General features: G+C 34.5%; 2 protein-coding genes across 2 annotated transcripts; both read left to right on the top strand.

The window, feature by feature from the left end:
* Window positions 1-38,142: 38,142 nt before the first annotated feature.
* On the top strand, window positions 38,143-39,303 carry LOC145667921 (uncharacterized). The gene has a single exon (XM_081735346.1). It carries the CDS (start codon window positions 38,143-38,145, stop codon window positions 39,301-39,303), a length of 1,161 nt encoding a protein of 386 aa, XP_081591472.1.
* A 14,766-nt stretch (window positions 39,304-54,069) lies between these two features.
* On the top strand, window positions 54,070-54,921 carry LOC145667920 (uncharacterized). Its single transcript, XM_081735345.1, has one exon. The coding sequence runs from the start codon at window positions 54,070-54,072 to the stop codon at window positions 54,919-54,921; it is 852 nt and encodes a 283-aa protein (XP_081591471.1).
* The last annotated feature ends 17,168 nt before the right edge of the window (window positions 54,922-72,089 follow it).

Below are 72,089 nucleotides of genomic sequence, written 5' to 3'. Positions count from 1 at the left end.
TAAACACATTGGAAGAAGCTTACGACAAGATAGTTGAAACTAAAGGTTTTGCAACACTATGGTCACTGCAATACACAGAGTATATCATTTACAGTAAATCTTATTTAGATAACATTGGAAAGCCTCTGTTGTCAATAGTTCCAGAAATAAATTCTTATTTTCCTTGTTACTATTCTATAAGACGAGGATCTCCATTTGTGGAAGTCTTCAATTACATTGTTGAAAGCTGTGACATTTCTGGTTTCTTTCAAAAATGGCATAGAGATGTAATGTATTCTGCAGAAATTGAAGTTAAAAGAAAAAATCATACTGACAAGGTGAAAATATTAAATACTTCAGCATTAATAGGCTCTTTTGCTTTACTTATTCTTGGATTACTTACAAGTACTGTCGTATTTGTTGTAGAACTGATAGCAAATCAACTAGAGAAAAGATGTAGAAAACTCACACAATATAAAGGAAGGGAAATATACTCAACAAATAAAACTGTTAGAAGTATCGACTAGTATTTGGAGAAATAAATATTCTTGTTGTACAATTCTATTCACGAAAACCTTGATTGCTTTCCAAAGACTCGCAAAAACTTAGTTTGCTTTTAGAGATTATGTCTGAAAAAATGCCCTTACATCCTTACGAATTCCTTTAGGTTAGGATCATTTTCCGTGCATTTTTGCCACACTCAGAGGTGGGAATTGAATGATAGTATAGCGTAGTACACTGAACATTTTGTTGTAGTTACAATCCACAAATTTACGAAGATCTAAAGTTGCAAATTTGATACATTATTTACATTTTTAAACTAAAATGATTCAAAAAGTTATGGAAGTAGCCCAAATGTCATAATTACAAATAAAATACAATGACTAACCATCTACTTCATCCGATTCGCTAATTGTTTCACTGGTTTCTCCAAAATATACTTTTCTAGAGCAAAAACTAAGGATGAATTTATGAAAAAACATCCTCGAAATCAGCTGGGTAAAAAAAGAATATTTGGACACTTTCTGCTGTTTTCTAGTATAATATGTGATTTATCCGACCCTTTATTTCCAGAAGAGATTGAGAAAAAAACTGGTTTGCTCTCTTCAAGATTGGAGATTTCAAGAAACGAAGTAAAATCACATATCCTTGTAATGTCAGTGTTACAACTTAGCATAAAATAAACCAAAACCCGAAAAATTTAGCTGTGCATAAAGTGAGTTACTTTTCTTTCTTTCCTTTTTTAAGCTGTGCTCTTAAAATATTTATTCAGGAAAACAGATAAAGACTTTTGGAATTTCTTTCTGTAAAGTCCTTCAACAAGTAACTCTGTGATTAGTATTCAAAATTAGCATAGAAACTCAATGAGAAGAACCTTTTAGATTAATTTTATAAAAGAATATAATATAATTTGTTTGTTACTTCTATCTCTGGCGCGTGAGGTCCCTGGGCTTTGTGTGGACAAATACTATGAGTATGGGTGTTCTCGATGTGGTGTCGTGTTTGTTCATTTTCTTTACTATACCACTATCTTCCGTCTCATTATCACACTCTTTTTGGCCTCTGTCCATAATTATAGGACCTTAGGCTAAACAAAAAATGTTCATATATTTTTAAATGAGACTTCCCCAAATTATTTTAAGTTAAATTTCGTTACAATTCTATATTTGGCCAAGAAGAGAAATTTGAATATTTAAAATGCCAAAATACTGCAAATGTTTCATTAAATTAAACCTTACGCATTTTAAGTTAATAGCACCTGACGACTGAAAGAAAGATAGGATTCTTGTAACATTTCCTTATTAGAATCCCAGTAGCTTATGTTTATGTATATTTGCGTAATTTCGCACTCTATAACAATCACACGTGAAGATGAAAATAAATAAGAAATTCCAATCTTGCTTTTCTGAGATAGACCAATATTAAACTAAAATCCACGATTCCATTCATATTTAACGAACAGCTGACTTTATTTGATCAATTGTCTTAATGTCTACATCACATATTCTATGAACTCAAAATAAAATTTCCAGTCCTGGAATCATTCGAACGTAAAATTTTAACACTCTTCGCCGATCTGGATTTGCAGTGAGTTTTGTAGTACATAATCTCCTAAGACCTGTCTATTTTAATACACTTGCCACTTTCGTCATGCTCGCACAAAATAACCGAGCGCCAACAATTTTTCGTCTTTCGAAATGAGACTTGTCCCATTTTACACTATAATCGTTTACTCAGTTCACTTTCTACTAGGTCTCACATAGTACAAACTTTTCTCTAATAAACCACCACAAAGCGCTGCAGTCTTCGCCTAACCGTTGTCAATCTAGACATCTGATGTAATTCCATCTGTAGATACCTCCAATAAATTGATAAAAATCTGTAGGATTTCAACATATTTATGAGAAGATGACTATTGTTTTGTATTGCTTTCTTAAAATGATTTAAATCGTTTTGTTAGAATCCTGAAAAGAGTTACTAAAAGTATCAATAATATTATCTTACGAGTAATTATATTGTAATCTTCTGACGGATATGTTGAATATGTAATATTTTTGTTGTTATACAGTACTTTGTAGAAACTGTTCATTGTTTTCCTGCATTCAATACAAACACTACAGTTCTTAGTTTTCTTTTCTTCGTTGTTATACACATGATTATGCTATGGCTTACAGATTGGACTAACATATTGTGTATGTTTCTATGTTTGAAAGGATTTTTTTTATTAATTTATTATAATGTAAACACTAAATATTTAATGAATAAAATTTTAAAAAAAGAAAGGAATTAAAAAAGAATAATTAATAAAGGAATTAAAAAAGAATGCAGTACCCATACATGAAAGCGAAATGTGATACCTACTATATACACAAATGCCTGTATACTAAGGCGATATGTGATAGCTACTATACAGCAATAGCTGAATCTAAAGTGATTGGTGATAAATGTTGGATACTAATCCCGGATACTCAGGTGATTAAATGGTTATTTTGTTTTTAATTCAAAGCTTTATTTATTTGTTTGTTCAGTACACAAATCCGCTACTGGCTCAACATACTTTTAAGTAACTGCAAATTCTGGTAAGTGTAGGCTTTATTCTGTTTATAGCTAAACGCGTATACTGAAAAGAAAAAAAGGGAAGTCAAATATAACTTTCTAATATTTTCCATTAAATTTATTTTTCACGTCCGTAGAGCAAGCATTTTTTTATATTTTAGAAATTTCTCTATATTTTTATTTTATTTTTTAAAAATTTCGTTGCTTTTTTTTGTTTGTTTGTTTGTTTGAGCACCATGAGACAGTTCGAATATAGTTAATTCCTATTCAAGAATTGAGCAATACTGAGCTAGAAGGTACGGAAAAGTATTTTTTTTTTTTTTTTTTTAGTTTTTGATCTGCAAATGATTAATAAATTGAACAATTGATGTCATTTCGATTATAAAACTGAAAGATACGTTGATTCAACTGAGCACTCTTTCGGTTTACGAAGTCCGTGGTCATTATAGATAAAAGTCTACGAAGTTTCTCCAGATATTTCTTACATACAAAATGAGATCATAATCAGTTTAGTTGCCTTAACTCTCAAGAGATACTATGGTGTTCTTATGCATAAAGTCATAAAACAAACTCAAGTGCATTTTATTTTCTATTGCATATACTGTTAAAGGCAGTATGCGATATATTAGTTTTCACATTATAAGAAAAACTCTTTTTGGCCATTGCTAACGAATTGTATTTCTTCACAATGATGAATTATGTGTGGTGGACGCATCTGACGTAAAGCTGTAAACCTCGCGTAAAGAGTTTGATTCTTAATTGTTAGTTATATAGAAATAAGATATTCTTGGACTTTCTAATGGCCTGGGAAACTACCTAGATTTAACTCTTCAAGTCAAAATTAGGAGATTCAAATTTAGCTCAATTAATGATTAAATGCGATTCTTAAAAAGATATTTAATGTTTGTTAGCAACTTGAGCTAATATAGCCGGACTAAATTTATAGTTCAATTGACGTTACCAAACTACTATTTGAATTTTAATCAGTTTCGTTATCATGTGTACACTTAAGCATATTAGAAATTGCTTTATGATATGTCTTTATACATCATAACACAATATATTAAGAACAAAAGCATAGTATTTATTTATTTTTTTCATTTTTATGTAACGAGAGGTATTTAACTTATTTTAAGAAGTTTTTAGAAAGCTATTTAACTTACGTTAGGAAACTAATCATACAGTACTACATTTTCCTCATTGTCTACTTAGGGCCTTCTAAAAGGTTCAAAATACATGTTTAGCCTATCGTAAGTGTTATTTGGATAGATGATATAATTCTAAGAGTAGAGAAAAGCACTCCAAGGTTAAAAATTTGAAAAATTCTATACAAGGTCCCATTAACCCCCTGTGGAAAAAATGATGAAGTTTTGAAAAATGTGAACTGGAACATTGAAAAAGTGGCCTCATTTTTCCGTTCACGAATAGTTTGAAACTGTTAGGCGTAGATCCATGACATTTTGTAAAGATATCTTGAACCTAGATTGAAAATAAAGTGGATATTTGTCAAATGCAACAAGTATGAGATAAATTGAGATCTTGAACTGTCGAATATTGGTTTAGAAAAGTTTAATGTTCAATCTGGGAGATCAAAAAATTGTATAACAGTTTCCGCGAGGCGAAAAGAATCTACGTTTTATGCAAAAAGCTATTTTAAAATGTATCAACATGGAAAAGGACATTTATAAGCATTTTGGGGCGATAAAAAAATCTACTAGGGTTGTATCTAACGAATGTTATGTATTGGGGTGAATGTAGTGCTTTGAGCTTTCGTGGAAACCACTTCACTCAATCTTGGCGTTGTAGAGAAGTTACTTAAGTGTGTTTGTTTAAGGATTACTGTAACTTCAGTAAAATCGAATTGCCATCGAATATCTTCAGAAAATGGTGTTATATATACATTTTTGAAATATGTTACATAAAAAAATCGTTTAATGTGTAAAACAAGCACTTCTGTCAGTTATGTTACAAAGTGCATTGTAGAAAAATGCAATAAACCAGAAGTTCATTTACGTAATATATAAGCATATAGTTTGTCAACGGTATCACGTCGTTTTACAGAAAAGTATTTCTAAAAGAAAATTTAGTATTTTTGTTTTATCTACTTGTATGATAGCTTTTAAGAATTAAATAAATGTGTTAGGAAGTGTTCAATACCTTAATGTGTAGTGGTTATACATCATATGTGAAGAAATATTACAATTTCCCGTTGAAATATCTACAAGAAAATTTCAACCTTAATGCTGAACCATTTAGCTTAAAACTAGTAAATGTATCCGGGGTTCCATTTTAACATTAAAATTATTTTTTTTCCGGTTAAAAATGAATTTTGATTTGTGGTTCATACTTACATAGAATGTTTCATACACGTCTTCCTGGAGAACATTAGAACCTAAGGAGAAAGCATATGTCTATAGTTACTAGTAGAATAATTAGCTTTAAATATTCAATTTGATATTATGAAGTAAAGCATAGTGACTTCTGTTGCCCATTGCAGTGGTAAATCAATAGGCAGGGTAGGTGGAAGGCAAGATTTTCCTATAAAAGATCTTCCTTTGTGTTAAACACGTAAAGTTAACTAGCGATACTAGTGTGTTGTAGTAACGAGTGACAATACATTATAGTTATTACTATTCAACAATTTCATAATTTTATCATTCACCATTTTTAATCCCAACGAACCTGAGTAGTCCTCAATCTTGGAAATCATATCTTTCTTAACAACAGATAATTTGGGCCATCTTTCTAAAGCAGATGAAGGAATAATTTATTTCTACATGATTGACACGTTTGAATTTGAATCCTAACTGATAAGGATTGTGATGGAACCTAACACTATATAAACAAGATTGTATCAAAACGGTATATTTTCATTTTATAGTAGAATTTATTAATAATCTAAGAAGGTCACAAAAGGGAAATTTGGAGTCAATATCTCATTTTCACTGAATTTATTTCAAGTGATGGGTAAGTGTCATAGAACATATTTTTTCTATCAAAATTGAATAATTTTCACTAAACTATGGTGGAAATATTAATACCAGGTGGAATTTCAAGGGGAAGAGGTGAAATGTACTCTTTCATTCACACTGGTTTTAAAACTTAGCAGAGGGGATATTTAGGGAGCGTTAAATGTTTTTTATGTGTTTTTAAGCCGTCGTACTAAAACAGGGGCGGCTTCCAAGGAAATTTATATCAACAGACTGCTCCAAAGGGAAGTTACATCCAGTGGCGGTTCTGAAGGAAAGTGACATTCAGAAATGGCTTCAAACTATGAACTATTACAACCTACTCCTCCGCGAAAGAAAACATTTACACAGTAAAATTTCTCTATTTCTCTTTGGATTATTTAATTTAATTAATTTTGGGATTGGAAACAAAACATTAAAATAAATAGGAACTAATAACAATTATCACAATAAAACTTATACAACACATTAAAAATATAATTTCAATTACATATTTTATTTTCTTAATTCAATAATTTGTTTGACTAGAATTCATCAATGTATTATTATTTTTTACAATTATTCTCTCATGTAAGCAATAGGTAATTCTCAATCTTTCAATTATAATATAAAAATTTTATTTTTATCTGGCCAGACTTAAAAGACAAGTATTAATATCATCAATCACAACATACGTTCATAAAACAAACACGTTTTACATGATATATTCATCTCGATTTAATAATTGTATTTTTATGAAGATTGACCATAATCAATAACCGAACCAGTAGCTCTTAAAAATGGCGTTCCCAATAGACAATCTCAGGGAAGAATATCAACTATCCTGAACCTTACTCTTTCGAACCATCCTTGTATTTTCAGTATTAACATAATCTCACTAGATGACATGTAATTTCGTCCTAATGGAGCACTTATATTTAATGGTTGTGCTTCAACACAATAACTCTGCACCGCACACTTCCGAACTAGATGATCTGTCACTAAATTATAGGATGATCCGCCATCCAAACAAGAAAAACCTCAACATCATTCACTTTCGCCTTAATAAAGGATGCCACTGCGTAATTAATCACAGCTGGAACACAATATTGTTTATCATACATACTGAGCCGAACTCCATACCCCGCAGAACGAGTATCATTGAAAACAGTGCCGCAATTCTGATTTACACTACTTTTGCCATTAGATTTTTCTAATTAACTAGCATTGATCGAGGATGTAGACGTATTTGTGTTTTTGGAATTCATTAATCTATATCTAATCTATAATCTAATTGACTTCTATTAACTTTAACATACTGACCAGCCCTCGTACTCAATTCCTCAATAGAAGATGGTATAAAGTTTTGTTACATTTTGAACCTAATTGCAGGGTTCATTCCGTTGAGAGTTATTTTCACTAGCTGTTGTTCATTATCAAAAAGATGTAACAATTGAGCTAAAACAAAATAGATACTACGAGTGTCTACCTAATAATTTACAAACTCAGTAAGAGTTTGTTTGCGATAGATGCGTTCACTAATTAACGTATGTTTAGCCGTATCAGTAATAAATTTATCTGCAATGCTCCTTCTAAATGAAACCCATGTAACATTATTGCTCAATGCTTATTGAACATCCCGCAGCAATACATTTTCACTTTTTATTAAAACAGACGACAAAAGAAATGAAATGCGATAACTACTTTCAGATTGTACACGCTCAAGAATGAATAACATTTCAAAAACAGCAGAATTGTTATTACCATTAATCTGTTTAATATGGTTAATACTGTTTTCCAATACTTCAATGTTCTTATTGAATGAATATTTTTCAAAAAAAAAAAAATATATTAAATGAAAAGGCTCTTATAGGTTCGGATCCAGTGTCAATACCTTTAGGTTCACCCTCACACATATGTTCACAGCTACGAACAGAAATTTGATTATCACCCTCAGATCTCATTTGATTATAACGAACTGTATTTACATGTAATGAACCTATGGGAGTTGAGTTCTTCAAATAAGATACGCGTCTATAATAATTTTGCGTATTTAAATAAGGATTAAGGAAGCCTTCACTTCTATTTGGAATATTACCCACAAGAGGTTCACACTATCACGAACTTCTACATGTCTTGGTTCATTACTACTATTATCACGGAATACTTGGTGTGATATAGGTGGTTGAACAACACTACTCACATTCTGCATGGTTCTTGGTTCGATCCCTGGAACAAACGTTGGCTACACATTCCCATATATACAAATTCCTATTCTAAAATGTACTGTGTAACAAGATAGACCGGGCAGGGGGTGTGAGACTCATGGAAATCTCACCGAATGTACTATTGTTTCCAAAACCTGTCTGATCAATAGTATGAAAATCACTATCATTTGGAATATCAATACAAATATATTTATTTTCAGAAGTCATTTTAACAAAATATGTAATCAACAAGGATGCTTTATAAATAACAATATATATGTTATAAGATTAACTATACATAACACTAAACAGAAACAAAACTACAAAAGAAAAACAAACCCAAGCAGAAAAACAACAATTCAATACACAAAACAATACGCAGCTCTCCCATACACATTCGTATTCAAGCGACTTTCAAACTATACGCAGCCCTTACAATCATAACTATATTTTTTACTCTCTTTTTCTTTTTAACAAACTAACGTTTTGAATGAATTTAAGTTTCGCATTAACATTTTATTCAATTCCCATTAACTTAAATCGAGTTGAATATACCTAGAAAAATATATAAGTAGTAAATAGGGTTTTTTAAGTGAGTTGTGACCTGTCGTATGTAACTTGCTAGCTGTTTTCTAAGCTGTCGTACCAAGGCAGAAGTGGCTCCCAAGGAAAGTCATATCCAGAGGCGGCTCCAAAGGGAAGTCACATCTAGTGCGGATTCCGAAGGAAAGTCACATTCAGAAGCGGCTCCAAACTATGAACTATTACTAGTGTTAGAAATATTTGTGCTATATTCCACTAAAATCTAATACTTTATGCATACATACATTCATACATACGTATACATTCATACATACAAAGTGTCATATATATCTACACATCTATATATAGGGTGAGACAAATAAAAGTGGCCCGGACGAGTGGGTATGATTGGACGTGAACGTATGCATGGTACCACACCACCTAACTCGCACACCACGTGTACGCATACCAACAGTTCTTAATGCGGACTGTGTCAGTGTGAGTTGAGCAGTGCACAGGTGACGATGGTACTCACAGTGCAGCAGAGAGTGTTCGCTGTGGAAAGTCACGTCAAAACAAATTCGTGGAAAGAGTGCGGTGAGTTGTTTGTTCATGAATTTCATGGTGTCAGATTCCCAGCAAACAGTGCAACGCAACGATTAGTAGGAAAATGGCGTCAGATAGAATCTATATTGAACAAGACAAAACACATTCCGAAACGTGTCTGAACACCTGAAATTGTGGTTATTTTCACTCATGTAGTCATTCAAGAGATGAGTGGTAGTCATTTTCAAGATCTGCTATAAGCAGGTTAGTGAAATATTTCCTTTCCTTTTCTGTGTTTCTTTGTAGCGTGGAGCTGCGTTGGCCGGGCCACTTTTATTTGTCCCATATATATATGATGGGAAGCTGATAAGTACTTTGTCCGACATCCTTCCACACACGTAATTCTAAAATCATTCATTGTATTTGAAATATTGATCTTGAGTAAGTTTATGTGCCACTTAGAATGACCGTAGCACTAACGGTGTTTACAGGTTATTGATGGAACCATTCTGCAATTTACCAAGGATGAGTTACAAGGTGTCATAAAGTTCTACCTGCAACAGAAGTAGCCGAACGAAATCCATGGTTGCTTGCTAGACATAGTGGGCCTTATGCAGTGACATTTTGAAGTATGGTTAGCGTCATACTAAAGGCCTACTGCTGGAAACATATGTTAGTCGAACTCTTTAGTATGACACTAATCACCAGTCGAAACGACTCTGCATAAAGCCCATTGAGTGTACATTGCCCTTCATTAACTTGTGTGAAGAAAGAGAGCTCAAAATTTGAGGGTAATAATTTTTCAACACAAGGTGATGAAAGGTTTGGGAGCCCAGTGTCAGTGTCAACTGTCGAAGAAGTAGATCAAGTTTATGACCTGATCTTGAGTAACAGACCAGTTTAGATTCCCTTGCACATACCCAAAGAATATGCCTGGTCAATATTTTATGATGAGTTGGATATGCACAAGCTTTCCACGAAATAAGTGTTCGAACGCCAATAAGAAACGCACACGTTTGCCTTCTTCTCAGTTTATTTTGGGATATTTCGCGAACCCTAAGGATGATTATTTGAATCGGCTTGTTACTCAGAATGAGAGTTGGATCCACTACTTTCATCCCGAGGTCAGAAAGTAGTCATACAAGTGACGCCACTCAGGATCTTCACAGCCAAAGAAATTCAAAGCAGAGAGGTTCGCAGGCAAGGTGATTGATTCAATATTCTGGGATAAGAAGGGTGTTTTGTTACCAGAATACCTTCCCACGAGGCAAACCATAACATGAAAGAATCACTGGAGTCTCCTGCCTAAGTTAAAGACGCTATTAAATAAAAGTGCTGGAGATAGTTGCGAAGATTGTTCCCTAGAACATTGTTCTCCTTCACGTGGCTGGAAGAACAATGGATTTTCTGAAGGACCTACGGTTTCAATGCATTGCTCATCAATCTTATTCGCATTACCTTGGACACTATGATTCTTATCTGTTTTTTGCACTAAAAGAAGTTATGAAATTTGGCAATGATAACAAGTTTATAACAGCTGCAGAACATTGTTTTGAAGAACAGTATAAACCCATTCTTTTTGTTTTCTTTATTTCTTCCTTTTGTTTTCTTTATTTCTTCCTTTTTCAAACGTTAGAGAAGGTACAGTAACGATATGCCAAGTGTGTTGACCTTCGGGCAGAATATGTTGAAAAGTTTGGAACTTTTGTGTTTGTAGCTAAAGTCCTTCTGGGTCGGGCCCAGAACATAAAATAACATTAAATGTATATACCTAAGCGTATACAAAAAAGCAGAAGTGGATGACTCATTATTCCTCAGTACATACTACAGGGTGTCCAATATACAATGCAGCCCGGAGTTTGGGATAGTAGAACTTATGAACTGGAAGCGATACACAAATAATGGTTATATCAAAATGAAGCTTTGTCATGTATATATTTTTAAAGTAGGAAGCAACGATCATAGTACACTAACAAGGGACATGTTTCGGTTCGAAAGGAATGATCAACATAAAACTTGGTAGACATATACAGGACTAAGTACTGACCCTGTAGGTTGAGTCTATAACTGGCTAAAAGGGGGCCGTTGTCATAGAAACCACTGTTGCCATAACAACGAATCCTGTCACCGCTTGTAATCTAAAACTGATTAAAAGAAAAAAAATCTGCAACAAAAGTGATGCACAGAATAAGTCGTGAGTGGGAACCCTTCATCCCTGGTAGGGATGTTCATGAAGCTATCAGCTTATGCCTAATTATATTGGAATATAGTTTCCATTTCTTAATTTCGAAACATACTAGGTTCGATCGAAACGAGAAAACTTTTTATCGGACTTCTAAAGAAAATAAAATAAAATAAATAAATACATGACCGTGTTTATTACATATAGAATTCCCAGTCACGACCCCCCTTTCAGTTTTATTAAAAAAAAAATAGAAGAAGAAGATGAAGAAAGGAAGAGGAAGATAGAAGAGGAAAGAGGTGAAGTAAGAAGGTGCTAAAGAGGAAATTGTTACTGGATATTTTGAGGAATATGGTAAAGGAAAGTGAATAATTATCTAATTGGGATCATTTCCAATAGCTATTGGGTGAATGTCTGGTATTAGGGTGATCAAAGATAGACACATGTTAACCCATACATCCCCGATCTAGATCCATTTGACCCCAATTACCGAATTATCCCAATCTAGCTCGGAGATAGATGAGAAAGTTTAATTTTACCGTTTATTCAATATTTCCAGAAAGTTTAGACTAATATTCAATATTTGAAAAATGAACGACGAAGTTGATGGCATGTTAGAAACGACCACAGGAAAAAAAAAATCAGAGTATCACATATGTGTCGAAGATTTTGACTTTCACAGTTCTCTCATGATGATCATTCGCTCAGGCTACTTCCGTCCTTTTTTCTTCCTTCATAGAGCCAACTTAAGTTAGTATTAACATTCAATGAGTTCAATTGATAACTACCAATAATTATAATAAATTACACATGTATGACAAGATAATGGATGCACTTAATACTAAACCTACATTTCACTCACACACACATTCAGACAGGACAATGTATACTTCGGGTTGTATTTAGTTAAATTAAACTAACCTAACTACATTGCTATATACATTTATTACATTTCAATAGAAAAAGGTTTAGTTTGACATAACAAGAAAATTTAATACATGAAAAGAATGTTTCATAAACATGCACAGAAATTCGCTACTTGCAACAAGATCAAATAACACATTTCTCCTTTTATATATATATATTAAAAGTTGAATTACATGAAAAGGAATTAAACCAAAGACGAAACAAGAAAAAAGAAGAAAGAAAGAAAAACTTAAAGGGTCAAGATATATTTAAAATTCAATGCAATGAATACATATCGTTGCAGGCAAAAGAGAAAAAATAATTGGTTAATCATTCAAAAAAAAAAACACTTTAGTAATATTTTATTGAGTTCTTGTCTCAATAGGAGACATATCGACAGTTTTATGAGTCTTTGTTTTTACGTCGATAATAGCTCCCCTTTTTTTTTCTTAACTCTCTTTACGCACTGTGGTTAGTGTCCATGAGAGTATTCAATTGGTTTTGTTTTAACTATAGACAACTAACTACTTCATATCACATATATGTTTATATTTTTCACTTTGTCACTCGACGCACTTGATCTAAAATTTCAAAGTTTGTTAATATTAAAGAAAAATTATCAAATCCAGTCACAGATATTGGGAACCTATTTCCATGTTCCGGTATTCACTTTAACTTATTAAACAGATTTCAGTTCGTTGAATTTAAGGTCACTAATTTTTTCCTAGTATAGATCTTGTAGTCAAAAGATTCTAAATATTGAATAGTTTGGTTTCCGATCGCAGGGGAAGGATTTGTTTCATGTTTACCGATGGAAAAAGTCGTTGGAGGGGCGCACTGTTTCGTAGGTTGCTAATTTCACTCGCAAAGTAAATTTGGGTAAGGATTAGGGTTATTCTTATTTATCTTACGACCCGCTACTTGTTTTATTCACATGCAGTAGTTAACATTATATTCCACTCTAATAGTTACAGAAATTAATAACAACTCAACAAAAGTAATTTATAACAATTTATGCGGGAATACTATATATCACAAATAGTTAATTAATACCGGGTGTCAAAAATCTATGGCAACCTAACGAGATCAGGGTAAATATCGAGCCCATTACATACATACTCGCATATATATATATATATATTCATATCAATCCATACAATAAACTTCACTTTAATATTTCGTCGACGTTTAAATTCTACATAACCGTTCATATTCGACAAGTATTCATATTTTATAAATATTTATATTTATTTGGCTCAAAGACAAAACAAAACCCTGACTATCAAAATTCACCTTTTTTCCTTCATAAGGTTGCAACATTGTATTTCATATGAATAAACCCGATAATCAATAATCATTTTCAATTTACTAAAGATCCGCGTATATATACAAAAAAAATAGCTGGTGTTATTTAATGAGTTGATATAAGAGGTGGAAAATGCAACAAATAGAGCAGGCACGTAACTCTTAAAACTATGTAAGTACATATATATATGTATAAAAAAAAATCAACATTATTCGAAACTAGTGGGCCCAAACTATTAATACATACACACTATATGACCGATCAATAGAAATAAAAACCAGAAATCAGTAATCAATTGATATAAGTTGTATGATCAATGAATAACGAAGGTTTCTAGGAATCTGAAAGCATAGTGTACCTTCCCGTCAATTTCTCCCGTGGTGGATTGAATATCGCGAAAATGGTCCTGAGTTGTGCTGCAATACCTCCACGAATTGCATCCTTCGATGTCTCAGTTAGTACATACGATCGAAATAAGTGAAATGAATATTGTATGTTTTATGAGTTTAAGAAACCGGAGGGGGGGGGGCAAGGTTGAAAAATTTAAAAAAAAATCTCTAAGTAATAAAGACAGAGATAGAGATAGAAAAGAAAGAAGACGAAGAATAGGGGCGCCAAAGACTTAAGTGAGAAATAACTAACGCTACAAAGACAGAAGTCGAATTTCACTCTCCACAAAATCCTTAGCCAAAATATTATTAAAATGCCAAAAGGGGTGGTCTACTCAAATACGTAGACTCAAGGGGCGCCCTGCTGCCAAGGATGCAAGTTCTGTGTCCATCAGATCCCAATCCCACAAGAGTTTGTTTGTAAGATTGAAATCCGATCCCCGTATCCGGCCCAGACCAGCAGGTTAAAAGGAGAGGGGGGAAAAAGGGACCTGGTAACTTCGTCCCCAATTTTGAAATCTCTAAGTAAGGAAAAAAAAACATTCGACCCCTCAGAAGAACTAAGGAGGTTCGAGGACAGTAATGAAACTAGAGTAATAGCTAGGATATCCCTAATTAGTGATTTGCCAAAATAAAAAAAAATTAAATAAACTGAATTTTGGATCGGTGATTTCTATTGCCAAACTTCACCGATAGCTACCCTGCGCAGACACGCCACAGTCTGGGATGTCGTTAATTTCCCTCGTCTAATTAAACTAAGAAAAGAAATGAAAATACTTAAAGGGACTAGGGGTCGACATCCGGGTACGCGATATTTAGTAGCAGTTAATTTAATCCGATAGTCCGAACTGAGCTATATGAACACTGCACAATAAATAAATAAGGTAAGCAACAAAAAAAAAATCTCGGAGAGGCTATGAATGCTAAAGGTACAAATGACCAAAACCTGTACTTGTCGATGATCACAGGATATAGCAGTTGGTTTTCTTAATTATCATTTCTGTCATCCTTTAGAAGTAAGTCCCACATGATACTACTCTATCTATTGAAAGGCTTAAGATCTGGGGCTGTTATTATGAGGTACATAAATGCAAAGTAACACACAATTCCCAACTATAATTTACATTCAAGTAGCAAACTCGGTTGGATGAATGCACTGGCGTGGAAGTCAAAACGCGAGAGATTTTTTTTTTCTTTCTTCGTAAACATTTTCATATTTTCACTATATAAAATTCACTAGGCCTATCCATTTAAATATAGGGGTCGTCATCTCGTTCATATTATATATCATATTATTAACATATCATTACATTCATTCATTATCTACTAATTTTCGCACGAAGTAATATTTTATAAACACCCTATTTCGTACATTTTACACGCAGGCCATACACATATCTACATTACGCAGTAATAAATATATATATATAACTATCACAATCTATCACGCTCAAACCACCACACGATCACATTCATCGAACCACGTACTCTTTATTTCGAAGCACCCAAATTGTATTTACCTTGCAGGTTTAAAAAAAAATCATACATGTATTTACGGAAAGTTAAATTGTCAATGATTAATCTATTTCTGATTTGTTGATAAAACTGAAGCAACAATGGAATTTTCGACAGCCACGGGAAAAAAGAATTTAATACTACATTTTTAAACAAACAGTAACAGCATATGGGCTTTACTTCTATTAAGAAAATAGGTGTTCTTTATTTCAGCGGATTATTCATTAACTACTGGACCTAGCAAGCTGAAGTTTTCAGTACAGTAAGATCTCATGCTATTTTATACGAAGGTATACTCATCCGAACCGAAAACCATGTCCACGGGAAGTAATTTGAGAATAACTGTCCAAAATCAAACAATCTAACTCACTAAGTCATGCGATGTCGTACTGTCAACAAACAATTGACTACCGAAAACTGACACTATGGCGCTGTAGTGGAGGCATAATTTACCGTGTACTGAAATGTATACTTGTACTCATTAATCAGAAATTTAATATTTACTCTGGTTTATTTATGTTAGGAAAATGGTACTAAATTAAAGCATATTTATACACTGTCCAAATCGAAAATTCACACACTCACACAAAACTACTAACTACATACACCACTGTTAGTACTATACATAAAGACAACTAACTAAACTAAACATGCACCATTTAGTTACATGCATGTTGACGAAAATAACCTAACACATTAAATTTAAAATACAGTACTCCCTTGTCGATATATACATAGTCGGCTCTATTTAATTTAAAGGGGGTAAAATGAGAAAGGTAAACACTAGGTCTAATTGACCTGACCAATTGTTTACATAATGATTGCCAAAAGTTGATGCCCTGGGGGAACCTTAACGAGGTTTATGGAGGGACCCTTCCCCTGAAAGGGGAAAAGGCCCTAAAACGAACAATAACTAACCCATTCCCCCGCTAGAACTGGTTCAATTTGGAAAAGGGGATAAGAGCCCTTTTAAGCTAACTTAAGCTGCCATTATTATTATTCAATTTACAACCATCAAACCTACATACATGCGATTACTGAATAAATAATAGAAAGTCACATTTACTTAATACACGAACAACATGCACCAAACAGGTCGTAATTTCCCTAATCCCTACTTGAATTTGAAATAAAAAAAATAAAGTCACTCTTTCACTGTTGTCTATTCTCGATAGGCAGCAAACATGGCTTCCTAGTAAACAGAACTGGAATTTGTTATTTCACTGAATTGCAGCTTCTTTACCAAAATTTGCGGATTTTTCGGGCTCCTATTCCATTGTAAATCTTTAACTATTGAATTACATTATATGTTACCTTAGTTGTCCTTGGAAATTGGAATTCTTCCCGAAAAATATGTAGCACAAAATTCACAAGCTGCTCCTTGCAAGGTGTCTTCGATTGTTCTCATAACATTGCGCCGAAAAAGCCAGAGGTAGGAGAATTCCTCCAATCAGAACGAAAACTTTAGCCGCGGAAATTACAAAGCAAATAGAAATTTGGCAAATCCAGATATAACCGGATCTGAAAGTGACTATGGACTAGTGAGAGGGGGTGAGGGAAAGATTAGGTACCTGACTAAATTCTACATTGGTCTGAAATTAAGGAAATTTATATCCAATAACGGAACTATGTTTCGGTATGACGTCAGAATGGTAAACCTTGTAACTATTCAAGTTATATATCCGTAAATGGGATTTACACTTAATCAAAATATAAATAAATATATTATACAGTGGGAATATGGTTACTAACGAAACCTTTGGGTTCATTATATTTAATTCGAAGTAAAGAGAGTAAATAAATTGTGTAACTAAACCGAAATTGAATAAAAAAAAATTACTAGGTACAGGGTGCGTAAAAAAAAATTGCCATTACTTTCAACTGTAATGGTACATTACAAGTCATTCCCGGGTAAAATTTTCTAAGTACTGACCCTGTAGGTTGAGTCATTCCCGGGTAAAATTCGTTTCCTGCCGACAGCGCCCCCTATCCTTTGAAACACTAGCAGTTAGTTAGGTTCTGTGTTATAGGCGCTGAGTGAAGATCTGTTAGGTGCGTCAGTGTGTGGTAGTAAGCTCCAATTAATATTAGATATGGTAGTCAGTGTGGAAAAATGGGGCGGGCTGTTCGCATTAACTCCTTCTCTGTAGTTGAACTGTTAAAAAAGCAAACTAAGGCGTAAAATTATGGATCAAACGTCAGTTGGAGCGGAAGATGAGTCATTTGAGACATTTTGTGCACTTTAACTATCAGTGAGTACGAAAATGAATTAGAAATGATACACAAATCGACACTCTACATATATTATGAAGAAAATGGCAGGGCACAGAAAGACATCTATGATAGCAGTTCAGAACGGGAATAAGATAGTATTCCATAGCGGGAACAAGACAGTAGTCAAAGCGAATACAACACATCTCCAGCACGAAAACTGAAAAGTACAGATGTTTTTAGCAGATTACGGAAGAAAAAATCCGGAGTGTCTACAATGACTATCATGAAGGAGGATACAACTCTTATAGGAAGCTTCTGGAACGACACAAAAAACTTATTTCGTTAAATAACTGCAAAAATATTTGGATTATGGATACGCGCTGTCTACGAACTGTGCTTCATTCAAAGGGAATCGGGAAATGAAACAGTGAAATGTGAAGTCATCAGAGAGCATGGTGTATCAGTACATTACTGGCATTTGCAGTGCTGGGCTTTCGAAACGGCAAAAGAAGTTGGCTTATCAGAGTTCAAAATGTCGCCGACTTTCATTGAAAATCTTTAGAAACAAGCAAGAATTATATCACGAACAATTCATAATATCTGTAGAGTGTCGATTTGTGTATCATTTCTAATTCATTTTCGTACTTACTGATAATTACATTGCACAAGAATGTCGCCAAAGGCTCATCTTTCACTCCAACTGACGTCTGATCCTTAAATTTGCGCGTTAGTTTGCCTTTTAACAGTCCGACTACATAAAGGCGGTTAATGTCAACAGCCCGTCCCATTTTTGCACAGTCTACCACACATAACACTAATTGGAGCTTACTACCATAACACTAACGCACATGACTGATCTTCACTCAGCACCTACAACGCGGAATCTAACTGCTAATGTTTCGAAGGATAGGTGGTGCTGTCGGCAGAAAACGAATTTTACACGGAAATGACTCCCCCAACAGTGGTCAGTACTTAGACCTGTATATGTCTACCAAGTTTTATATTGATTCTCGCAGTCGAACCGACACATGTCTCTTGTAAGAACCACACAGGACAGAAGGTGTAAATCAATGTTTTTGCAAAGCATGTAAATTGACTCATAACTCATACGTATGGATGTTCTGTCGTTAATTTTCAGTTTGTTTAGTTGCAGTAGCTTGTAATCTATGTAGCAGAAAAAGAATTTTTCATTTCCACCGTTAACTAATTGGATGAAGCCTCTGTAATTCTGAATTCGGATTATTTTGCTTACAGAGCAAAATAAGCGAAGAGTTGCACAAAGAAAATAGAGTTGTATCAAGGGCTATGCCTATAATCATCGTTAGCGTGGTATTCCAAACAAAATCTGGACATTAATTCCAACAACTGAGCTAATATGGCTGTACTTTGACTCATAAACATTTTAAAATTATTCACTGCCATTGTTACAAGTTTCTTTTAATCTATTATAGCCATCAAGTAACTCTAAAAACGATCACAAGTAGCTTATCTGTCCTTGGGGTTGTGCGTGTTGCCTAAACAAACACTAGAAAAAACTTTAAGTCCGTTGGGGCAAGGTAAGGGCTTGTCCAAAAAAAAACAATTAAAAAATTCAGTAAGATCGGTGCCACTAATGTCGCCTTTTCCGCACTAGCCATCATCGAATTTCCAACAAAAGTGAAAAACCTCCACCCTAGTGTTTATGGAGTTCCAATTTAGAAAAAAAGCAATCTTTTGAAATATCAAACAAATATGTTGTTCCCAAAGTTTCTTAATTATTCTGGATCTTACCTTTTTTGATATTACCACATACATAAGAAGTTTAATTCAGTAATTTAGGATAATTAAGTACAACCAAATAACCAAATTTGAATGTAATGTAATTGTTCTAATGAGGGAGGGTTTAAACAAAGTAACTGTCCTAGGTTCTTAGCAAAAGTCTGTAAATGGATAATAAATTAAAATATGACAGTAGAATAATTTCCTTCGTGCACAGGTAACTAAGATCGCTCTGTAAAATATGTGATGGATGATATCTGAAAGCTTGTGAAACATTTTTCAGTTGATCTACTTTTAAAATATGTTCTTTCGGTTAGCAGATATCTCTTTCTTTGTTTCAAATACAACTCTAGGGGGATAATAAATGTGCTAATATTTTCTATTTGCCACGGACTGTATATTTTTTTTTCTCTGGCATGCTTGTCGCGGGGTAATAAATTCCCATTTGTTACAATGGATATGGCGCGTGACCTTCGAAAATTACGCGACAAGCGTGACATGTCGCAGACTTGCCGCGGGAACTTGCCACCTGACACAAGCTAAGATCTTCGCGTACTACGCGACTTCGTGTGTCGAAGACGGGTCACAGCGCCACAATTTATCTTTCAAGCAACAAGATACTCATTCTGAAAGATGAGCTCAATGGAAGCTTTCGATACAGACGCTTTCATTGCAGAAATTCATACACAACCTAGTATACGGAACTCCAGCAGTGATTCCTATAGCAACAGAATTAAAAATACGAATGCATGGACAAAAGTGTGTTATGCATTCCATAGTGGATTCATGGATATGCCATCGGAAGAGAAGAATTGAATCTGTAGCACACTGGATGTTGCCATTTTGTTCTTTCTTACATTTGCCAAAATTCGGTAACAACTGTTTGGTGGAAATTGCAACATAAAACTTCATTGTTTATCGCTTCATTTTACTATTTCAAATTAGACTCTTAAAAAAATAGCACAAATGACCAGATGTTCCCAAATATATTTTACACATTCACAAACCGCGATCATGCAGGCCAATATGTAATTTTATAACATTTCGTTAATTTTTATATTCTCCTTGTATTTAATATGTATACTGTATGAAAATATGAAAAATAATGTTTTATAAGCACATACGCATAACGCTGATGTCTTGTGGCACTCCATAATGAAACTTATAAGGACAGGCCGCGAGGCATGAAGGTAATAATACCTCATGTAATCAGTGGCGGATTTAGCAATATTCTGACTAGGCCCTGGATTTAGTCCGCGGCTCAAAGGGGAAGGCAAACTTCAGGCTACATACGTACTCCTTATGGATGTGCTTAACTTTGTCGTTAAAGAATATAACAGATTGTTTAGTTTTATGGCAATGTAAAAATTGCATATTACAAACAATATAAAGTGCATTGTCCCCATGTTCTGGCTAAAACAAAAACTTACATTCCCGTGACACATGAAGTAATATCTAGCGCTTGTCTTGTAGCGGGGGTGTGTCGAATATCAGCGACGCGACGACACAGTTTTCGACACACGAAATGTCGTAGTCTGCAAAGACCTTACAGAGGCTCTCACCATGCGGGACCAAACAATTTGCTCAGAGTATATTTCTATCAGCACTGACATGATTGATTGGAAAATGTATTAAACAATGGCTAGTCTTCAAACGAAACATGGCATGTTTTGAACAGACTGTTCCTGTGGTTGAACTCGGCAGAAACTATCCCTAACTTTTGGATTGCATTGTAGATTTTCAACATAAAAGTTACCAATGATATTAGAGTGTAGTGGCTAATATTTGAGCCGTTTGAATGCCTAATGATATAACTCCAAACACTAAATTTTCCAGAAGAAAAATTTGAACTTCAGCATCTCAAATAAATCGCATCAAGTGAATATTATTATCTAAATGCGTTACAAAGTAAATTTTACAATTTTACAAATTTTACAGAATGTATTTGGTTGAAACTATCTGTAGAAATATGATTTTTTTCAGATATTGAAATTCAAAGTTCTCTCCTGGAAAACGTCTATTTTCCATTTACATTACTTATCATCCAATTAGTCCATTTTAACGATAGTATGAATACTTACAATCCATATAGATACCATTCAGGAAATGGAAATTCTATTAAGAGAGATACTTTAATAGTATAGTTAATTGCAGCTGTCACACACTCATTTCTTTGATACTTTATCATTTATAATCTAGGTTACGTAAGTCAAAGAGTGGTAAACATAAGCCAAGAGAGAGAAGCATTGGTGGTCACTACATATGCTTATAAGATACTTTATATGTTATTTTTCGTGTTATGTGGAACCATTAAGAGATATATTTAACCATAACTAAGTCAAATTCAAACCAAACTAAAACGAGAAACATAGAGTAAAATATTTCTTTTCGTTTCATAAGTTTCAACATCACACGTCGGTATCTTCGGGTGTGTTGCGTTAAATATATTTACAAGCAACAATAAAAGTTTACAGGTTATGAAAATAACATTACACAGAATTCGAGTCATTTAATTGAAACAAAAAAAATCTTATCATTCATCGTTTATCGTAGAAAAAATGTTTGGAAACACAAGAAATATAAATTACAAATCATCAAATAAAATCATTCGTGAATCAAACTTCTTTTAAAGTCATTATAATGGGAAATTCTTGTTATCTCTATATTTAAAGAAGCAGTTCGACTTAGAAATGAATTTTTTTACAAATTATTTCCATTTGTAGAGTTGAAAATTATAAAAGGAATTTTGTTTGTTTTATCGCGGTACGTTTTCAGTCATTCGCGAGTAACAGAGGAAAAAAATTGTGATGACGTCTTACGTGGTGAAGCAGCGAGAGCAGGCTTCCATACACTGTGCCATGCATTTCGTTTGTGAGAGGTACGGTAACAAGTTGTGAAGTGGGATTTCTTTTCCCAGAACTGATTGCAAAGACTTAAAAATGTCATCTGCATGTAGAAATGATAATATGTGATGGTTGGCTGCACAAAAGTTTTTATAATATTATAAACCATAGTTTTTCCTACAAACCATAAGTTCAGAGTTTCACAAAATAAACTAAAATTTCGAAACCAATACCATGTAAATAGACGGCGGACGAGATTGCTACAACGCCTAAGTACTTTTTCTATAATCATGTTTCCGATTGTCAAATATAAGTATGTTCATTTTCATGTTTTGTTACAATTTTTAACGCTGACCCTATAATTTTGTACTTCAAGATATGTACAGGAACTCGACATATGTGGCAAGAATGAAACAATATCTGTGAAGTTTGTCAAAATATGAAAAATACTTTATCGGTTAAATTTGTATAATTTACATCGCTCTCCGCGGAGCAACTCTCGTCACCTGTTTCATCATTGTCCCTTGATACAGAAAAATTATACAAAATCAGTGTCCTGAGGAACATTGTCATCGTCACTGATTCCTTCTACTAGCTGGTATATTTCATTCCCCAATTCACACTATAGCAGTTGTATTTAAATTTATTTCTAAAGCAGTGCCGTCACAATGATGAATGACACCGTTGCTTTTACCCTCTAATGCCTTGTTTCGACTACAACCGTCAATTGCGCCTTGTACAATAGTTTTATGTTGGTAACTGGACATAGATCGGCGCTTATTCCATGGCTCGGATTCTAAAACTTTCAATAATATACCTGGAACAGCACTCTGTCTCAGTTTACGTGTAAATAATTCTTCTGGTATTAGCTATTCTTTCAATAAACATGACTGTTCGAAGTCGGACTCTTCACCGACTCACATTGAGTTGCTGCGTAGCCCACTAGTGACTTCAGGAATTGCGATTCATCAAAAACAAATGTCTATAGAAGCTGAAGGAGACGACCTACCAAGATTTTTAAAAAATACAGGGCTCTTATTTTTTGTTACTCATTCTATTGAACCAAACATGTTTTTAACTCGAACTGCTGCTTCAAATATATTCCACTATCGATTTGGTAAAGATTGACTCAGCGAAGAGTCAATACACCAAGCTAAAACCCTGCTTATTTTAAGGTTTATTATTTATTTAGGTATAATTTTAATACTAATTTTGATATTCATGAAATTATGAGCACCTTGTTTGCCAAGTCAAGATTATCAGAATCGTCCAATATAATTGATTGTTCCGAACCTGGAGCGTTAGAGTGACTAGCTTAAAATATTACAGTCCGGGATTCGAATCTCGTCTGGCAGAAATAATCATTTTCCCATTCCCTTATCATCGCATCTTATACGATATGACATAATAGTGAAAATTGAACCTGAAAAAGAGGTAGTATAAATCTTACGCAACCGAACAGGTAGTTCGTTACTATTAACTTCAGTCCATATAATTTCATTGCTGGAATAATATTGCAAAAATCTGGATAATTATTTGAAGCAAGAATGAACACATTGAAATAATAATAGAAAGTTATAAACAAGGACGAAGTGAACTCTCTAGTAGTTGTATGGTCCGAGTACTAATGTGATTCGGATCCTACTTAGGTCCATGTCCCATATAGGCTCGATACTATAAGAGAAATTAAACTGAAGATAAACTAACCAAAAAACCAAGTACAATTATCCAGCAAATTAAGAAAGTAGGATGGAGATTTTCAATCTTCAGGGAGATATCAGTTAATGGTTTTAAGTATCACGAGAACTTAATTAGAAAAGATATTGTTTCTTAAAAGAAACAAGTCATTTTCTGTTCTTATGATTCAATACAGTAACTAATCATGCCCTGTACTGTACATTTGAATGGAAGTCTACTTAATTTGGGTTTGAAAGAAGTGCATGGAATAAAACTGCTTCAAATTTCTCACTCTTTGAAAAACTAGTTCTTTTCCTTAAATGTGAATAGTTCCTTTCCTAATTTTAATAAAGAAACTTTAACCTCACCTTTTAAATCGATGACTTACGTGTGCGAGGTCTCAGATTCGATTTCCGGCGGGAGGAACACAAAAATTTTAATCTCACAATCATTCAGTCTCATTAATCGCCTCTCTCCTTTAGCTTAAAGGGCACAATCATGGAATGTTAAACTTTCAACGAAAACGAAACTTATTGGATTGCAAGATTTATGTTCATGTTTTCTGTATCTTGCAGTCATCTTTCTTCCTTTTATCCCACCATCTTTTCTCTCTATCTGTCTGTTTCTTCCCTTTTTTCTCTCTTTTCTTACCGTTGTACAGCATTTAAAACTTTTTAAAAGCAAATTCATAATTTAAATATCAATCTGATTGTTTTAATATTCCTCGGCCTATACAACTAAGATCAAAATAATATTATATATATATATATATATATATATATATATATATATATATATATATGTGTGTGTGTGTGTGTGTGTGTGTGTGTGTGTGTGTGTGTGTGCATGTGTGTGTGTGTGACTGATCAGTGCCTTCTAGCTATACTTAAAGAAACAAAGTAACATGTTATAACTAGAGAACGACGTATATTAGTTAACGGAACATTCATTTATATTTATCTTGATCAAATGAAATAAGTGAAGCGAAGATTATTTTAGTGGCAGGTAGTTAGTAATTATCAATAGTAGTAAAGTAACATATTGATATTCTGAAAAAGAAATATATAACTGTTAATGGAGTATCCATTTATGTTAATGGTAGATAATGTGTCGTAACATTTCCATTATAGTTTCGAAACATGTTTGTTTGTATTCAACACAGCCTGCAAGGGAGTCAAAGCGTAAACAGCAAACAGTAAAATATTATCATCTGGTTTACTCTATAAATTTGAAGTTGTTTTATGGTAAGAGTTTTTAAGTTGTAATAAACTTGATATACTCATGTCTCATTATAAGGAAGTAAAAGGAGGCAATATCGGTCCCATGTTGCCAATTGTAATTTCCGTCACTGAGTCTTCATTGGCTAATGTCCACAATTGCATTCCGAAAGACAGAGAAACAAAAGATAGTGCTCTATTTTCTATTCAAGCATACTATCTAACATGACAGTGTAAAATACCTGTTATACGATAAATATGCGCTGTCAAATAGGAAAATTCAACCTATTTAGGTAAATATCAAAACATTCATACTAAATTTGCTGCTTCAAGTTTTGTCTGCTGTTTCCAAAATTTGTCAAATAAAGGTTCGTAAAATCGAAGGATAAGTGTATTATGAAAGTAAATAAACTATACGATTCGATACAGATTACTTAAAATTAAAAATACTTTTTTTGCAACCAACAATGTAATCTATTCAGCATAACCACTGTAGTAATTGTTGCGTAAAGGTATGATTCCGGGGTCTCTCAAATCATCCTTCCTTTTTTTCACAGCATCCTTTGCAGTCAGTGTCGTCATGTGGAGGTATCGGTGAAGAGAATCAGTGGAATACTGCTTAACTAATTATGGTGCTTAATACATTGTTTAAAGCATGGGTAAAATATATCATCATTATGTTTAGCTCAAATTATTAATAGAGCATGAAAGAGAAATAACATACCATTGATTTCCAAAAAAAATTAAGAACTTCGCCATATATGGATTTCATTCTGTAAGCGAAAAGCTACCTTTTAAATTTGGGCAATCCTCGAGTATATTCTCATTTTATCGGAAAAGTTTTAAAAATTAATTTCTATAGTAGTAAGGGGGTTACTTCAGGACACTTTTTGGCCTTTGGGTCCCTGCCTCAGGACCCATGGTCCCTGGCTGGGGTCAATGACCTAGGGGTACATAGGACCACCCGCTCTAAATTTTGGCAGGGGTGCCTTGGCCCACCCTTAAATTTTGGAAATTGACCAATTTAAACATTTGGTATAATAGTATAGAACCCTAATATAGATCACTATAAATTTCGGTGGTCTACCTCGTTCCCTTTTAGGGGTACAAAATTGCCAAAATATAAACGTAAGCAATACGTTGTATCACGTGTTTGGGTTTTGACCTAATTTATTCCCTTGGATGAGGTCCTATTACCCTATATGGTTATATGGTCATGTATAGGGGTCCATACCTATTATAAGACATAGGTACATTTGTGCACCCCTTGAAATTTTTTGGGAATGGTACCTTGTTCCATCCCTTTAATTTTGGAAATTGCCAAATTTAAAACATTTGGTATCATAGTACTGGACCCTAATATATATTACTATAAATTTGGGTGGTCCACCTCGTTCCCTTTTAGGGGCCATTTTGTTCAGCTTTAGGGGTGAACATGGATACAGTGGTCCACCTCGTTCCCTTTTAGGGGGCATTTTGTTCCGCTTTAGGAGTGAACATGGATACCTTGGAAGCGTCCCGAGTTTGATTCTTGGAAATGTTGAATTTAACGTCCTGGCGAAAACGATGGTGATGAGAAATGATAGGACGAAACATGAACTTACTTGACTGAGGATTGAAGCAGGGACCTCATACAGTAGAGACAAGCGCTGAGCCATCGTACACGTGTGTTGATTACTATGCAATGGTCCCGAGTTTGATTCTTGGTGCTAGTTTCAGGAAATGTTAACGTCCCCCTTGAAACGATGATGAGAAATGAGAAAACATCATAAACTTACTTGCTTGCGGATTGAAGCAGAGACCTCACACATCAGATATAAGAGCTGAGTCACCATACTCGATTGAGAAGTTGAGTTTGTTGATTACTATGTAATGGTCCCGAGTTCAATTTTTGTGTTAGTTACAGGAAATGTTGAGTTTAACGTCCCCTTGAAACGATGATGAAAAAATGATAGGAGGAAACATGAACTTACTTCGTTGTGGATTGAAGCAGGAACCTCACGTTAGAGACAAGCGCTGAGTCACCGTACTCCATTCAGTGCGAACAGTTTCGCGTATGAAAAGAAGACGAGCAGATTATGTTACATTACACATTTCAGTGCGAGCAGTTTACACTTGGTTTATGTTTCATATAGAAAGATAGAAGATCTGTGTTGTCATCTTTTTACTTCGTGTGCGACTTTGACCTTGAAGAAAAACCTTGCTGACTCAGTGCTAAGCATTGACGTATACACATAATCTTATTGTTTAGTTGGCTGTATTTAGAGATGAATCAGACATTTAAGGTTGCTGGTTCGAATCTAGTTGTGTTCGCTGTAACTCAGTGCCTGAGCGAATTTTCCAGTGTTGCCAACACTATCAGAAGGAATCGATTCATTTAGTCGGAGCAGTTTCGTGAAAACTGATTTTTGTTTTGCACACAATTTTTTTTTCTGAAACAGAATTTTGTTTGTACATAATTTTTTTTTTCTGAAACAGTTTTGTTTTGTACACAAAAATTTCTGAAACAAAATTTTGTTTTCGTACACAAAAATTTTTTCTGAAAACATTTTTTTCGTACACAAAAAATTTTCTGAATCAGTTTTTTGTTTCGTACACTAAAATTTTTCTGAAACAGAATTTTATTTTGTACACACATTTTTTTTTATTTCGTACACGAAAAAAGTTCTGAAACAAAAATTTAGTTTGATTTTTTTTTCATAAAAACATTTTTATTTATCGGTAAACTGATTCAGAAAAAAGAAATTGAAATCGCAGTACATGAAAAAGAATTTGATTTTAGGATGTGAAATAAAACACAGAATCATGTTTTTGTACATTTATTTTTTAGCAAGTGAAATAGAATACAGAATTTCTTTTTCTTCAAAGGAAGACGTGTCCGTGACGGGTACAAATTCTGTAAAGAGAAAATAAAAACATATGAATATGCATGATAATATTTATTTTTTTCCTGTGAAAGAAGAAAAACAGATTATTAACATCGAACTAACTGATCAAGAGAGAGTGAGGTGAGAAAAGAGAAGCAAATGTGACGTACCTGAAATCCTTTTTTTTTTCTCCACTGGTTTCTGCAAGGTGATGTCATTTGAGTTTGTCTCTCCGCTCGTGCATCGTTGAAGCATGTCCCGTGCACCGTCTTGATTCTTTGCCCCGTCTTTGGGAAGTGATGTTGGTGGAATTAGGGAAAAATATGGCTGTTATTCTGTTCTGGCTTTTTTATACCCATAGGGCAATGTCTCGTATGTGTCTGGTATTAATCGGCGTTTTTTATAGTTAAAAGTGTACTTCTTTTCTTCAGGTTTTGTGACAAGATGATGATCGTGGGTTCTGTAAATTTTGTGCGGTGTGCTAATGGAGATTTTTTCACTCGATTGATTTATGATCATTTGCTCCAGACTATTAAAATTTAACTTTTGACTTGCAGTATAATTGAGTGTGAATCCACGAATTTTGCATACATAACTGGTTGATTTCGTGTCGGGGTCGTAGATTTCCAAGGCGTATTGTTTTGGGCCACCAGACACGAATTTTTTAATGTATGCTTTTGGTCCAATTGATTCCAGTTCATTTGACATTGAACCAAGAAATACTTCTGGTTCTATTGTGGGCTGTGATGGTCGCTGCGTGAATATTACGGAATCTGTATCGAAATATAGTACTCTTTCTTGCAGCAATTCTAAATATTTGTAGAGTTCCAGACGAGCTTGACACGTTGTAAATGCTCCAAGGACAACATTAGCATTGTTATTTTGTACTGGAACATCATCTTCATACTGCCAATAAAGGTATAACAACGAATCATTAATAGGTAAAATTTGGTTGACTTTTATATCTGGAGCAGTTAATTTCTGATACAGTTCTTTGGGGTCGTTAATGATGGTCGTTTGGCTGAAATTGTCTCTTATAGCGAGTCGTCCCCAGAAGGCATTCAAACAGAGCTTTGCAAGACTACGACGTGATGAATTTGTCATTATATTTGTGGCATCCAAAGTTATGCCTTCCCGTTGTTGTACCACTTGAATATACTGCTACTTTTCTTCTTCGGTGACGCAATTGGCAGGCCAACCAGAAGCTTCCAGCTTAGATTTCAAAAATGTGTTAATGTATTCGCTGAATAATCCGCCAGTCTTGGTTTCTGGATCATATACGGTGATGTCGTAATCCCAAATTTCGTAAATTTCAATGACTTGATACCCAAGTTCAATGGCTTTTTGAATTTCATAGGACACCCACGTTCCTGTTAGACTTCGTTCACTGTCCGAATGTGCACATTCAGAATCTTGATTTAATGCTGTGGCACAGGCAGCACAAAGTGGAAACAACAACTTCTTATTTGAGCGAAATGGCAGCACTGGATGAAACACATTTCTGCTAGGCAAAATCTTCAACTTGACCAATCCGTTGACAGCTTGAATGTCGGGCATTTCTGGATCTCCCTGTAGATATATTCGTGGATGCCCTATTGGATACCGTCCACATTTATTCACATAAGGATACAGGGAAACGATATCCAAGAATTTTATTTCTTCGCCTTCATTTTCATTTGCGACGTGATACAATTTAATGGCATTAACACGACCACCATAGAAACTGTCTCTTGGATTTAATGGTGTCTTATTAGTATAAGGATGTGTACTTAAAAAAGAGGCCAATGCTGGATTGGATTTTAACACTTGACGAAATTCACATTCCCACATTTCATGTACTTTATATCCCATGGATCGTAATAATTTCATTTTACGCTGTGTTCTCTCGTAACGATAGTTCATCGTTTCTTCGGAGTTCTCATAAATGGGCTGATCACGGCCTGTAGGGACACATAGAGGACAGCCATGGAATCTACAGCCTTCAAATTCATACACGTGTTCCTCTTTAGTGTCAGGATCTTTGTAGTAGCCGTCCAGATGAAAACCAGCAACATAAACTTCTTTCCCTTTGGCCGCATGTAGAATTGGATGACCCTCTTTTTCTTCCATGTAGGCAAGCCACTGCAAAGCAATCCGTGACTGATTGTTTCTGTGACGGTATCCTTGTGCAGGAAGAATGCTAATAGTATTGGGTTTTAAGAAATTTCGTCGAAATACTAAATTGCACGCACTCGCCAAAGTGATAGTCTCCAGGAAAGGATTAACGTGAGTTTCTTGTTCAAAAGTGGTCATGAAAGATATACAAGCCATTCGAAGTACGTTGACGTCCTGGACACAATAGTTCACCAATTCTTCTTGGAAAATAAACGTATCGTTCTGGTGTTCGTTGTACCATGTCATGAATTTTTCTCGTTCATCCACTTTCATTTCATCTGCACCATAATAATGGATGTCCGGTAATTTTCCCACATACGTTTGATTTGCAGCAGTATTAAAAAAGTGTGGAAAATATCCTTTGGTCGCTGGTAAATGAAATGCCTTGGATAATTTACTTAAAGCCATTGGCATGAAATTTAAAGAGTCAATAAACGATAAGTGATTCACTTTCATGCTTAAAATTTTTGCTCCGTTCAAGATCAAAGTAGGTTTCAATTCATGTTTTTCCACTAAAGATTTAAGAATAAAATGACCATCATATCCCTTAGAATTATGTGCCAAAGATACAATAAGTTTGATGTTGGGTCGTGGTTGACGTAAATACGCAAGAAAGGCATTGATCGGATCATCTTGAAAAATATGTTCCCGCTGTCCACAAACTTCACACGGATGATGTATATCTTCATCTTGAACACAGTTGTAACATACTTGTTGGGCCACCAGTAAATTGGGCTTATGAATGAACGTGTCTTCATCGAAGAAAGTATCCTGTGTGGCTTCGATATCATAGAAAACAATCATAGCCTTCTTGGCATGTAACACTGATGGAACTCCAGGTTTTAATTGAGTCGTATCAGGCTTCATGTAGCATTGGTGAGTAGACGTAACGTGTTTATGGCACACATTACAAAAATAATCAGTACAATCATGTTTTCTTTCCCCTGTACGGACAAACGAATAAATGCGTAGACATTTGGAACACTGTTTCACCATCTTGCATACTGGTTGGCCCTTATGATATGGTACAGTCAGATGATTTATATAGCATGTTTCACCATAAAATTCACGATTGCATTCTGGACACTGCTTCTCCGTATTGGTCTTACTGCATGGCGGTTTCTGCAAACATTTCTCACACATGGCCGAACAGTTCTTGACGTGTCTATTTCTGTTATTATATTTTTTGTGGCATGCAGCACAGTAATAGCTGGTAGAGAAAACGGCTGTTAATGACGTGATGATGTCATAATGAGAATTGATGCACATTAAATTGATTCGAATCTTGTCTTCGCCACCTGGTCCTTCATACAGAATATCTTCTCCTGAAAAACTGGTGTATACGGTAAGTTTATAATTTGTCAAGTAGCGTTGCAACTGTCGCAATTCTTCCACGGATCCCCCATGGTCTAAATTCACTGATGATCTTAATAAAAGTTCATGTACGTCAGGGAGAACAACACACTTGCGCTGTTTGCGATATTGATCGTAAACTTTTTTATTTGTATCCTTATATTTCTTTAGGCCAATAGCAATCACAATCGCATACGCTAAACATTTCTTGTCGGTGTTTTTCACTCGTAAAATGCCTTTCTTGCACTTTAATAATTCGTCGTTTGATAAAAGACCTCGACGCACCAATCCAAATCCACGGGGCACATCCACATGATGAAAATGTACAATGAACGGTTCGTTCATGAGAAAACTATCGTTACTTTGAAGGATGCGATCAAAGGAAGCCCATAAAGTCTCCAGTGTCAAATTACTTGCACGCCGAAAAGATAGATAAAACGGTTTGTTCTTCTCATCGTGAGATAAAATCGATAATCCAACCATCGATGATTCGTCGACATTTTCCAATAAGTAATCCAGCATCTGTTGAAAGGAGGCCTGAACCCATTCAACAATATCGGTGTCACTGGTCGGAGCATTAATTTGAATTTCCAGCATTCGTCCTTCAAGATTAAAACGCCGATAATGTCTATTGATTTCTCGCAAGACAGTAAAGCCAGAAGTAGCCATATTCAAATAGGAAAAAAGATAAGGTAAGCAAAAAGGAATAGGCAAAGAAAACAAATATCTAAAACGAGAAGAGAAAAAAAAAGCACGAATTAAAATTGAATTTAGAGATCACTACGTTATCAAAATGACTACACGATTAATCCTAAAAGAATTATCATATCTCAAACAGTTTTACTGTTAAAAAATTTTTATTGTCGTCATACTGGAAATCAAACCCGGGACCAACATGTAACTGACCTAACTTTCTGTAGTGATAAAAAGAATGAATGAAATTGTTTTTCTAAGCGTGCTAAGAGAATCATTGTAGTAAGCATTTTTCCTCTGACACTGAACTTTAAAACGTATGACGAACATGAAACGAAAACAAAATCTCATGCGCTTGCTTTTCTCGAGCGGTTAGACAAAGAATACTCGAATTCGTTTCTCGGCGGGAGATCAGATCCCACATTAAACTGCAAGTCCACGTCTCACTTTCGGGGAACAAAATCGTGCGTAGTTTCTTTGTTTACGTTAATGGTAACTTTCAGAAACTGAGCTAAGTGGTTAGCGTTACGCACCTCTGGCCCGGGTTCAACACCCAGTATGCGATCAGATTCAACATTAAGCTGTACTCCTAGCCCCCACTTCTGAAAGGCCGCTAAACCAAAATCAACAAATGATATCATTTTCTCGTGCTTACTTCTAATGTGTGGATGTGGCCCGGGTTCAACACCCAGTATGCGCTCAGATTCAACATTAAGCTGTACTCCTAGCCCCACTACTGAAGGGACGCTAAACCAAAATCAACAAATTTCTCGCGCTTACTTCTAATGTGTGGGATTCCTAATTCGATCCCCGGTCAAGTAAGTGAGGGTTATTCTTCCATTTGCTAAATATTTCATGCTAAAATAAAAAACAGTGATAACAATGTTATCCTCATGCAAAAGCACTCCATTGATGTTAAGAAAACGCAGTCGATACTTACCTCAAATTCAAGGAACGGAGTAAAGTCACGCTGTCACTAGAGGTACACCTACGTTCATTCAAGATCTTCGTGGAAGTAGGATTTGAAAATGAAATTAAGAATTTTATTTAGGTCTGAAACGGTTCAACTATAAAGTGACAACACTATCAGCCAATCAGAAACGAGGAAAATGAATCAATGACATCACGGAGAACCAATGAAAACACAGCTTTCATCATGTATCATGAGCCGAAACGGGATGTAAGAAGCAATCTGATTGGTTGTGACATTATTCATGTTTTTTTTCTCCTTACACATCAATCGTTACGACATCTAGTATCGCAATTTTGATCATGACATCATACCGTTGACTCGTTTGTTTCTTACGACATTCAATTAACACATCTAAAAATGTGATTCATTTTCCTTAAACTTGATTGAAAAAAATGTAACACTCATCGATATGTTACGAAACTGTCTTTGACATAAATGTAAAGTTGAGCATTAAAAGTCCGTCAGCTGGGAAAAAAAAATGCTGATGTAGTATAAGCATATTCTGCAATTTCACAATAACAAGCTTCTATGCGTAACAACGAGCAGAAATATGTAGTAATGTAACATAATTTGTTCATGTTCGTTTTTTTCATACGCAAAACTGCTCGCACTGAAGTTGGCATGGTGGCTCAGCGTTTTTTTTTTCTGATGTGTGAGGTCTCTGCTTCAATCCGCAAGCAAGTAAGTTTATGATGTTTTCTCATTTCTCATCATCGTTTCAAGGGAACGTTAACATTTCCTGAAACTAACACCTAGAATCAAACTCGGGACCATTGCATAGTAATCAACACACGTGTACGATGGCTCAGCGCTTGTCTCTAGTGTATGAGGGCCCTGCTTCAATCCTCAGTCAAGTAAGTTCATGTTTCGTCCTATCATTTCTCATCACCATCGTTTTCGCCAGGACGTTAAATTCAACATTTCCAAGAATCAAACTCGGGACGATTGCAAGGTATCCATGTTCACCCCTAAAGCGGAACAAAAAATGGCCCTCTAAAAGGGAACGAGGTGGACCACTGTATCCATGTTCACCCCTAAAGCGGAACAAAATGGCCCCTAAAAGAGAACGAGTTGGACCACCCAAATTTATAGTAATATATATTAGGGTCCAGTACTATGATACCAAATGTTTAAATTTGACAATTTCCAAAATTAAAGGGATGGAACAAGGTATCATTCCCAAAAATTTCAAGGGGTGCACAAATGTACCTATGTCTTATAATAGGTATGGACCCCTATACATGACCATATAACCATATAGGGTAATAGGACCTCATCCAAGGGAATAAATTATGTCAAAACCCAAACACGTGATACAACGTATTGCTTACGTTTATATTTTGGCAATTTTGTACCCCTAAAAGGGAACGAGGTAGACCACCGAAATTTATAGTGATCTATATTAGGGTTCTATACTATTATACCAAATGTTTAAATTGGGTAATTTCCAAAATTTAAGGGGTGGGCCAAGGCACCCCTGCCAAAAATTTAAAGGGGTGCACAAATGTACCTATGTCTTACAATAGGAAATAAACACCTGTATACACCCATATAACTATATAAGGTAATAGGACCTCATCCAAGGGAATAAAAATGAGCCAAAAAAACCAAACATGTGGTTGTACTAAAATTTGGCAATTTTGTACCCCTAAAAGGGAACGAAGTGGACCACCCAAATTTATAGTAATACATACTAGGGTTCTATACTATTGTACCAAAATGTTTAAATTGGGCAATTTCCAAAATTGAAGGGGGTGGGCCAAGGTACACCTCCCAAAAATTTAAAGGGGTGCACCAATATACCCATGTCTTATGAAAGGTAATGAATCCCTGTATATGCCCATATAACCATATAGGGTAATAATACCTCATCAAAGGGGATAAATTAGGTCAAAAACCTCCGAAATTTAAATATTTGGCAATTTTTTACCCATGAAAGGGAACGACATAGACCCCCAATACTAATAGAGGTACATACTATGGTCCTAGGCTACCACACCAAATTTTTAGATTTGGCAATTTCCAAAATTTAAGAGGGGAGGTCCTATGTACCCCTGCCAAATTCTAGAGGGGGTGGTCCTAAGTACCCCTAGATCATTGACCCGGGCCAGGGACCATGGGTCCTGGGGGGTGGTCCTATGTACCCCTGCCAAAATTAAGGGGTGGGCCATGGTACCCCTAGGTCATTGACCCCGGGCCAGGGACCATGGGTCCTGAGGCAGGGACCCAGGGGCCAAAAAGTGTCCTGAAGTAACCCCCTTACTACTTCTATGCTTACTAAAAGCAAAAATGTTTTGGAGGTCTGATGTCCTTGCCCTATTCAGAAACAGCAAATATCACTAACAGTTTAGAAATAGTTAAATTGAAATCATTCAACTTAAGCTGGAATTAAGTGGTTACAATAACTTAATGTAGAAATAACGGATAATCAAATAACGACACATGAAAGTAGGTTTATGTTTTCAAATTTGTATAACAAAAATAAATGTTTTATATGTTTTAGTCTTTTAGTTCCAAACTAGCATTCGTTCATTTACAGCAAATTCTGAAAAACCGAGAAAAACTGTAGGATTGACGTCTGTTTTAGAACTAAAAATATTTCAGGGCGTTCAAATGATTCACATAAACACTCTCAAGTATTTCAAATTCTACAAGCTATACAGAACCTACAGGATTTGCTGTAAATGAACAAAAGCCAGATTGGAAGCGAACGACTCATAGATTCGACTTCTCTAAACACTGTACTGTAGAGTGGTAGTTTCTGGTCTATAGTGATAAATTTTATAAGTCATTGTTGCCTTTTAAGTCCTGTTTGAAAGTAGTAGTAATCGGTCAGTATTTCATATTGTCTTTTTAATGGAAGGATGGAGAAGAGGTCTATTCTACATTGTCTACAAGGAAAAGTTTTTAATTACGCCCTTTCCACCACTTCTGGTTTTATTAGAGATATTAGAATAAAGATAGTATATGTTCTTAGAATGCATAATTGATCATAGTCTCTTGGAATCTATTACTGTTTTTGTTATATAATGATCAATGTCATAACCGGAAATATTTGATAGATGCCATTTTCAGTGGATGCAACACCTCCATCATCGATCCTGATTTCTAACTTTTCACCCTTCGTATCCTGGTCAAAATTAAAAGTAATCCAAAAGTAGTTTTTGATATTTCCTGGACAGAAAGACTACACATAAACAAATAGGGTAAGTATAAGTAAAAAAAACGAGTTCTGGTAAACCAACATCCTTAATGGAAATCCATTAGCTATGTACCACGCGAGGTTTGACATCAATTCCTCTCTTACCTTCGCTGTTAAGAAACATGCAGTGCGGAGAGTTTCTAATTCCATACGAGGGATGTGAGCTTATGTTGGATTTAGTCTGTGCTGTGCTCGTTGCCGCATCACCATATACCAAGTATTTTAATCTTATTTGCCACCTTTGTTTAACTTATGGTCATGATTATGACTTTCAATATAACAAGGAACATTATAATTCATATTTAAATTTTCCTCTCAACACCTTTCATATACTTTAATTCCAATCTCCAGTAAAATGTATGAAGTTCCACATATATAGGGGCTACACGGTGTGTCAGTGGGAAAATGCTTACTTCTCGCAAATGGTCACATAAGATAAGTTCATGGTGTTTAATATAGTGTTCTCCAGCATCCATTTCCTCCAAGCTTATCCTCCTTTATCTTGGAAGAAATTATCTTCGGACAATAAATCAAAGATTTTGTTTCCCACTTCTTAATCTAGTGCGTTATTTTGATGCAGTTGGGCAAGAGTTTGATTGCATTATATTATTCTATTGTTGCCACTGTAGTAGCATGCTATCCTCATGAAATTGCTTTACTGTCTTTCTCAATACTGTATTTACTATTAATTTCTTATGTAATAAAATTTGTTTCAAGTAAACATTGAAATTGTTATTCATTCTTAATATTATATATGTTTATAATCTTCGAGTGCTCATTACATAATTAAATGAATTTTAAATTGAGCTATTTTCTTTACAGTTTCTATTCATACCATCAGGAGGATGTTTACAAATTATATCCATGTCTACCTACTCATATCTATATTATTTGTAAGGAATTATTGTTGCTTTCACACCGTACATACTTCAGATCAACTTTTGCATAAAGAACTTAAATTATGTGTTCACTCTATATTGGAAACATATTTCCAAAACTCAAGAAGCCTAACGATTGTACAGGACCAGAAGATTGAAATAGATGATCTGTTATTACAAGAAGACACCAAGCCTATCGTTCGTTTGGAATCCAAATATACTGTGGAATTTGTATCTCGTGCTTATGGGGTGCATTACTACTTGTATTATGAAATTGAAAGAATGGACTATGTTATCTTTGTTGAAGATATTGTTACTTTTAGAGAAATAATCAGTCATTTAAAAAGGTTACCTTTGTGGAATCCACGATCTAAGTTCCTGACAATTATATATTCCTTTAACCTAATTTCTCAAAATATCAGTGATGTGTTTCAAACATGTTACAAAGAAGATATATTAAATGTTATCCTCCTCACAGTTACTGAAACTAATCAACGGCTTGGCATTCAAAATCAGAGCACTTTGATGATATTTCGTTCGACTTTAGTTTACACTTATTTTCCGTTTACAGGAAAATCTTGTGCGGATACAGAAGGGATACTCCTAGATATATGGAGACGAGATAAGTTTCAGAATCGTATAAATTTATTCCCAAACAAGGTATTAAATTTACATAAGTGTACTTTTTCCCTCACTAGTGCACATTTACCGCCTCAAAGCATTATTGATTCTAAATCTACTGGTGTTGTAAATTTGATGGGTAAAGATGGAATGTTAATACAAACGTTATCTGAAAGGTTTAATTTCTCTCTGAATTTGGTCTATGGAGCATCTCTTATGGATTATTTCTCTAAAGGGCTTCAAAAAGGTATTATAACTGGTTTATATGAAGGACGGTTCTTGCATATGAATGTACCCGATGATGCGATCTATGACTTTGATTATATATTTTCAAGAAGTTTTATTCATGCAATATGGATTAGTCCAGCCCCTGATATCTATCCTCAATGGATGAATTTATACTTTCCGTTTGAATCATTTCCCTGGTTACTAATATTAGTAACTTATTCTGTTGTCACTCTACATATGTATGCCACCCAACAAATAATCTTAAAGAAGCCTCAGTCCTTACCTATGACATTCCTGTATAGCCTATGCATTCTGTTAGGAGTATCCACGAAATATCCAGAGAAGGTTTCCATTCTTAGGCTTATCTTTTTGTTGTGGGTTTTCGCAGCATTAGTGATCAACACTTGCTACCAAGCTGCTTTGTATGGATTTCTTACTAACCCCAAGAAGATTCCTCCCATAAACTCTATGAAGGAAATCGTTGAGTCTGGAATTCAATATGGTGGATTAGAATACATGAAAAATTACGTAACTTCCTTTAATGACTCTAGTGCTCGTACAATATACGAGAATTGGAAAGCAGTAAACACGCTGGATGAAGCTTACGAAAAGATAGTTGAAACTAAAGATTTTGCAACACTATGGACACTGCAATACACAGAGTATATCATTTACAGTAAATCTTATTTAGATAACAATGGGAAACCTCTGTTGTCAATAGTTCCGGAAATAAATTCTTGCTTTCCTTGTTACTATTCTATAAGACGAGGATCTCCATTTGTGGAAGTCTTCAATTATGTTGTTCAAGGCTGTGACATTTCTGGTTTGTTTCAAAAGTGGCATAGAGATGTATTGTATTCTGCAGAAATTGGAGTTCAAAGAACACATCGTACTGAAAAGGTGAAAATATTAGATATTTCAGCATTAATAGGCTCTTTTGCTTTACTTATTCTTGGATTACTTACAAGTACTGTCGTATTTGTTGTAGAACTAATATTAGAACAGTTAGAAAAAAGATGTAGGAAATTCAGAAAACATGAAGAAAGGAAAATATATGTAAGTAAATAAATCGACTGGCATTTTGAGGAATAAATGTTGTACAAATCTTGTACAAATCTATTTATAAAACCTATACGGACCTATACAGACTAAGTCCGAAAAAATGATCCTAGATTCTTACAAATTCTCTTTAGATCTGGATGATTTTCCTTGCATTTTTCTCAGAGTCAGGGTGGAAATTGGACGGTGATATTGCATTATGCATGTGAAAATGTTGTTGTAGATAAACAATATAGCTCTCGGTAATTTTAAGTCACAAATTTAATACATTAGTTATACTTTTAATCTAGAACGATTTAAAACGTGATGGAAGTAGGGGAAATATGATTACTACAATAATCATCCATCTGCTTTACGCTATTTGCTAATTAAATGGCACCGCTGAACGTTGCAAGTGACAACAATAGAAATATACAGAAATAGAAAAACTGTATGTTGATTATGTATAGGCTTTAAATTTACTTATTCAGTTTCAAATTATGTCTTTATATCAAATGATGTTACATAGAATTGGAACTTCTATTACAGTACCGTTGTTCTGTTAACATCTCAATGTGACAGAAAATGTCGCCTGCAACGTTGTTCGGCGGAGCTATTGAATTGTTCCACTGATAATTCAAGTGTTCCCGAAACATAGATTTTTCTAGCTACCTTTGTTGGAGCGAAAACTAAGAAGTAATTTATGAAATCTGAATTTATCAAATCAGCACGATAAAAGCAACAATATTTGACAACATTCTCTAGTCGTAAAATGTGATTTATCCGTTCCACCTTTTGCATAAGAGCTTGAGAGGAAATTGGCCTTTGTTTCTAAAACTTGCGGAGATTTCAAGTTATGTCAGTATTACAAAGTGCAAGAAAATAAACTAAAACCTAAATAAATTTTGTTGCACATAAGGCGAGTTACTTTTATTTTCTGTTTTGAAAGTTGGGCTCTTGAAACGATGTTTTTTTAAGAGAGCAGATAAAGCGTTTAAAAGCTTACTTTTGGTAACATCTTTTGGTAACTTTTGGTAAAATGAACAGAATAATGTAAATCTCACTTATGATTGTTCTATGTAATTAAGACATAAAAATTCTGAAAATTCTGTTAGTATCTATCTTGTAGTAACGATGTTTGTTTAGAAGAACTATTTTAGAGTGTGTACAATAAAATGTGTTACTTTTGGTAAAATCTTTTAGCAAGTAACTCTGTAATTAGTATTCAAAATAAACATACAAACACTATGAGAAAATCTTTTAAATGATGGATCTTTATAATTAGTTTGTTACTTCTATTTCTGGTTTGTGAGCTTCCTGGACTTTGTGGTAGACAAACACCATGATTGTGTGTGTTCTCAAAGTTCTCTTGTTTCTTCTAACTTTCTTCATTCCATCGTTTCATTCATCTCATTATCACAGTCTTTTTTAGCCTCGGTGCTTAATCATGGAACGTTAAACAAAAAATGTTCCTCCTTTTTTTAAATTAGACCAGAAAAAGATATTTTAGGCTAAATTTCATGACAATTTTACTGTTTACCAAGAAGAGAAATTTGGCGACGACTAAAAGAAAGATAGGATTCGTATAACGTTTCCTTATTAGAATTTCAGTAGCTTATATTTATGACGATCTCACTGATGCCGATGAAAACAAATAAAAAAATTTACACCTATGCTTCTCGTTGCTCTGATTTTCTGAGATGGACCAATATTAAACTAAAATCCACAATTGCGTTCATATTTAACTAACAGTTACCTTTATTTGTTTAATTGTCTTATATGTCTACATCACATATTCTATGAATCCAAAATTAAATTTCCAGTCCTGGAATCATTCGAACGTAAAATTTTAACATTCTTTCAAGAACTTTCAAGATTGTCTTTTTCTGCCATGAAATTACCTTACTTGATACTACAGTATTGTAATAATAATATCATAAAATGCACATACATGGAGTAAACCTTTGAAAACAGCTTTAGAAAAATCTTGAATCTGACACTTCACTTCAATCTTTCTGCAATGCTTGTGCTCCTCTCAATGACTACATAATTATGGATAATGACTTGACCGGTATGCATCAGCACCAAGACCCACTGAAAACCAGGATGTTGCGGTCCATAACCATCATAGAGCAGCAGCAAAGTTCACAATTGGTTGGATACACTTTGGATCAAACGCTTCTTTGGACGTTGTCTACACAAAATCAATGTCTGTGGTTTCTGATAATATAAAAAATAACTTACACGACCGTACCACACGTTTCCAGTAATCTCCGGTTCATGTTGCAAGCTTGCGGTACCATTGGCATCGGGCTAAAACGTAGTGGTTCTTTATCAACGTTTTCGCCCTGCAACTCGACTCTTATGACCATGTCATGCAACTTGCGGTGAACTGTAATTGTTGACATAGATCTTCAGAATCTCTTCTTGAGTTCGATCGTCACTTGAACCATCTGGATCTTCTCGCATCTGGATTTGCAGTGAGTTTTGTTGGCCATCTTCTCCTAGGACACCGCCTCTCTTAATATATTTGCTAATTTCGTCATGCTCGCATATAATAACCGAGCGCCAACAATTTGTTATCTTTGGAAATGAGACAGGTTTCTCATTTTCCACTATCAGCGTTTGCTTAGTTCACTGAACACTGCCTTTTTTTTAAAAAAAAAGTCACAAATACACCGTGACCAACAGACCGGTGCTACGGTCACCACATGACCACTGTCAACCTAGACATATCATGTAATTCTATCTGCAGGTATTTCCATTAAACTGATATAAACTGTACGATTTCATCATATCTATGTTAAGGTTACATAAGTAATGCATTATTTTGAATTATTCTTTTAAAATATTTAAAGAAATTTTGTTCTGTAATAAGTTAGTAAAAATATCAATAATGTTATTTTAACTACCGGTAACTAACTAACTCTATGGCCTATGGAACCCGGAGGTTCAATGCCGCGTTCACAAAAGCTCTCCACTGACTTCTATCCTTAGCTAATTGGATCCAGTTTCTACTTTGTATTCCAATCTCTGCGAGATCATCTTAACATTGTCCTCCCATCTGCGCCTAGGTCTTCCTAATGGTCGTTTTCCGGTGGGTCTTCCAGTCAAGACTTTGAAAGCGTTTCTACTTTCTTTCATTCTAGCAACATGACCCGCCCACCTAAGCCTCATAGACTTGATGACCCTATGTACGCCTTGTATCTTGTACGCCTTATATCTTGAAAACTACATATAGTGCACCCAAATCAAAACTACCTCTTAACGCAGCATGATGTGCTTATTCCGTAAAAAATATGAAATCTTGATTTAGAGCCCGTTCGAAAATTTTGTAGGCCCTGAACCAAAACATCCAATATTTTTCATTCAATTATAAATTTTCTTGAGGGCCTTGGATCTGGAGAACTATATATAGTGCAGCCAAACCAAAACTACCACTTAACTCAGTATGATGTCCTTATACCGCAAAAAAAATACAAAATCTCGATATAGGGACCATTTAAAATTTTTGTAGCCCCTGGTCCAAAAAAAATCAATATATTCCATTCTACCAACCGTTTGCTTGTACGCCTTTTATTTGAACAACTGCATATAGTGTATCCAAACCAAAATTACCTTTTAACTCAGTTTAATGTGCTTATTCCGTAAAATATACGGAAACTCGATTTATCTAGAAGCCGTTCAAAACTTTTGTGGCTCCTGATGCAAAAACTAATTATTGGCCAAGATCGCAATCTTTTGATCATTCCGAAAATTCTTGTTTTATTATTATTATTTTCTAAAATTCATTGCTTTTAGTTTATCATGAGGAAAAGGTATAAAGAAAGTGTCTATAATAGCACTACAGCATACTAGTAATATTTTCTATTGAAGAATTCAAAAATGAAATCTTTGAGTTTTACGTCCCACAGATATGGCGGCTAGGCTAAAGGAGACGATGATGATGAGAAATTTGTGGAATGGTGGAAGAATAAAGTGGGATGAAACGGGAGAACCCAACAGAACCCACCCACACGGTGTTTGTCCATCACAAAGTTCACTTCTGGGATCGAACCAAGGATCCCAAGCACCAGAGGTGAACGGGCTATCACTGAGTCACCGCGGTCTCTTATTGAAGAATTAGCCGACACTGAGTTTGATTACGGAAAATTTAAATTAGTGTTCTACAACTGATTGATAAATTGAATACTTAACGTCATTTGAATGATAAAACTAAAAAAAATGTAATTATTCAATGTGACATCATAACGCTGTTAACGCTATAAACAATCATCCCGGGACTTAGCACTCTTTCGAATTTCGAAATCCGTAGTCACTATTAATAAATGACTATGATGTTTTTCCGTTAATTTCTTGCCCACATAATGAGTTCTCAATCTTTTTGTTGTCTTAATTCTCTAGAAGTACTTTGCCGTTCTTATGCATAAAGGAATAAAAAAGCTCAAGTGCATTTCCTTTTGTATTACATATACTGTTTAATGTCACTATGTAATACATTAATTTTCACGTTTCAAGGCCCACCTGACTCGTACGTAATCTCTTACTCATGCGTTTCAACAGAACTATGTGAACGAATTGTATACCCTATTGGGAAATACACTTGATGCTATGAACCTTTTGTGACAATCCTGAACTTATTTACAATGCAGATTAAATGAGGGACTATAACTAACGTACTACAGTAGCCTTAAAATTTTGGCACAGAAAGGGAGCAAGCGAATACCTAATGCCACCCATGGCAAAAAAGCTGAAACTGTGAGTGTTATTGCGTGCACTAATGTATCAGGTTCAAATTAGATCCCTCCGATGGTGTTATACAAGGGAAAGTATTTTTTAAAAAATAGTTTGGTGATGATCTTCCTCCAGGTAACATCTATGCAATGACACCTAAAGGCTATGTTACAAAGGGAGAATTCTGTACATTTCTAGAACATTTCAACAGACATCGGATCCCTGGCCGAGCACTGCTTATTGTAGATTGTCATCGCAGTCATCTTGATATTACCATTTTAAATGCTGCTGAGACCATGTATATTAAACTGCTGTGCTTGCCTGCACATTACACCCATGAACTTCAACCGCTCGACAAGAACTTCTTCAAATCGTTAAAATTGTACCGCTCTGAAGCAGTTGACAGTTATCGACGAACGCGTGCCAGAATAACACTTGGGAAGCTACAGTTTCCAAAACTGTTTTCACAGGAATGGTTCCGTTGAGTAACACCTCAGACCACAATTTCAGGCTTCAGAGCTACAGGCCATACTTTTAACAAAAACGCTATACCCGATGTCGCTTTTTCCCCAAATGTGTCTCAGAGCAACAGTAACTTCCACCAACACCTCCAAGCACATGACCAGCCTCAATCTTTCCTTCAACACCACCGAGTGCCCACTTCATCCACGAGCTTCTGCCTTCAGCTAAAATAACTAGGAGCAAATCTCATCCCAATGGGATTTTTCTAATTGTCAGAGGAGTATTGGTAACACTAGACCTATTCGCAAGAGCTGGTCCTTTCACTTCTTCCGGCACAAAGAAACAATACCCTCTGGAACGACTAAGGATGGAAATATGCTCCGTGGGAACTGTGGAGGATATTACTATAATCTCAGGGGGCTTAAAACGTGGATTCGTTGTATTGAATGCAAGATTTTGTTTCACGAATTATGTGATTCTGACAGCATTGTTAAATGTGGCTTCTGAACATTTTGTGACGCTGGTTGTGCATTGTTGTGTGGCTCCGACGAGTAGTGCTCCATATGACTGCAGCTGTTATGTTAAGAGGTTCGTAATCATCACAAGAGTTACCGGTTAACGACATGTACGATGAGGGGGCTGTCCCTTCCAATAATCCGATTTGAAATGTGTTTTGGGAGGAGAAATGTGATTATTTGTGTTCGATTCCACAAAGAAAAGTAAGATGAAAATTATCCTCAGAATAAGCCTTCAAATCTGCCCCTCCCTGTGTTGAAGACAACTCTTTTCCCCTGATCCTCCACAGTATTGATTTTCAACTTCATAAATATTTTAAACATCGCTTTTAAAAAAATATGGGAACGGTCTTACCCGTCCGGAACAATGTTGAACACAGATTTGCGCCGCTGATTATAAGGGTAAGTTGGGGCTGCCCTAGCTCAGTAGGTAAACATAAACGGTTGACATAAATCAAAGAGGAACGGGTTCAAATTCGGGTCCAAACTAAAATTCTTGTGAGTGCTGGAGCCCCGGAACACCCACGTATTCGGCGCGCATGTTAGAGGTTCAAGTCAACCGGTATACTGGCCAATTACGATTAAATATACATGCTTTATAATTAATGAATGTGAATTAATACTATATTTTCTTATAATATTTGAAAGAGCAGCTTTTAGGTTATTCTAAACAACATTTTGTCTGTCGTCACTCATAATATTATTTACTTACAATGTGATCTATGTACCTCGTATTCTTTATTAATTTCTCAAATTCAACAATACATATTATATCTGACATCTCGCTTGAATGGCGTCTGTAGGGTACGCTGCGATTACTTGTAGATAGCATCTGAAAATCCGAACATTGAGAAATATGCTTTCATAACTGTGTTTCCGGTTTCATATTATGTCGTGTATATTTCTGAGCCATATGAATGACAAATGTCCATTCTATGAGTAGGGATGTTACCGACATACCGAAACCAAGACAAAGCTCGATCTCGTCTCGGTCTCGTCTCTAATTTGAGATCAGGATGTGTTTTTTCCAAATTGTGACGGGATCGAGATGGAATCAAGGCTCGTCTCGATACACATCCTGATCCCATATTACCATTATGTACATTTACAATTTTCTCTGGCACTTTTAGCATTGGATTGGTATTCCGCGACCACGAAAACTTCTACCTACCCGCGTTCAGTTGCATAGCAGTGTTCTGCATTTCGTCCACCGTTTTGAATTTTACACTTTTAGTATCCGATTGATACATAGAAACGTCTACTATCTCTATATACCCAATTTCAGTCCCGAGGGAGCTCGGTGGCTCACTTCTAGAGAGTTCACCTCCGGTGCTTGGGGTCCTGGTTCGATCCCAGCTCGCGCCGTGTGGACTTTGTGGTGAACAAACACCGTGCTCGTGGGTTTTCTCGGAGTTCTCCCGTTTCCTCCCTCTTTCTTCATTCCACCACTTCATTCATTTCTCATTATCACCGTCTCCTTTAGCCTAACCGGCATAATCGTGGGACGTAAAAATCAAAGATTTCTTTCCAATTTCAGATCCATAGCTGTAATTTGTGTCCGCTATGTTGGATCTCCCACCTTGATTTGTAAACATTTCATATCAGATTTTATTCACCTACTTTCTAAATCTATGTATACCACGTCTCAAAACTATTACGCCATAGCTTCCTATTTTGTCCACTTTTTTTTCTTTTTTTTTGTGTGTGTGTGTGTTTCAAAGCATGCTTTGTTATGATCTTCAAATGATCGCCACGTTCCCCGTTTCTTATGTGAGGTATACTCCTTGTGACCTTTCCGACGATATATAACACATGCAGATCCACGCTTACCACTTCGAGTACTTCTCTAGTGAGCAGTGTTGGGCGTATAGGCCACATTTTTATATTAAACCGAATTTTTCCATTTTTGGCACAGCACGAATTTTATATTCAGTCTGTATGTATTATTACTACTGAGCATTGGTTCTTTTTAAATCCTGCATTTTTGTTGAAATGACGAAAAGAATCTTATGAGGTCAATTAGAATCATCCATTTTTAACAGTTTTAAATATCCGCATTCCGGGTCATAAGAACAATGGTTTTATATCTCGATGAGCATACATTTATTTTCTGCTCTATTTTGAGCAGTGCAAAGAGAAGAAAGAAAATCCGTCCCTAACAATACTTCTTAGATTAGAAGCGCTAAGGAGAAATTTAGCAAGTAATAAATATTTGATTTTTTAATGCTTATTTACTCTGTTTAATGAGATTTGTTCAAGTAAAAGAATAGTAATGAAGTGGAAGATCTAATTAATTTCTTTTTCAAACACGGGTATCAATTTTTCAAACGAAACTTCAGTTTCAAAAATAATATGGCATATTTTGAAAAGATTTTACTCTTGTTTGAACTGGGCAAAAACTGTAGCGCCGCCTAAACATTACGCTATAATAAAAATGTCAAATCAATCACGCATTAACTTTTAGAACCCGAAGAAAATTTCATTACACGCAACGACCAATATCTGGTCGTTTTTGACAAAATTTAAGGAATACACAGAATTTCAGCTTTTATATAATGATAAATGGACAAAAATTGAAATTTTGACTACAAGGATGATTTTGAGACGATCTTGGCGGTCCGAGGGTTAAAGAAGTGTTTCCGTACTTTTGATCACCCTCCCTCCCTATGTTTTCGTGTTATTTCATAAGTCCCTAAATTTTGGATCGCGTTGTAGGTCTACAATACAAAAATTATAAAATATATTAGTCTCTGTTAGCTAATATTTGAACCGTTTAGATGCCAAGTAATTTGCATGAAGGTAATATTAGTTACTACGAGTGGCAATATTATTAAATAAACTTAATAATTATGTATTTAGTTGCAAACTTAGAAGAAATATGAATTTTTCATGTGATATTAAACTTCAAAGTTCTCTCCTGAAACAAATCAATTTTTTGACTTACAACACTTAGTATTTGTAACATCCAATTGGTCATTTAACGATTATATGAATACTTAGAATCCATTTAGATACCATTAAGGAAATAGGAATTCCATTAAGAGACCCGTTTTCAGTGATATATAAACATAATACTTTAATAGTGAGTTAACGATAGCCGTCACGCACTACCTTCTTTGATGCATTTTTGTTTATCATTTACTACCTAGGTCGCACAAGCTAAGGAGTGGTAAACATAAATCAAAGAGTGAAGCATAGGTTGTCACTACCTATGCTAAAAATGTACTTTACATGTGCTATTTATCTAGTATACGGATTAATTAAGAAATACATTTATCCATAACTAAGTCATATATAATTTTATTATATTCACCAGCTCGTAGAAAACACAGAGTGAAATGTTTCTTTCTGTTTTATAAGTTTTGTGATCATGCGTTCGTATATTCGGGTGTGTTACGGTAAGTAAATTTACAAGGAACAATAAAAATTTACGGATTATGAAAATAACATTAAACAGAATAGGAGTCATTAAAACAAAAAATCTTATCATTTATCGTTTATCGTGGAAAAATTGTTTTAAACTCACACAAGCGACATACATGTGTAAGTCATCTAAAAATATCATTTGTGAATTAAACTTCTTTTAAAGTCATTATAATGATAAATTCTTGTTAAATTTATATTTAAATTTATTCCACTATCAATTTGGTAAACATTGACACAGCGAAGGTTATTTTGCAGCTTTCCATTAAAACTATGCTTATTTTAAGGTTTATTATATATTTATTTATATAGATATAGTTTTAATAGTTGTTTGATATTCATGAAGTTATGAGCACCTTGTTTGCCAAGTAAAGATTATGAGAATCGGACGATATAGTTGATTCTTCCAAATCTGGAGCGTTAGAGTAAGTAGCTTAAAATATAACAGTTCGGGATTCGAATCTCGTCTGGCAGATGTAATCATTTTGCCATTCCCTTATCATCGCTTCTTATACGATATGACATAATAGGGAAAATTGAACCTGAAGAATTGGTAGTGTAAATCTTACGAAACCAAAAAGGAGTTTATTACTGTTAACGTCAGTCCATATAATTTCATTGTTGGAATAATATTACAAAAATCTGGATAATTATTTGAAGTAAGAATTAACACATTGAAATAATAATAGAAAGATATAAACAAGGAGGAAGTGAACTCTCTAGTAGTTGTATGGTATGAGTACTCATGTGATTCGGATCCTACGTAGGTCCATGTTCCATATAGGTTCGATACTGTAAGAGAAATTAAACTGAAGATAAACTAACCAAAAAACGAAGTACAATTATCCAGCCAACTAAAAACGTAGGATGGAGATTTTCAATCATCAGTGAGATATCAGTTAACGGTTTTAAGTATCACGAAAACTTAATTTAAAAAAATATTGTTTCTTAAAAGAAACAAGTCATTTTCTATTCATATGATTAATACAGTAACTAATCATGTCCTGTACTGTACAATTGAATGAAAGTCTACTTAATTTGGAGTTGAAAGAAGAGCGCGGAATGAAAACTGATTCATCTTTCTCACTCTTTGAAAAACTAGTTCTTTTCCTTAAAATTGAATAGTTCCTTTCCTAATTTTAATAAAGAAACTTAAACTTCTCATCCAAATAAAATTTTAACTTCACCTTCTATATCGATGACCTACGTGTACGTGGGCCCGGGTTCGATTTCCGGTGGGTGAACAAAAAATTTTAATTTCACAATCATTCAGTCTCATTACTAGTCCGTCTCTTTTAGCTTAAAGGGCACAATCATGGAATGTTAATATTATAAATATATATGTGTGTGTGTGTGTGTGTGAGTGAGAGAGAGAGAGAGAGAGAAAGAGAGAGAGCGAGACTGATTAGTGCCTTATAGTTAGTACTTAAATAAAAAAAAAGTAACATGCTGTTATAACTAGAGAAGGACATGCATTAGTTAATGGAACATCCATTTATATTTACCTTGATAGTGGATAAATTTATAAAACAGTTTACTATGTTTTAGCTTTCATTATCCTCATCAAATGTAAATAAGTATATTGAAGATAATTTTAGTGGTAGGTAGTTAGTACTTACAAATAGTAGTAAAATAACATATTGATATTTTGTAAAAGAAATATATAACTGTTAATGGAATATCCATTTATATTAATGGTAGATAACGTATCATAACATTTCCATTATAGCTTCAAAATCTGTTTGTTTGTATTCAACACAGCCTGCAAGGGAGTCAAAGCGTAAACAGCAAACAGTAAAATATTATCATCTGGTTTACTCCATAAATTTGATATTTATATTCAGGTGCTTTTACGGTAAGTGTTTTTAAGTTGTAATAAAGTTGATATACTCATGTCTCATTATAAGGAAGTAAAAGGAGGCAATATCGGTAAAATGTTGCCAATTGTAATTCCCGTCACTGAGTCTTCAATAGCTAATGTCCACAATTGCATTCTGAAAGAAAGATACACGGAAGATAGTGTTCTATTTTTTATTCAAGCATACTATCTACCGTGACAGTGTAAAATACCTCTTACACGATAAATATACAGCGTCCAATAGGAAAATTGAACATATTTAGATAAATATCGAAACATTAAAAATAAATTCGTTGTTTCAAGTTTTGTCTGCTGCTTCCAAAATTTGTCAAATAAAGGTTCGTTGTCGCCATTATTATTTAACTTCGTTCTGGAATACGCTATAAGGAAAATCAAAGATAGCAACCAGGGCCTACAGTTGAACGGTATTCACCAGGTTATGGCATATGCTGATGATGTAAATTTAATAGGTGATGATAGGAGAACAATAGAAAGAAATGCAGAGATCTTATTAAACGTTTGCAGGGACATGGGTTTAGAAGTAAATGCAGAGAAAACTTAATACATGGAAGTGCGTCGGGACCGGAATACAACAAATTATGGATGCGTTAAAATATTAAATAATACTTTTTATAAAGTGGATAGTTTCAAATACCTAGGATCAATATTAACAGAGGAAAATCATATTCACGGAGAAATTAAATGTCGACTAAAAGCTGGGAATTCCTGTTACTATTCGGTTCAAAATCTCTTGCCGTCGCGAATTCTGTCGAGGAATTTGAAGTTTAAAATATACAAAACGATAATCATGCCTGTTGTTTTGTATGGCTGCGAAACATGGTCACTTACTCTGAGGGAAGAACATAGACTGAAAGTATTTGAGAACAAGATCCTGAGACGAACAATCGGACGAAAGAGGAACAGGAATGGGAAACGGCGGAAACTTCATAACGAGGAACTACATAATTCATATGGTTTACCCAACATTGTTAGGGTCGTCAAGTCTAGGAGGCTTAGGTGGGCGGGTCATGTAGCTAGAATGGAAAAAAGTAGAAACGCTTTGAAAGTCTTGACTGGAAGACCAACCGGAAAACGACCATTAGGAAGACCAAGGCGCAGATGGGAGGACAATATTAAGATGGATCTCGCAGAGATAGGAACACAAAGTAGAAACTGGATGCAGTTAGCTAAGGATAGAAGTCAATGGAGAGCTTTTGTGAACGCGGCATTGAACGTCCGGGTTCCATAGGCCATAGAGTTAGTTAGTTAGTTAAGCGAAAACCTACTTTTAAATTTGGGAATTCTCGAGTATATTCTCATTTGTACAAGAGGATTATCGGAAAAATTTGGAAAATGAATTTCTATGAATTTCAGAAACAGCAAAAATCATTAACCGTTTAGAAATAGTTAAATTGAAATCATTCAAATTAAGCTGGAATTAAGTAGTTACAATACCTTAATGTAGAAATAACGCATAATCAAATAACGACACATCACAGTAGGTTTATGTTTTCAATTTTGTATAACAAAAGTAAATGTGTTATATGTTTTAGTCTTTTAGTTCCAAATCGGCATTCGTTCATTTACAGCAAATTTTGAAAAACCGGGAAAAATTGTAGGATCGATGTGTTTCTTGGAACTGGGAATATTTCAGGGCGTTTAAGTGATTCACATAAACACACTCAAGTATTTCAAATTCTACAAACTATACATATGCTACAGGATTTGCTGTAAATAAACAAAAGCCAGATTCGAAGCGAACAACTAATATAGGTTTGACTTCTCTAAAGACTGCACTGTACAGTGGTAGTTTCTGGTCTATAGTAATAAATTTTATAAGTCATTGTTGCCTTGTAAGTCCTGTTTGAAAGTAGTAATAATCGGTGAGTGCTTCATATTGTCTTTTCAATGGAAACATGGAGAAGAGACCTATTCTACATTGTCTACAAGAAAAAGCTTTTAATTACTTCCTTTCCACCAATTCTGGTTTTATTAGAGAGATTAGAATGAAGATAGTATATGCTCTTAGAATGCATAATTTTTCACACTCTTGGAATTTATTATGTTTTTGCTTGATAATGATCAATGTAAATGAACAGCAGTAATTCCAATTTCCAGTAAAATATTTGAAATACTTTAATTCCAATTTCCAGTAAAATATTTGAAGTACCACATATATAGGGGCAACACGGTGTCTCAGTGGGAAGATGCTTACTTCTCGCAAATGGTCACATAAGATAAGTTTATGGTGTCTAATATAGGGTTAGTGGGTTGTGTCACAGTTCTCCAGGTTCTCCAGCATCTATTTCCTGCAACCTTATCCTCGTTTATCCTGTAAGGAATAATCTTCGGGCGATAAATAAAAGATTTTGTTTCCCACTTGTTAATCTAGTGAGTTATTTTGATGCAGTTGGGCAAGAGTTTGATTGCATTATATTATTCTACTGTTACCACTGACTTACAAGGCCACTGTAGTAGCATGCTATCCTCATGAAATTGGTTTACAGTTTTTCTCAATACTGTATTTACTATTAATTTCTTATGTAATAACATTTGTTTGAAGTAAACATTGAAATTGTTATACATTCTTAATATGATATATGTTTATAATCTTCGAGTACTCATTAAATAAATTAATGAATTTTAAATTGAGTTATTTTCTTTATAGTTTCTATTCATACCATCAGGATGATGCTTACAAATTATATCCACGTCTATCTACTCATATCTATATTATTTGTAAGGAATTATTGTTGCTTTCACACCGTACATACTTCAGATCAACTTTTGCATAAAGAACTTAAATTATGTGTTCACTCTATATTGGAAACATATTTCCAAAACACAAGAGGCCTAACGGTTATACAGGATCAGAAGATTGAAATAGATGATGTGTTATTACAAGAAGACACCAAGCCTATCGCTCGTTTGGAATCCAAATATACTGTGGAATTTGTATCTCGTGCTTATGGGGTGCAGCACTACTGGTATTATGAAATTCAAAGAATGGACTATGTTATCCTTGTTGGAGATTTTGTTACTTTTAGAGAAATAATCAGTCATTTAAAAAGGTTACCTTTGTGGAATCCACGATCTAAATTCCTGACAATTATTTATTCCTTTAACCTAATTTCTCAAAATATCAGTGAAGTGTTTCAAACATGTTTCAAAGAAGATATATTAAATGTTATCCTTCTTACAGTTACTGAAACTAATCTTGGCAGACCAAATCAGAGCACTTTGAAGGAACTTGGTTCGATTTCAGTTTACACATATTTTCCGTTTACAGGAAAATCTTGTTCGTATACAGAAGGGATGCTCCTAGATATATGGAGAGGAGATAAGTTCCAGAATGGTATAAATTTGTTCCCAAACAAGGTATTAAATTTACATAAGTGTACTCTTTCACTCACTAGTGCACAGTTACCGCCTCAAAGCATTATTGATACTAAATCTACAGGTGTTGTAAATTTGATGGGTAAAGATGGAATGTTAATACAAACGTTATCTGAAAGGCTTAATTTCTCTCTGAATTTGGTCTATGGAACTTCTCTTATGGATTATTATGCTAAAGGGCTTGACAAAGGTATTATAGCTGGTTTATATGAAGGAAGGTTCTTGCATATGAATATATACCATTATGGGACCCATGTTTTCGATTATGTATTTTCAAGAAATTTTATTCACATGATATGGGTTGCTCCAGCCCCTGATATCTATCCCTAATGGATGAATTTATATTTTCCGTTTGAACCACTTCCCTGGCTTGCCATATTAATAACTTATTCTGTTGTCACTCTACACATGTATGCCACTCAACGAGTAATCTTAAAAGAGCATCAAGCCTTATACATAACATTCCTATATAGCCTATGCATTCTATTAGGAGTATCCACGAAATCTCCAGAGAAGGTTTCCATTATTAGGACTAACTTTTTGTTGTGGGTTTTTCCAGCGTTAGTGATCAACACTTGCTACCAAGCTGCTTTATTTGGGTTTCTTACTAACCCCAAGAAGATTCCTCCCATAAATTCTATGAAGGGAATCGTTGAATCTGTGATTGAATACGGAGGATTAGAAGGTATGAAAAATTACCTAACTTCCTTTAATGACTCTAGTGCTCGTACAATATACGAGAATTGGAAAGCCGTAAACACATTGGAAGAAGCTTACGACAAGATAGTTGAAACTAAAGGTTTTGCAACACTATGGTCACTGCAATACACAGAGTATATCATTTACAGTAAATCTTATTTAGATAACATTGGAAAGCCTCTGTTGTCAATAGTTCCAGAAATAAATTCTTATTTTCCTTGTTACTATTCTATAAGACGAGGATCTCCATTTGTGGAAGTCTTCAATTACATTGTTGAAAGCTGTGACATTTCTGGTTTCTTTCAAAAATGGCATAGAGATGTATTGTATTCTGCAGAAATTGAAGTTAAAAGAAAACATCATACTGACAAGGTGAAAATATTAAATACTTCAGCATTAATAGGCTCTTTTGCTTTACTTATTCTTGGATTACTTACAAGTACTGTCGTATTTGTTGTAGAACTGATAGCAAATCAACTAGAGAAAAGATGTAGAAAACTCACACAATATAAAGGAAGGGAAATATACTCAACAAATAAAACTGTTAGAAGTATCGACTAGTATTTGGAGAAATAAATATTCTTGTTGTACAATTCTATTCACGAAAACCTTGATTGCTTTCCAAAGACTCGCAAAAACTTAGTTTGCTTTTAGAGATTATGTCTGAAAAAATGCCCTTACATCCTTACGAATTCCTTTAGGTTAGGATCATTTTCCGTGCATTTTTGCCACACTCAGAGGTGGGAATTGAATGATAGTATAGCGTAGTACACTGAACATTTTGTTGTAGTTACAATCCACAAATTTACGAAGATCTAAAGTTGCAAATTTGATACATTATTTACATTTTTAAACTAAAATGATTCAAAAAGTTATGGAAGTAGCCCAAATGTCATAATTACAAATAAAATACAATGACTAACCATCTACTTCATCCGATTCGCTAATTGTTTCACTGGTTTCTCCAAAATATACTTTTCTAGAGCAAAAACTAAGGATGAATTTATGAAAAAACATCCTCGAAATCAGCTGGGTAAAAAAAGAATATTTGGACACTTTCTGCTGTTTTCTAGTATAATATGTGATTTATCCGACCCTTTATTTCCAGAAGAGATTGAGAAAAAAACTGGTTTGCTCTCTTCAAGATTGGAGATTTCAAGAAACGAAGTAAAATCACATATACTTGTAATGTCAGTGTTACAACTTAGCATAAAATAAACCAAAACCCGAAAAATTTAGCTGTGCATAAAGTGAGTTACTTTTCTTTCTTTCCTTTTTTAAGCTGTGCTCTTAAAATATTTATTCAGGAAAACAGATAAAGACTTTTGGAATTTCTTTCTGTAAAGTCCTTCAACAAGTAACTCTGTGATTAGTATTCAAAATTAGCATAGAAACTCAATGAGAAGAACCTTTTAGATTAATTTTATAAAAGAATATAATATAATTTGTTTGTTACTTCTATCTCTGGCGCGTGAGGTCCCTGGGCTTTGTGTGGACAAATACTATGAGTATGGGTGTTCTCGATGTGGTGTCGTGTTTGTTCATTTTCTTTACTATACCACTATCTTCCGTCTCATTATCACACTCTTTTTGGCCTCTGTCCATAATTATAGGACCTTAGGCTAAACAAAAAATGTTCATATATTTTTAAATGAGACTTCCCCAAATTATTTTAAGTTAAATTTCGTTACAATTCTATATTTGGCCAAGAAGAGAAATTTGAATATTTAAAATGCCAAAATACTGCAAATGTTTCATTAAATTAAACCTTACGCATTTTAAGTTAATAGCACCTGACGACTGAAAGAAAGATAGGATTCTTGTAACATTTCCTTATTAGAATCCCAGTAGCTTATGTTTATGTATATTTGCGTAATTTCGCACTCTATAACAATCACACGTGAAGATGAAAATAAATAAGAAATTCCAATCTTGCTTTTCTGAGATAGACCAATATTAAACTAAAATCCACGATTCCATTCATATTTAACGAACAGCTGACTTTATTTGATCAATTGTCTTAATGTCTACATCACATATTCTATGAACTCAAAATAAAATTTCCAGTCCTGGAATCATTCGAACGTAAAATTTTAACACTCTTCGCCGATCTGGTTTTGCAGTGAGTTTTGTAGTACATAATCTCCTAAGACCTGTCTATTTTAATACACTTGCCACTTTCGTCATGCTCGCACAAAATAACCGAGCGCCAACAATTTTTCGTCTTTCGAAATGAGACTTGTCCCATTTTACACTATAATCGTTTACTCAGTTCACTTTCTACTAGGTCTCACATAGTACAAACTTTTCTCTAATAAACCACCACAAAGCGCTGCAGTCTTCGCCTAACCGTTGTCAATCTAGACATCTGATGTAATTCCATCTGTAGATACCTCCAATAAATTGATAAAAATCTGTAGGATTTCAACATATTTATGAGAAGATGACTATTGTTTTGTATTGCTTTCTTAAAATGATTTAAATCGTTTTGTTAGAATCCTGAAAAGAGTTACTAAAAGTATCAATAATATTATCTTACGAGTAATTATATTGTAATCTTCTGACGGATATGTTGAATATGTAATATTTTTGTTGTTATACAGTACTCTGTAGAAACTGTTCATTGTTTTCCTGCATTCAATACAAACACTACAGTTCTTAGTTTTCTTTTCTTCGTTGTTATACACATGATTATGCTATGGCTTACAGATTGGACTAACATATTGTGTATGTTTCTATGTTTGAAAGGATTTTTTTTATTAATTTATTATAATGTAAACACTAAATATTTAATGAATAAAATTTTAAAAAAAGAAAGGAATTAAAAAAGAATAATTAATAAAGGAATTAAAAAAGAATGCAGTACCCATACATGAAAGCGAAATGTGATACCTACTATATACACAAATGCCTGTATACTAAGGCGATATGTGATAGCTACTATACAGCAATAGCTGAATCTAAAGTGATTGGTGATAAATGTTGGATACTAATCCCGGATACTCAGGTGATTAAATGGTTATTTTGTTTTTAATTCAAAGCTTTATTTATTTGTTTGTTCAGTACACAAATCCGCTATTGGCTCAACATACTTTTAAGTAACTGCAAATTCTGGTAAGTGTAGGCTTTATTCTGTTTATAGCTAAACGCGTATACTGAAAAGAAAAAAAGGGAAGTCAAATATAACTTTCTAATATTTTCCATTAAATTTATTTTTCACGTCCGTAGAGCAAGCATTTTTTTATATTTTAGAAATTTCTCTATATTTTTATTTTATTTTTTAAAAATTTCGTTGCTTTTTTTTGTTTGTTTGTTTGTTTGAGCACCATGAGACAGTTCGAATATAGTTAATTCCTATTCAAGAATTGAGCAATACTGAGCTAGAAGGTACGGAAAAGTTTTTTTTTTTTTTTTTTTTAGTTTTTGATCTGCAAATGATTAATAAATTGAACAATTGATGTCATTTCGATTATAAAACTGAAAGATACGTTGATTCAACTGAGCACTCTTTCGGTTTACGAAGTCCGTGGTCATTATAGATAAAAGTCTACGAAGTTTCTCCAGATATTTCTTACATACAAAATGAGATCATAATCAGTTTAGTTGCCTTAACTCTCAAGAGATACTATGGTGTTCTTATGCATAAAGTCATAAAACAAACTGAATTCTATTGCATATACTGTTAAAGGCAGTATGCGATATATTAGTTTTCACATTATAAGAAAAACTCTTTTTGGCCATTGCTAACGAATTGTATTTCTTCACAATGATGAATTATGTGTGGTGGACGCATCTGACGTAAAGCTGTAAACCTCGCGTAAAGAGTTTGATTCTTAATTGTTAGTTATATAGAAATAAGATATTCTTGGACTTTCTAATGTCCTGGGAAACTACCTAGATTTAACTCTTCAAGTCAAAATTAGGAGATTCAAATTTAGCTCAATTAATGATTAAATGCGATTCTTAAAAAGATATTTAATGTTTGTTAGCAACTTGAGCTAATATAGCCGGACTAAATTTATAGTTCAATTGACGTTACCAAACTACTATTTGAATTTTAATCAGTTTCGTTATCATGTGTACACTTAAGCATATTAGAAATTGCTTTATGATATGTCTTTATACATCATAATACAATATATTAAGTACAAAAGCATAGTATTTATTTATTTTTTTCATTTTTATGTAACGAGAGGTATTTAACTTATTTTAAGAAGTTTTTAGAAAGCTATTTAACTTACGTTAGGAAACTAATCATACAGTGCTACATTTTCCTCATTGTCTACTTAAGGCCTTCTAAAAGGTTCAAAATACATGTTTAGCCTATCGTAAGTGTTATTTGGATAGATGATATAATTCTAAGAGTAGAGAAAAGCACTCCAAGGTTAAAAATTTGAAAAATTCTATACAAGGTCCCATTAACCCCCTGTGGAAAAAATGATGAAGTTTTGAAAAATGTGAACTGGAACATTGAAAAAGTGGCCTCATTTTTCCGTTCACGAATAGTTTGAAACTGTTAGGCGTAGATCCATGACATTTTGTAAAGATATCTTGAACCTAGATTGAAAATAAAGTGGATATTTGTCAAATGCAACAAGTATGAGATAAATTGAGATCTTGAACTGTAGAATATTGGTTTAGAAAAGTTTAATGTTCAATCTGGGAGATCAAAAAATTGTATAACAGTTTCCGCGAGGCGAAAAGAATCTACGTTTTATGCAAAAAGCTATTTTAAAATGTATCAACATGGAAAAGGACATTTATAAGCATTTTGGGGCGATAAAAAAATCTACTAGGGTTGTATCTAACGAATGTTATGTATTGGGGTGAATGTAGTGCTTTGAGCTTTCGTGGAAACCACTTCACTCAATCTTGGCGTTGTAGAGAAGTTACTTAAGTGTGTTTGTTTAAGGATTACTGTAACTTCAGTAAAATCGAATTGCCATCGAATATCTTCAGAAAATGGTGTTATATATACATTTTTGAAATATGTTACATAAAAAAAATCGTTTAATGTGTAAAACAAGCACTTCTGTCAGTTATGTTACAAAGTGCATTGTAGAAAAATGCAATAAACCAGAAGTTCATTTACGTAATATATAAAGCATATAGTTTGTCAACGGTATCACGTCGTTTTACAGAAAAGTATTTCTAAAAGAAAATTTAGTATTTTTGTTTTATCTACTTGTATGATAGCTTTTAAGAATTAAATAAATGTGTTAGGAAGTGTTCAATACCTTAATGTGTAGTGGTTATACATCATATGTGAAGAAATATTACAATTTCCCGTTGAAATATCTACAAGAAAATTTCAACCTTAATGCTGAACCATTTAGCTTAAAACTAGTAAATGTATCCGGGGTTCCATTTTAACATTAAAATTATTTTTTTCCGGTTAAAAATGAATTTTGATTTGTGGTTCATACTTACATAGAATGTTTCATACACGTCTTCCTGGAGAACATTAGAACCTAAGGAGAAAGCATATGTCTATAGTTACTAGTAGAATAATTAGCTTTAAATATTCAATTTGATATTATGAAGTAAAGCATAGTGACTTCTGTTGCCCATTGCAGTGGTAAATCAATAGGCAGGGTAGGTGGAAGGCAAGATTTTCCTATAAAAGATCTTCCTTTGTGTTAAACACGTAAAGTTAACTAGCGATACTAGTATGTTGTAGTAACGAGTGACAATACATTATAGTCATTACTATTCAACAATTTCATAATTTTATCACTCACCATTTTTAATTCCAACGAACATGAGTAGTCTTCAATGTTGGAAATCAAATCTTTCTTAACAACAGATAATTTGGGACATCTTTCTGAAGCAGATGAAGGAATAATTTATTTCTACATGATTGACACGTTTGAATTTGAATCCTAACTGATAAGGATTGTGATGGAACCTAACACTATATAAACAAGATTGTATCAAAACGGTATATTTTCATTTTATAGTAGATTTTTTATTAATAATCTAAGAAGGTCACAAAAGGGAAATTTGGAGTCAATATCTCATTTTCACTGAATTTATTTCAAGTGATGGGTAAGTGTCATAGAACATATTTTTTCTATCAAAATTGAATAATTTTCACTAAACTATGGTGGAAATATTAATACCAGGTGGAATTTCAAGGGGAAGAGGTGAAATGTACTCTTTCATTCACACTGGTTTTAAAACTTAGCAGAGGGGATATTTAGGGAGCGTTAAATGTTTTTTATGTGTTTTTAAGCCGTCGTACTAAAACAGGGGCGGCTTCCAAGGAAATTTATATCAACAGACTGCTCCAAAGGGAAGTTACATCCAGTGGCGGTTCTGAAGGAAAGTGACATTCAGAAATGGCTTCAAACTATGAACTATTACAACCTACTCCTCCGCGAAAGAAAACATTTACACAGTAAAATTTCTCTATTTCTCTTTGGATTATTTAATTTAATTAATTTTGGGATTGGAAACAAAACATTAAAATAAATAGGAACTAATAACAATTATCACAATAAAACTTATACAACACATTAAAAATATAATTTCAATTACATATTTTCTTAATTCAATAATTTGTTTGACTAGAATTCATCAATGTATTATTATTTTTTACATTTATTCTTTCATGTAACACGTTCGCTGCTGAGGACGCCCATCGGCGTCCAGTACTGAATTTGGCATATGCGCCGGACGCCTCTCGGCGCTTGTCCCTGCAGCTGATTAACTTTCCCGCTAGCGCTAGCAATACCTGCACTAGCGCTGGCGGGAAAGTGAATCAGCTGCAGAGACAAGCGCCGAGAGGCGTCCGGCGCATATGCCAAATTCAGTACTGGACGCCGATGGGCGTTCTCAGCAGCGAACGTGGTAAGCAATAGGTAATTCTCAATCTTTCAATTATAATATAAAAATTTTATTTTTATCTGGCCAGACTTAAAAGACAAGTATTTATATCATCAATCACAACATACGTTCATAAAACAAACACGTTTTACATGATATATTCATCTCGATTTAATAATTGTATTTTTATGAAGATTGACCATAATCAATAACCGAACCAGTAGCTCTTAAAAATGGCGTTCCCAATAGACAATCTCAGGGAAGAATATCAACTATCCTGAACCTTACTCTTTCGAACCATCCTTGTATTTTCAGTATTAACATAATCTCACTAGATGACATGTAATTTCGTCCTAATGGAGCACTTATATTTAATGGTTGTGCTTCAACACAATAACTCTGCACCGCACACTTCCGAACTAGATGATCTGTCACTAAATTATAGGATGATCCGCCATCCAAACAAGAAAAACCTCAACATCATTCACTTTCGCCTTAATAAAGGATGCCACTGCGTAATTAATCACAGCTGGAACACAATATTGTTTATCATACATACTGAGCCGAACTCCATACCCCGCAGAACGAGTATCATTGAAAACAGTGCCGCAATTCTGATTTACACTACTTTTGCCATTAGATTTTTCTAATTAACTAGCATTGATCGAGGATGTAGACGTATTTGTGTTTTTGGAATTCATTAATCTATATCTAATCTATAATCTAATTGACTTCTATTAACTTTAACATACTGACCAGCCCTCGTACTCAATTCCTCAATAGAAGATGGTATAAAGTTTTGTTACATTTTGAACCTAATTGCAGGGTTCATTCCGTTGAGAGTTATTTTCACTAGCTGTTGTTCATTATCAAAAAGATGTAACAATTGAGCTAAAACAAAATAGATACTACGAGTGTCTACCTAATAATTTACAAACTCAGTAAGAGTTTGTTTGCGATAGATGCGTTCACTAATTAACGTATGTTTAGCCGTATCAGTAATAAATTTATCTGCAATGCTCCTTCTAAATGAAACCCATGTAACATTATTGCTCAATGCTTATTGAACATCCCGCAGCAATACATTTTCACTTTTTATTAAAACAGACGACAAAAGAAATGAAATGCGATAACTACTTTCAGATTGTACACGCTCAAGAATGAATAACATTTCAAAAACAGCAGAATTGTTATTACCATTAATCTGTTTAATATGGTTAATACTGTTTTCCAATACTTCAATGTTCTTATTGAATGAATATTTTTCAAAAAAAAAAATATATTAAATGAAAAGGCTCTTATAGGTTCGGATCCAGTGTCAATACCTTTAGGTTCACCCTCACACATATGTTCACAGCTACGAACAGAAATTTGATTATCACCCTCAGATCTCATTTGATTATAACGAACTGTATTTACATGTAATGAACCTATGGGAGTTGAGTTCTTCAAATAAGATACGCGTCTATAATAATTTTGCGTATTTAAATAAGGATTAAGGAAGCCTTCACTTCTATTTGGAATATTACCCACAAGAGGTTCACACTATCACGAACTTCTACATGTCTTGGTTCATTACTACTATTATCACGGAATACTTGGTGTGATATAGGTGGTTGAACAACACTACTCACATTCTGCATGGTTCTTGGTTCGATCCCTGGAACAAACGTTGGCTACACATTCCCATATATACAAATTCCTATTCTAAAATATACTGTGTAACAAGATAGACCGGGCAGGGGGTGTGAGACTCATGGAAATCTCACCGAATGTACTATTGTTTCCAAAACCTGTCTGATCAATAGTATGAAAATTACTATCATTTGGAATATCAATACAAATATATTTATTTTCAGAAGTCATTTTAACAAAATATGTAATCAACAAGGATGCTTTATAAATAACAATATATATGTTATAAGATTAACTATACTTAACACTAAACAGAAACAAAACTACAAAAGAAAAACAAACCCAAGCAGAAAAACAACAATTCAATACACAAAACAATACGCAGCTCTCCCATACACATTCGTATTCAAGCGACTTTCAAACTATACGCAGCCCTTACAATCATAACTATATTTTTTACTCTCTTTTTCTTTTTAACAAACTAACGTTTTGAATGAATTTAAGTTTCGCATTAACATTTTATTCAATTCCCATTAACTTAAATCGAGTTGAATATACCTAGAAAAATATATAAGTAGTAAATAGGGTTTTTTAAGTGAGTTGTGACCTGTCGTATGTAACTTGCTAGCTGTTTTCTAAGCTGTCGTACCAAGGCAGAAGTGGCTCCCAAGGAAAGTCATATCCAGAGGCGGCTCCAAAGGGAAGTCACATCTAGTGCGGATTCCGAAGGAAAGTCACATTCAGAAGCGGCTCCAAACTATGAACTATTACAAGTGTTAGAAATATTTGTGCTATATTCCACTAAAATCTAATACTTTATGCATACATACATTCATACATACGTATACATTCATACATACAAAGTGTCATATATATCTACACATCTATATATAGGGTGAGACAAATAAAAGTGGCCCGGACGAGTGGGTATGATTGGACGTGAACGTATGCATGGTACCACACCACCTAACTCGCACACCACGTGTACGCATACCAACAGTTCTTAATGCGGACTGTGTCAGTGTGAGTTGAGCAGTGCACAGGTGACGATGGTACTCACAGTGCAGCAGAGAGTGTTCGCTGTGGAAAGTCACGTCAAAACAAATTCGTGGAAAGAGTGCGGTGAGTTGTTTGTTCATGAATTTCATGGTGTCAGATTCCCAGCAAACAGTGCAACGCAACGATTAGTAGGAAAATGGCGTCAGATAGAATCTATATTGAACAAGACAAAACACATTCCGAAACGTGTCTGAACACCTGAAATTGTGGTTATTTTCACTCATGTAGTCATTCAAGAGATGAGTGGTAGTCATTTTCAAGATCTGCTATAAGCAGGTTAGTGAAATATTTCCTTTCCTTTTCTGTGTTTCTTTGTAGCGTGGAGCTGCGTTGGCCGGGCCACTTTTATTTGTCCCATATATATATGATGGGAAGCTGATAAGTACTTTGTCCGACATCCTTCCACACACGTAATTCTAAAATCATTCATTGTATTTGAAATATTGATCTTGAGTAAGTTTATGTGCCACTTAGAATGACCGTAGCACTAACGGTGTTTACAGGTTATTGATGGAACCATTCTGCAATTTACCAAGGATGAGTTACAAGGTGTCATAAAGTTCTACCTGCAACAGAAGTAGCCGAACGAAATCCATGGTTGCTTGCTAGACATAGTGGGCCTTATGCAGTGACATTTTGAAGTATGGTTAGCGTCATACTAAAGGCCTACTGCTGGAAACATATGTTAGTCGAACTCTTTAGTATGACACTAATCACCAGTCGAAACGACTCTGCATAAAGCCCATTGAGTGTACATTGCCCTTCATTAACTTGTGTGAAGAAAGAGAGCTCAAAATTTGAGGGTAATAATTTTTCAACACAAGGTGATGAAAGGTTTGGGAGCCCAGTGTCAGTGTCAACTGTCGAAGAAGTAGATCAAGTTTATGACCTGATCTTGAGTAACAGACCAGTTTAGATTCCCTTGCACATACCCAAAGAATATGCCTGGTCAATATTTTATGATGAGTTGGATATGCACAAGCTTTCCACGAAATAAGTGTTCGAACGCCAATAAGAAACGCACACGTTTGCCTTCTTCTCAGTTTATTTTGGGATATTTCGCGAACCCTAAGGATGATTATTTGAATCGGCTTGTTACTCAGAATGAGAGTTGGATCCACTACTTTCATCCCGAGGTCAGAAAGTAGTCATACAAGTGACGCCACTCAGGATCTTCACAGCCAAAGAAATTCAAAGCAGAGAGGTTCGCAGGCAAGGTGATTGATTCAATATTCTGGGATAAGAAGGGTGTTTTGTTACCAGAATACCTTCCCACGAGGCAAACCATAACATGAAAGAATCACTGGAGTCTCCTGCCTAAGTTAAAGACGCTATTAAATAAAAGTGCTGGAGATAGTTGCGAAGATTGTTCCCTAGAACATTGTTCTCCTTCACGTGGCTGGAAGAACAATGGATTTTCTGAAGGACCTACGGTTTCAATGCATTGCTCATCAATCTTATTCGCATTACCTTGGACACTATGATTCTTATCTGTTTTTTGCACTAAAAGAAGTTATGAAATTTGGCAATGATAACAAGTTTATAACAGCTGCAGAACATTGTTTTGAAGAACAGTATAAACCCATTCTTTTTGTTTTCTTTATTTCTTCCTTTTGTTTTCTTTATTTCTTCCTTTTTCAAACGTTAGAGAAGGTACAGTAACGATATGCCAAGTGTGTTGACCTTCGGGCAGAATATGTTGAAAAGTTTGGAACTTTTGTGTTTGTAGCTAAAGTCCTTCTGGGTCGGGCCCAGAACATAAAATAACATTAAATGTATATACCTAAGCGTATACAAAAAAGCAGAAGTGGATGACTCATTATTCCTCAGTACATACTACAGGGTGTCCAATATACAATGCAGCCCGGAGTTTGGGATAGTAGAACTTTTGAACTGGAAGCGATACACAAATAATGGTTATATCAAAATGAAGCTTTGTCATGTATATATTTTTAAAGTAGGAAGCAACGATCAAAGTACACTAACAAGGGACATGTTTCGGTTCGAAAGGAATGATCAACATAAAACTTGGTAGACATATACAGGACTAAGTACTGACCCTGTAGGTTGAGTCATTCCCGGGTAAAATTTTCTAAGTACTGACCCTGTAGGTTGAGTCATTCCCGGGTAAAATTCGTTTCCTGCCGACAGCGCCCCCTATCCTTTGAAACACTAGCAGTTAGTTAGGTTCTGTTTTATAGGCGCTGAGTGAAGATCTGTTAGGTGCGTCAGTGTGTGGTAGTAAGCTCCAATTAATATTAGATATGGTAGTCAGTGTGGAAAAATGGGGCGGGCTGTTCGCATTAACTCCTTCTCTGTAGTTGAACTGTTAAAAAAGCAAACTAAGGCGTAAAATTATGGATCAAACGTCAGTTGGAGCGGAAGATGAGTCATTTGAGACATTTTGTGCACTTTAACTATCAGTGAGTACGAAAATGAATTAGAAATGATACACAAATCGACACTCTACATATATTATGAAGAAAATGGCAGGGCCCAGAAAGACATCTATGATAGCAGTTCAGAACGGGAATAAGATAGTATTCCATAGCGGGAACAAGACAGTAGTCAAAGCGAATACAACGCATCTCCAGCACGAAAACTGAAAAGTACAGATGTTTTTAGCAGATTACGGAAGAAAAAATCCGGAGTGTCTACAATGACTATCATGAAGGAGGATACAACTCTTATAGGAAGCTTCTGGAACGACACAAAAAACTTATTTCGTTAAATAACTGCAAAAATATTTGGATTATGGATACGCGCTGTCTACGAACTGTGCTTCATTCAAAGGGAATCGGGAAATGAAACAGTGAAATGTGAAGTCATCAGAGAGCATGGTGTATCAGTACATTACTGGCATTTGCAGTGCTGGGCTTTCGAAACGGCAAAAGAAGTTGGCTTATCAGAGTTCAAAATGTCGCCGACTTTCATTGAAAATCTTTAGAAACAAGCAAGAATTATATCACGAACAATTCATAATATCTGTAGAGTGTCGATTTGTGTATCATTTCTAATTCATTTTCGTACTTACTGATAATTACATTGCACAAGAATGTCGCCAAAGGCTCATCTTTCACTCCAACTGACGTCTGATCCTTAAATTTGCGCGTTAGTTTGCCTTTTAACAGTCCGACTACATAAAGGCGGTTAATGTCAACAGCCCGTCCCATTTTTGCACAGTCTACCACACATAACACTAATTGGAGCTTACTACCATAACACTAACGCACATGACTGATCTTCACTCAGCACCTACAACGCGGAATCTAACTGCTAATGTTTCGAAGGATAGGTGGTGCTGTCGGCAGAAAACGAATTTTACACGGAAATGACTCCCCCAACAGTGGTCAGTACTTAGACCTGTATATGTCTACCAAGTTTTATATTGATTCTCGCAGTCGAACCGACACATGTCTCTTGTAAGAACCACACAGGACAGAAGGTGTAAATCAATGTTTTTGCAAAGCATGTAAATTGACTCATAACTCATACGTATGGATGTTCTGTCGTTAATTTTCAGTTTGTTTAGTTGCAGTAGCTTGTAATCTATGTAGCAGAAAAAGAATTTTTCATTTCCACCGTTAACTAATTGGATGAAGCCTCTGTAATTCTGAATTCGGATTATTTTGCTTACAGAGCAAAATAAGCGAAGAGTTGCACAAAGAAAATAGAGTTGTATCAAGGGCTATGCCTATAATCATCGTTAGCGTGGTATTCCAAACAAAATCTGGACATTAATTCCAACAACTGAGCTAATATGGCTGTACTTTGACTCATAAACATTTTAAAATTATTCACTGCCATTGTTACAAGTTTCTTTTAATCTATTATAGCCATCAAGTAACTCTAAAAACGATCACAAGTAGCTTATCTGTCCTTGGGGTTGTGCGTGTTGCCTAAACAAACACTAGAAAAAACTTTAAGTCCGTTGGGGCAAGGTAAGGGCTTGTCCAAAAAAAACAATTAAAAAATTCAGTAAGATCGGTGCCACTAATGTCGCCTTTTCCGCACTAGCCATCATCGAATTTCCAACAAAAGTGAAAAACCTCCACCCTAGTGTTTATGGAGTTCCAATTTAAAAAAAAGCAATCTTTTGAAATATCAAACAAATATGTTGTTCCCAAAAGTTTCTTAATTATTCTGGATCTTACCTTTTTTGATATTACCACATACATAAGAAGTTTAATTCAGTAATTTAGGATAATTAAGTACAACCAAATAACCAAATTTGAATGTAATGTAATTGTTCTAATGAGGGAGGGTTTAAACAAAGTAACTGTCCTAGGTTCTTAGCAAAAGTCTGTAAATGGATAATAAATTGAAATATGACAGTAGAATAATTTCCTTCGTGCACAGGTAACTAAGATCGCTCTGTAAAATATGTGATGGATGATATCTGAAAGCTTGTGAAACATTTTTCAGTTGATCTACTTTTAAAATATGTTCTTTCGGTTAGCAGATATCTCTTTCTTTGTTTCAAATACAACTCTAGGGGGATAATAAATGTGCTAATATTTTCTATTTGCCACGGACTGTATATTTTTTTTTCTCTGGCATGCTTGTCGCGGGGTAATAAATTCCCATTTGTTACAATGGATATGGCGCGTGACCTTCGAAAATTACGCGACAAGCGTGACATGTCGCAGACTTGCCGCGGGAACTTGCCACCTGACACAAGCTAAGATCTTCGCGTACTACGCGACTTCGTGTGTCGAAGACGGGTCACAGCGCCACAATTTATCTTTCAAGCAACAAGATACTCATTCTGAAAGATGAGCTCAATGGAAGCTTTCGATACAGACGCTTTCATTGCAGAAATTCATACACAACCTAGTATACGGAACTCCAGCAGTGATTCCTATAGCAACAGAATTAAAAATACGAATGCATGGACAAAAGTGTGTTATGCATTCCATAGTGGATTCATGGATATGCCATCGGAAGAGAAGAATTGAATCTGTAGCACACTGGATGTTGCCATTTTGTTCTTTCTTACATTTGCCAAAATTCGGTAACAACTGTTTGGTGGAAATTGCAACATAAAACTTCATTGTTTATCGCTTCATTTTACTATTTCAAATTAGACTCTTAAAAAAATAGCACAAATGACCAGATGTTCCCAAATATATTTTACACATTCACAAACCGCGATCATGCAGGCCAATATGTAATTTTATAACATTTCGTTAATTTTTATATTCTCCTTGTATTTAATATGTATACTGTATGAAAATATGAAAAATAATGTTTTATAAGCACATACGCATAACGCTGATGTCTTGTGGCACTCCATAATGAAACTTATAAGGACAGGCCGCGAGGCATGAAGGTAATAATACCTCATGTAATCAGTGGCGGATTTAGCAATATTCTGACTAGGCCCTGGATTTAGTCCGCGGCTCAAAGGGGAAGGCAAACTTCAGGCTACATACGTACTCCTTATGGATGTGCTTAACTTTGTCGTTAAAGAATATAACAGATTGTTTAGTTTTATGGCAATGTAAAAATTGCATATTACAAACAATATAAAGTGCATTGTCCCCATGTTCTGGCTAAAAGAAAAACTCACATTCCCGTGACACATGAAGTAATATCTAGCGCTTGTCTTGTAGCGGGGGTGTGTCGAATATCAGCGACGCGACGACACAGTTTTCGACACACGAAATGTCGTAGTCTGCAAAGACCTTACAGAGGCTCTCACCATGCGGGACCAAACAATTTGCTCAGAGTATATTTCTATCAGCACTGACATGATTGATTGGAAAATGTATTAAACAATGGCTAGTCTTCAAACGAAACATGGCATGTTTTGAACAGACTGTTCCTGTGGTTGAACTCGGCAGAAACTATCCCTAACTTTTGGATTGCATTGTAGATTTTCAACATAAAAGTTACCAATGATATTAGAGTGTAGTGGCTAATATTTGAGCCGTTTGAATGCCTAATGATATAACTCCAAACACTAAATTTTCCAGAAGAAAAATTTGAACTTCAGCATCTCAAATAAATCGCATCAAGTGAATATTATTATCTAAATGCGTTACAAAGTAAATTTTACAATTTTACAAATTTTACAGAATGTATTTGGTTGAAACTATCTGTAGAAATATGATTTTTTCAGATATTGAAATTCAAAGTTCTCTCCTGGAAAACGTCTATTTTCCATTTACATTACTTATCATCCAATTAGTCCATTTTAACGATAGTATGAATACTTACAATCCATATAGGTACCATTCAGGAAATGGAAATTCTATTAAGAGAGATACTTTAATAGTATAGTTAATTGCAGCTGTCACACACTCATTTCTTTGATACTTTATCATTTATAATCTAGGTTACGTAAGTCAAAGAGTGGTAAACATAAGCCAAGAGAGAGAAGCATTGGTGGTCACTACATATGCTTATAAGATACTTTATATGTTATTTTTCGTGTTATGTGGAACCATTAAGAGATATATTTAACCATAACTAAGTCAAATTCAAACCAAACTAAAACGAGAAACATAGAGTAAAATATTTCTTTTCGTTTCATAAGTTTCAACATCACACGTCGGTATCTTCGGGTGTGTTGCGTTAAATATATTTACAAGCAACAATAAAATTTTACAGGTTATGAAAATAACATTACACAGAATTCGAGTCATTTAATTGAAACAAAAAAATCTTATCATTCATCGTTTATCGTAGAAAAAATGTTTGGAAACACAAGAAATATAAATTACAAATCATCAAATAAAATCATTCGTGAATCAAACTTCTTTTAAAGTCATTATAATGGGAAATTCTTGTTATCTCTATATTTAAAGGAGCAGTTCGACTTAGAAATGAATTTTTTTACAAATTATTTCCATTTGTAGAGTTGAAAATTATAAAAGGAATTTTGTTTGTTTTATCGCGGTACGTTTTCAGTCATTCGCGAATAACAGAGAAAAAAAAATGTGATGACGTCTTACGTGGTCAAGCAGCGAGAGCAGGCTTCCATACACTGTGCCATGTATTTCGTTTGTGAGAGGTGCGGTGACAAGTTGTAAAGTGGGATTTCTTTTCCCAGAACTGATTGCAAAGACTTAAAAATGTCATCTGCATGTAGAAATGATAATATGTGATGGTTGGCTGCACAAAAGTTTTTATAATATTATAAACCATAGTTTTTCCTACAAACCATAAGTTCAGAGTTTCACAAAATAAACTAAAATTTCGAAACCAATACCATGTAAATACATGGCGGACGAGATTGCTACAACGCCTAAGTACTTTTTCTTTAATCATGTTTCCGATTGTCAAATATAAGTATGTTCATTTTCATGTTTTGTTACAATTTTTAACGCTGACCCTATAATTTTGTACTTCAAGATATGTACAGGAACTCGACATATGTGGCAAAAATGAAACAATATCTGTGAAGTTTGTCAAAATATGAAAAATACTTTATCGGTTAAATTTGTATAATTTACATCGCTCTCCGCGGAGCAACTCTCGTCACCTGTTTCATCATTGTCCCTTGATACAGAAAAATTATACGAAATCAATGTCCTGAGGAACATTGTCATCGTCACTGATTCCTTCTACTAGCTGGTATATTTCATTCCCCAATTCACACTCTATAGCAGTTGTATTTAAATTTATTTCTAAAGCAGTGCCGTCACAATGATGAATGAAACAGTTGTTTTTACCCTCTAATGCCTTGTTTCGACTACAACCGTCAATTGCGCCTTGTATGATAGTTTTACGTTGGTAACTGGACATAGATCGGCGCTTATTCCATTGCTCGGATTCTAAAACTTTCAATAATATACCTGGAACAGCACTCTGTCTCAGTTTACGTGTAAATAATTCTTCTGGTATTAGCTATTCTTTCAATAAACATGACTGTTCGAAGTCGGACTCTTCACCGACTCACATTGAGTTGCTGCGTAGCCCACTAGTGACTTCAGGAATTGCGATTCATCAAAAACAAATGTCTATAGAAGCTGAAGGAGACGACCTACCAAGATTTTTAAAAAAAATACAGGGCTCTTATTTTTTGTTACTCATTCTATTGAACCAAACTTGTTTTTAACTCGAACTGCTGCTTCAAATATATTCCACTATCGATTTCGTAAAGATTGACTCAGCGAAGAGTCAATACACCAAGTTAAAACCCTGCTTATTTTAAGGTTTATTATTTATTTATTTATATAGATATAATTTTAATATTAATT

The sequence above is a fragment of the Thermobia domestica genome, chromosome 13 (genome assembly GCF_964235325.1).
Source record: "Thermobia domestica chromosome 13, izTheDome1.hap1.1, whole genome shotgun sequence".
NCBI classification, from domain to species: Eukaryota; Metazoa; Arthropoda; class Insecta; order Zygentoma; family Lepismatidae; genus Thermobia; species Thermobia domestica.
The sequence above is the reverse complement of the archived record's forward strand: the minus strand, read 5'-3'. Positions and strand labels throughout refer to the sequence as shown.

What these genes read in the sequence shown, in the direction of transcription:
- LOC145667920 (XM_081735345.1), top strand. Translation starts at nt 54,070, where the DNA reads ATGTATGCCACTCAACGAGTAATCTTAAAAGAGCATCAAGCCTTATAC.
- LOC145667921 (XM_081735346.1), top strand. Translation starts at nt 38,143, where the DNA reads ATGGGTAAAGATGGAATGTTAATACAAACGTTATCTGAAAGGTTTAAT.